This window comes from Pseudorca crassidens, chromosome 18, assembly GCF_039906515.1.
Source record: "Pseudorca crassidens isolate mPseCra1 chromosome 18, mPseCra1.hap1, whole genome shotgun sequence".
In the NCBI taxonomy this organism is placed as follows: domain Eukaryota; kingdom Metazoa; phylum Chordata; class Mammalia; order Artiodactyla; family Delphinidae; genus Pseudorca; species Pseudorca crassidens.
In genome coordinates this window covers 38714828-38786916 of record NC_090313.1, presented here as the reverse complement: position 1 = coordinate 38786916, position 72089 = coordinate 38714828, and positions in this window count along the sequence as shown.

Sequence of the window (72089 nt, the reverse complement as noted above, 5' to 3'; positions counted from 1 at the left end):
TTTTATAGCTTTTTAAGCCAGTGCCATGATAACTTTTCATTTATAGATTAATTTCTTTTACTCAGAGCAACAAACCATGCTCCAAACAGCATAGCTTATTAAGAATATTATTATGCATGCACAGTTGCATGTTACCTTAAACAGAGTCTGTGATTATTCACTAAGGAATCCTTTATATACTCATTATCCACAGGAGAGTCTTCCTCTTCTTTATTTGTATACCTATCAGGAGTGAGGCCTCCTGCAAGTTACAATTTACATGTAAAAGGAGTTTATTTTAGGAATATTCATCTTTCAGTGTGAAAGGGTACACCCTTGTTGAAGCACATGCAAAATTTCCAGGTTTAATGAGACTTCTATGTGTACAACAGGAAATGGGAAAACCTTTGCTCACAATGTCTCCAGCAGTGAGAGGGGCATATTAATTTTCTGATCTAGCAGTTATCAAAATCAGCATGAGCTCTCCTTTTTCAGGTAGGAACTGCTAGATAGGGAACCTGATTCTGACTCCTTAGGATACATAATATGGAAGAAAATAAATCATAAAATATTTATGAAGAGCTAATGTCTTCATTATTCTTTATACAGTTCACAGTTCATTATTCTTTATTACTGCCTGTGACACAAATACTGTAGAGAACACAGTTGTCCCATTTTACATGGATTTATACTCTGAAGAAAGAGTTTTTAAAAACTGGGAAAAAAAACTAAAAAAATATTTTTTCTCAATGATATTTAAGTATAAGTTACCACACAGACTAGGCCAGTCTCTGTAAGTCCACATATTATTGAATTTGGCCAATATTATACCTGTTCATTTAAGTTTTACTGCAAGTTACTCATTTAATATACTACACATATTTATTTTTCTACAATAATAGGCAGAAATAGGATACAAAGCAAATATATGATTCGTCTCCAGGAACTATTTGGAAAACAAATATAGGAAATATCAAAATGATAGAGAATTAAATCAAATAGTAAATACTGGAGTGTCAAAACATATTTCAGAGATGCCCAGTCCTATATAGGGTCAGAGAAGAAAGAAATTCACATGATCTTATTGGGACAAGGAGTTTTTTAGTTATGTGATAATTAAGTATTTAGATTTAAAGAAAAATGAGAGATGAAAATATTCTGGTTGGGGGAAATGTTTGAGTAAAGCTTTAACATGAGAAAAAAAGATGGACCATAGGGCTCTCCTTGAAAGAGGGTTAGGGATTTAGAAAGACAAAATTGTATAACAACTGGGATTTACTGTGTGTAGCTACTGTTGACTGAAACAACAACAACAACAACTTGAAAGATGTAAGTTCAGTTTTATTTGGTGCCTTACTGAGGACTATTGTCTGGGAGGCAACCTCTCAGATAGCACTGAAGAACTGCTCTAAAGGATAGGGAGGAGGTCAGTATATGTGTGATTTGGTGAAAGGGGGCTGTGTAATCAACACACATCTCAGTAGAAGGTTGCTGCTAGTCACAAGGAGCAGATGTCTTCCTTAATGATTTTTAGTGCTTTCTAAGTATGAGAAGTTGCAAGAAATTAGGTTCATAAAATTTTCTCCCGAAAATATCAAACGAATTGAAGGCCTGTTTTGACAGTTTTTCCCAGAGCACATCTCCAGTCTGAACTCCTTTTGGGGTGTGTTAAAGGTCAGTGACTGCTGTGGCTAGTGACTTAATTCTTGTAGATCCAGATGGTGAGCCATATTCTTTACTTGGCAACACAAATCTCAAACTGCGGCGTTTGAAATTGTTTCTGAGGAGAATTATTAAGACTTTGGAAGCTGTTCAAAAAAGCCAGGTTAATTCTATCGCTGATTTGACCAGCAGGATTTTCTAAACTCTAGTTATGCAAAATCTCTCTATGCAACATAAATCAGTGGGGGGACAACCTTCAGTAAATTTCAGTTTTTATTGAGCAGGTTCTAGGACTAAAATAAGTTTCTGTTAAGTCATTCACATCTGATGTTGATTTAAAAGTGAAGAACAATACCTGCTTCTGATGACAGCAGCAGAATTGGGAGATTCTATGTTGTCTGAGGTCTATTTGGAAGGTGAGTCACTGGAATATGAATTCTGCTTTTTCAAATAATATTATTTTATTCCTGCTTTCCCACAAACAAAATGCCAACTTTCAATAATACTCAAATCAGAAATATGGCTTAATATGCATCAAATTGAGTGCAGAATATTCCAGTCCAGAAATCAAAAGCCTAACATTGAGAGAAATGAGCAATTAATGTCACTATGTTTTTTCTGAATCCACTAAATGACAGTCCTTCCAATTTTTAATATTCTGGTATTTAGAGTGTTAATTAAATTTATCCAAGTATATAAGTAGTAGATAAGGCAACAATATAATTTATTGTATAACTATGAACATTATTGAGAAACAATGCTACTAATAATTATAGAAGTACACATGTAAGTTGTGACTGTCCCAGAAAATTAGGGCATATGGGCACCCTACTAATAGAAGATTGGACTGTTTTTTCTTCCATATCAATTTTCTCTGGATAATTCAAAGGTTTATCTAAATAAGTGAATTGTACTGTAATGTTTGGGAGTAGTAATATAAACATTTTTCTGGGAAAAGAATCAACAGATTTTGAAAACCAACCATATAACAGAGATGGGAGTTAAAGAGTTGGAAAACATAAAAGACAGGGTGCTTTCACTGCACACTGGGTGAAACCTATATACAATAGCTTAAGCAGATACAGGATTGCTTTGGTCTTTAGAGGCTCAATTATATTTGAGCCCATTTTTTTTCTTTTTTTTAAACATCTTTATTGGGGTATAATTGCTTTACAATGATGTGTTAGTTTCTGCTTTATAACAAAGTGAATCAGTTATACATATACATATGTTCCCATATGTCTTCCCTCTTGCGTTATTTTTATTCTTCATATGGCCTTTTCTACATGTTCACTGGATAGTTTCTGCCCTCAAGCTATCATACCTTCTCAGAGGAAGAAAAGAAGAAAAGACAAATAGAATTATTATCTAAAATTCTCACTACATGCAATATATGCCTCAATGAATAGATCTCTTTTACACAGATATGGATAATTGAAAAATGTCTTAGAAGAATCGGATTGAGAACTGACATTATATCAGTCAACCAATACTGTATACCATAAAGATTTCATATCAATACAATTTCAGGAGTGTCAATGCCATTAGTAGGAATAAGGAAAGGGAATCTTATTTGCTTTAAGAAAATTATAAGATTCTGCTTTGTTTTTTGTTCATTTGTTTTAGATTTTTAATTTGTATATAATCAGTTTGACATAAAGGATAGACACACACACAAAAACCCATGAACAGTTGAACATATGAAACTGGAGACCTCTGGGAGGTTAAGGAGCTAAGAATAAAAATTTGAGAAGTAATAAGAATTAAGCTATCATAAAATGTCAATGGAGACAAAAAATATAGAGTGATAATAAGAGAGTAAAATGTTTCAGGACTTAGGAAATATTTAAACTTAAGTGTTATACAAGCAAAATAATGCTTACCCAGTGAAAAGTTATGTTTTTTTATTTTTAAATTTTGTTTTGTTGGTTTGTTTAGTATGTAGTTGTAGAAAACTCTGTTATCAAGTTTGGTTTAGCTTTTCTGAAGATATATTAATTAAGAATGTATAATAAAGTGTCTGAACTATGCAGGTTCCAAATTTACTGGGTAAATTTTGAATATTATTGCGCAACTCTAAATGAAAAACCATTATTCCAACAAGTGTAGACACAATAACGAGCATCATAATTAAGTAGAAGAAGATGTTGGAAGATCAATTTTATTCACCCTTCCAATATGACAACTGGAAAACTCTACTGTCTACACATTTTTCTATGTCATCAGTATTAAGACTATTTACATAGATATTAATTAATACCAACCTTGACAATTAAAATATTGGTTAATTTTTCCTGTGCTAGTTTTTTTGTCTTTTTTTATTGAATGAAAGATTTTTAAAATTGTATAGTGCTTTACATGAACACATGTGAACACATAATTTCATACAATCCCATAATAACCCTTTTTATATCTCCCCCTATATTTCCCCTGCCCCCTTCCCTCTCCCCATTGGTAACCACTAGATTGTTCTCTATACTTGTGAGTGTGCATTTTTTGTTTTATTCACGAGTTTGTTGTATTTTTTAGATTCTATATATAAGTAATATCATACAGTATTTGTCTTTCTCTCTCTGACTTATTTCACTTAACATAATGCCCTCCAAGTCCATCCATATTGCTGCAAATGTCAATATTTTAATATTTTATGGCTAAGTAGTATTCCATTGTGTGTGTGTATATATATATATACATATTTATATTTATATATCTTGTTTATGCATTCATCTGTTGAGAGACACTTAGGTTGCTTCCATATCTTGGCAATTGTAAATAATGGTGCTATGAACATTGGGGTTCATGTATGTTTTCAAATTAGTGTTTTTGTTTTTCAGATATATACCCAGGAGTGGAATTGCTGGGTCATGTGGTATTTCTATTTTTAGTCTTCTGAGAAACCTCCATACTATTTTCCACAGTGGCTGCACCAATTTACATTCCCACCAACAGTGTACTAAGGTTCCCTTTACTTCACATCTTTCACCAACATGTGTTATTTGTGCTCTTTTTGATGAAAGTCATTCTGACTGGTGCGAGATGATATCTCATTGTGGTTTTGATTTGCATTTCCCTGGTTAAATTCCAATATGTCTTTATGTGTATATGAAAATGATGGCTTATCTTCAATTGTTTCTCGTGGTTTATGTCTAACACTAAATGTAATCATTTATACCAGGGATAAGCAAACAATGCTATGGAATAAATGTGGTTTGCAGCCTTCTTTTTTTTTTTTTGTAAATAAAGCTCAGTGCAACACAGTCATACTCATTCCTTTATTTATTGCCTATGGCTCCTTTTGTATAACAATGACAGAAATGATTAGCTATGGCTGAGATTACATGGCCCACAGAGCCAAAAATATTTACTATGTGGCTCTTTACTTTACAGAAAAAGTTCAATCAACCTTTGAGGCTACAACCTCAATCTAAAGGAATTAGGGTAAAATATAAATGCTTATTTCTTTTTAAATGTATATTCTCTCATTAAGGAGTAAAAGAAAAAAAATCTGATAGTGAATTTGGATCTAATGGAAGTAACTTTTATTGAGTATTTCTTTTAGTCTTCAGAATATCTTATGAGAGGGCTTCTCTGGTGGCGCAGTGGTTGAGAGTCCGCCTGCCAATTCAGGGGACACGGGTTCGTGCCCCAGTCCGGGAAGATCCCATAAGATCCCATATGCCGTGGAGTGGCTGGGCCTGTGAACCAAGGCCGCTGAGCCTGCACTTCTGGAGCCTGTGCTCCGCAACAGGAGAGGCCACAACAGTGAGAGGCCCGCGTACCGCAAGAAAAAAAAAAGAATATCTTATGAGATAGGCATTATTACCCTCATTTGCAGTTAAGAGGGTCAGAATTGTTAAAACAAATCTTATCAACAAACGTACATATAACTAGTAAGTTGTAGGTTGAAATTCAAGCCTGGGGTTATTTTATACTATTTATTTTATGTTTTTATCAGTGTGATTTCAGGTGATCTCTCTATTATTAGCTTTTCCAAGTAAAAATAGTCTGATTTAAGTAGGATTGTATTTTTCCTGTTACTTTTATTTATTTATTTATTTATTTATTTATTTATTTATTTATGGTACATGGGCCTCTCACTGTTGTGGCCTCTCCCGTTGCAGAGCACAGACTCCAGACGCACAGGTTCAGCGGCCATGGCTCATGGGCCTAGCCGCTCTGCGGCATGTGGGATCTTCCTGGACCAGGACATGATCCCGTGTCCCCTGCATCAGCAGGCGGACTCTCAACCACTGCGCCACCAGGGAAGCCCTTTCCTGTTACTTTTAATGTTACTGATTTAACTATAGAAGTCCTACTGAATGAGATAATTCCAACAGAAGCAAACATATTTACACATCTTTCTTGTAACTCTTAGTACTGCTACTGAGTTAAATCTTTTATTTAATTATATTATTCAGTTAAGCATGTCTGTAAATTTTTTTTCTGTAAATTTTTTTTCTGAACCTAGTTTTCTTCTATTTTCTTAAGTCATTGTGTGTGATTTCTGAACTTCTACAATTTATTAAACTATTGCCTAATGCTGATAAATAATTCCCATATCCCTGTTTTCAACTGTGAATTCTCTTCTGAATTAGAAGCTAATATATCCAATGGACTGTTCTGCAAGTAACTAAAATCTAGCATATTCAAAAAGTACTCTCATGACCCTACAAAACGTTTAGGTCCTTGGCCCAAACAAATCAAAGTAATGCAGATGGAACTAGAATGGAACTCTGGACAGGGGTATTAAATACTGTCTAAGCAGCTTCTGCCCTGGACAGTGACCAAATATAAAGAAGAGACCTTCCAATATGTGAGTTTGTAAGCATAGAATTTTTTCTTCCAGTTATATTGAGATATAATTGACACATAGCACTGTATATCACAGTTTAAGGTGTACAGCATACTGATTTGATTTATATACATCATGAAATGACTACCACAACAAGTTTAGTGAATATCCATCATCTCATATAGGTACAAAATTAAAGAAATTTTAAAAAATATTTATTTTTCCTTGTGATGAGAACTCTTAGTGTTTACTCTCTTAAAAACTTTTGTGTATAACATATCCCAGTTTTAATTCTATTTCTTATGCTGTACATTGTATCCCTAGTTCTTATTGATCTTATAACTGGAGACTTGTGCATTTTGAATGCTTTCACCCAATTCACCTTTCCCCGCCTCCTGCCTTTGGTAATCACAAATCTGATCTCTTTTAATATGAGTTTACTTTTGAAGTATAATTGGCTTACAACACTATGTTGATCCCTGGTACAAACCATAATGATTCTATATGTCTATGCATTTCAAAATGATCACAATGATAAGTCTGGTTATGGTCTGTCATCAGCAAAGATATTGGAAGCCTAGAATTTGAATTGTCCAACCATATTTGGTGTATTTTGAATGTGTATCACACAAACAAAAATTAGAATATGAATACAAATTAATAATAAATGATTAAAGGAAAATTTGCACTTCTAATTTTTTACAGGAATGTCAGTATTAAGTCCATGCTTGAAAAGTCATTAGATGCAATAGGGATAAGAAATAGATAACTTTACATTAGATTAAATTCCTATGCTATTCTCTAAAGAAAATTATATTTTTAAATAATCATTTTATTTTCCAAATTATATTTTATATGAAAATGAGACATATGGTATAAGATATATATATATATATATATATACACAAAACATGTCTTTCTGTATGGCTATAAAATAATTTTTATTCAACTCAAATCACTTTTAAGAAATATCAAAATAAAGCCCTAAAGTATAGTTTTATATACCCACATTTAATTATAAGTTTTGTTTGAATTACATTTTGAAAATGACAAATGTTTAAAATAAAATTTTATTATCACAATATAAAATCTTATATGTAATCTAAACTCTAATAAGGGAAAACTACTACTATATCAATATGGTAAACTACTACGGTAACCTAATAGCCTAATTTTCAGAAGGGGCAGGACTCAAATTATTACTGCCAAAACAATCCTACACCTTCCTTAAAAAAACCCACGGAGTTGGGCTTCCCTGGTGGCACAGAGAATCTGCCTGCTAATACAAGGGGACACGGGTTTGAGCCCTGGCCTGGGAGGATCCCACATGCCACGGAGCAGCTAGGCCCGTGAGCCACAACTACGGAGCCTGCGCGTCTGGAGCTTGTGCTCCGCAACAAGAGAGGTCGCGATAGTGAGAGGCCCGCACACCGCGATGAAGAGTGGCCCCCGCTTGCCACAACTAGAGAAAGCCTTTGCACAGAAACGAAGACCCAACACAGCAAAACTAAATAAATTAATTAATAAACTCCTACCCCCGACATCTTCTTAAAAAAAAAGAAAAGAAAAAATAAAAACCCACGGAGTCAAAACATCATGCTATGTTTTTCTAAATCATCTCTATTCTTAGCTTTTAGGATTCTCTATGGTGGGATTCATCACAATATCTTTCTCCTCATGCTATCTCTAAGAATTTCAGGCCTTTATAACATATCATATAATTCATTTAATTATATCACATAACTTGCTTTATTGGATTATCAAAAGTTTCAAAACTATAAATACATGAAGTGATTATGAAAGAATAAAGTATTTAAGAAATGCAGTCTTGGAAATTAACCTGGAACCTGGCACTTTGTTCTCTACTATTCTCTCTTTTTCCCAGTTTAGACAAACTATCTTGCCAATTGTAAGTCTCTGTAGGGAAAGAACAATGCCTTTTAGTATTAATGCTTCAACATAGAACTGGGCATACCACCAGTACTTAATTTAATGTAAAATGATAGTGAAACAATCTAGTATAGTATAGTCAAAATTGACTCTATTAACAGTTTTGAGATAACAGCATATTTGTAATTACATTTCTGTGTCCTGAAGGAAAGAGTGAATCTTAGCTAGCTTAGACTAATTTCACATTTTAAATTTGATTTAAATTTAACCTTATGTTGGTCAATAAAAGATGCAAACCTGTGAAAGTTTTCAGCTGGTTAAATTTGCCTTAATAACATTATATACAAACATTAATTATTAAACATTCATTGTCTTAATTATGCTGAAATGTGTCTATAAAATTGAGTAACATTTTTATTGTCTCCATATCTTTGTTTTCCTTCACCCATAGAATGGGTTTCATTGTAAATATGCCCCCTCATACTATCTCCAGTGGCTTCTTAGTAGGGATACTAAAATATAATTACTGTATTACTTTAAAGTTATTTTTGAACCCTTTCTTAATACCAGTGACTTTTTAAGTTAGATAACAATTAATCATTTTTCTCCTTAATTCTTAATCATTCTTAATTAATTTTAAATATTCTTAATCACGAAACACACAATCATTCTTAAAACCTTTAAACATTCTTAGTCGTCCTTAAATATTCTCAATCATTCTCTGGTTTCAGGGATGCTTAGACAATGATAAACATAGTATCTGTATCTGGTCTTGTTGTTTTAATGTCTAATAATTTCATACCTATAGTTCTTCTATGCAATATAGCAATCAATATGCTCTATATAGCAACAAATTTGTTCCATATATATGAAAATCAACATTCCGAAAGGAGATTTTCAAGCTACCCAGTTAAATTTCCATTATACACTACCAAAATCCTTTCAGCAACATGTTAGTTTTCTGCTTATCTTGGTGTTGTATTAATCTTCATTGGTAAAAACATTTTGTCATTCTTTACATAATTCATTTCTCAATGATAGAACAAGAAATAATGATTTTGAATAAGATGTGGGGATGATGTGTACTGAAGAGAGAGTATGGAAAGGAGCTAATGGTATTTCTCTTTCCGTCTCTGAAGCCAAATATGTTTGCAGATTTGAAGCTATGATTTTGGTTAACTAATTAAAAGTTTTGTACTAGAACCATGTTTCTGAAATTGTTTCTTGAATATTCTTTTAGATTTTATTTCACAGCTGGGTATAAATTTTAAGATTAGTGGTTTAATTTTAAACTATAACAGTAACTACTAAGATACAGATGAACTTATTAAGAAAACAGAAATAGACCCACAGACATAGAAAACAAAATTAAGGTTAATAAAGGAGAAAGGGGAGGGGAAGAGGGATAAATTAGGAGTTTGGGATAAACATATACACACTATGATACAAAAAACAGATTAAAAAAAAGGGTCAACTATATAGCACAAAGAAATGCAATCAGTATTTTATAATAACCTATAAGGAAAAAATTCTGATAAAGAATATATATATATATATATATATTAGAATTAGAATTTTATTAGTATTAGAATTTTATTGCACTTTATTTTCCTGAAATTGAATGAAATGGTAATTTGTGATTTTTTTTAATATATGTGTTCCAATCTATTTGTTAGAGGCCTATTAATTCATTGTTTATGATAATAATAATAATTATTCCTATTATTATTATGCTACTGCTATTTGTGGCAGAGTTAGGATGTCAGAGTACTTTACACTTAAGGAAAATGAAATATAAGAGTGAAGAGGGAATGATATACAATGCATATACTATTTGGGGGTATTTTTGGTAAAATATTAAAAGGAAAGAAAAACACGACCATAAATAAAACAATAAACTTCCAATTTTTTTGTTTTTTATCTCCTTTGTTTTATATTTTATAAATTATTGTTTTAAAATTTATAACTAACCTTATAAAACATTACTTATAAAAAACAGTAGCTACTAAAACTCAACCTGGAATATTGGACAAATTAGGCATAGTTGTGTACCCAATTCTTTAAAAAATTTAGACTGTGAGAAGAAAACTGCTATGTTATAAATAACAATTGATTGATTCGTAAAATTATCTTTGACACAGAACAGAAGTTTCATTTGTAATTTACTCTATACAGAGAGTATTTTTGAAATTCTAAATTTATTTTTAAGGTATACAGTGCGATTATTTAAAATACATATACATTGTGAAATGTTTACCACAATCAAGTTAATTAACATATCCATCACCTCACATAGTTAATATTTTATGTGTGTGTGTGATGAGAACACTTAAGATCTAGTCTTTTAGCAAATTTCAGGTATACAGTACAGTATTATTAACTATAGTCACCAGGCTCTGTATTAGATCCCCAGAAATTATTCATCTTATAAGTAAAAGTTTGTATCCCTTGACCATTTGAAACTAACAAAAAAATAGTCAATGAGGATATTGTTATTAAATTTAAGTTGACTTACCCCTGTAGCAAAATTAAAACAACCACATTTTTAAATGTACCATCAATCTTTTAGATGGCTAATAGAATTTTAGCAATACTCTAAGATTAATTACTATATTATTTAATGTAATTATATAACATAAAAACAAAATAGTAGTGATTATAATACTTAAATCTTATTCTGCTCATAAGAAATTTTATTTTACCTACTTTAAAAAAATATGATTCTAAATTAAAATTGCCATACTTATACAATAAATTATTTGAAAGTGATTCTACAAAGTAATTAAATGCTTTAATCAAAAATAATAATGTGTGGTAAAGTTTAAAACATCTGTATAAATGTATGACAAAGGTTGCATAAAGGCTAGCAGAGGGGAAATGGAAGTATATTTTTGTAGAATTCTTATACTATATATAAAATGAAATATTACTTGATGTTATTGTGTGATCAATTCAAGATGTATACTCTACATTTCACCTGCCTCACTTACACACATTAAGTAAATACTGAGGTGAAATGACATCTCAACAAAATGTACAAAGAAGAGAATACAAGATTGTGGAGGAGAAGACCTTGAGCTCACCTCCTCTCATAAGAACACTAGATTATAACTAACTACTGAACAACCATCAGTAAAAAAGATGGGAACCTACCAAAAATATATATTCTATGTTTAAAGACAAAGAAGAGATCACGATGAGATGGTAGGAGGGGTGCACTTGCAATATAATCAAATCCCAGAACCCATGGTTGAGTAACCAACAAACTGGAGAATTATATCCAGACATTCTCCTATGGGAGTGAGAGTTCTGAGCTAAATGACAGACTCCCCAGCCTAGGGGTCTGGCACCAGGAAGAGGAAGCCTGAAAGTATTTGGCTTTGAAGGCCAGTGAGTCTTGATCACAAGAGCTCCACAGGACTGGGAGAAATAGAGACTCCACTTTTGGAACCAGGACCCAGAGCAAAAGCAGTGACTTTATAGGAGCCTGGGCCAGACATACCTAATTGTCTTGGAGGGTATTCTGGGGAGGTGGGGGTGGCTGTGGCTCTCTCTTGGAACATAAAAGCTGGTGGTAAACTTATCCAGGAGTACTCATGTGAAGGCTGACATCTTGCTTGGGACATTACCACCAAGACCTGGTCACACGTAACAACCTGTAGGCTCCAGTGCTGAGACACCTCAGACCAAATAACCAACAGGGCAGGAACATGGTCCTACCCATCAACAGGCAGACTAGCTAAAGGCTTCCTGAGCCCACAGCCACCTCTAGACATGTCCCATGACACAGCCCTGACCACAAGAGGGTCAAGACATAACTCCAACCACCAGTGGGAAGGCATCAGCCTCCCCCAGAAGGAAGCCTGCACAAGCCTCTAGACCATCATCTAGACATCAGAAGCAAGAAATGTACAGTTCCACAGTCTATGGAACTAAATCAGCAACACAGCTCAGAACTTACCCTGAGACCAACTGGCCATTGGGTGAAAAGAGGGTAGTGTACTGCTGGGACACACAGAACATCCTCAACAGAGGACCACTTCTCCAAGGTCAAGAAACATAACTAATCTTCCATATATAAAAAAAATACAAATAGAAGTTTAGACAAAATGAGACAGCAGAGGAATATGTTCCAGGTGAAGGAATAAAATAAAACCCCAGAACAGCTAATTGAAGTGGAGATAGACAATCTACCCAAAAATGGATTCAGAGTAATGACAGTAAAAATGACCCAAATTCTCAAAAAAGAATGGAGGCACAGACCAAGAAGATACAAGAAATATTTAACAAAGAGCTAGTACTGATAAAGAACAAACAGAGTTCAACAATACAATAACTAAAATGAAAAATACACTAGAAGGAATAAATAGCAGAATAAATGAGGCAGAAAACCAAATAAGTATGCTGGAAGACAGAGTAGTGGAAATCACTGTCATGGAACAGAATAAGGAAAAAGAAAAGAAAAGAAAAGAAATGAACATGTTAAGAGACCTCTAGGGCAAAATCAAATGCACCAACATTTGCATTATAGGAGTCTCAGAAGGAGAAGAGAGAGAGAAATGACCTGAAAAGATATTTGAAGAGGTAATAGCTGAAAACTTCCCTAATATGAGAAAGAAAGCACTCACCCAAATCTGGGAAGCACAGAGAGTCCCACACAGGATAAACTCAAAGAGGAACATGCTGAGATGCATAGTAATTAAATTGACAAAAATTAAAGACAAAGAGAAAATTTTAAAAGGAATGAGGGCAAAGCAAAAAATTACATGCAAGGAACCCCTATAAGTCCATCAGCTGATTTTTTAGCAGAAACTCTGCAGCCCAGTCCTTTTTGATGAAAGGGAAAAACCTACAACTAAGAATACTGTACCCAGCAAGGCTCTCATCAGATTCAATGGAGAAATCAAAAGCTTTATAGACAAGCAAAATATAAGAAAATTCAGCACAACTATACCAGCTTTACAACAAAAGATAGAGGAACTTCTCTAGGAGGAAAAGAAAAGGCCACAGTAGAAACAAGAAAATTATGAAATGGAAAATCTCATTAGTAAAGGCAAACATACAGTAAAGGTAGAAAATCACCCAGACACAGATATGATATCTAAACTAATAATCATGAGAGAAGGAGAGTACAAATGCAGGACATTTGAAATGAATTTGAAATTAAGAGACCAGCAACTTAAAACAATCTTGTGTATATAGGGACAGCTATATCAAAACATCATGGTCACCACAAACCAAAAATCTGCAATAGATATACACACAAAAAAAAAGAAAAAATGATCCAAACACAACAATAAAGAAAGTCATCAAATCACAAGAGAAGAGAAGCAAAGAAGGTAAGAAAAAAGACCTACTAAAACAAACGCAAAACAATTAACAAAATGGCGTAAGAACATACATATTGATAATTAACTTATATGTAAAAGGTTTAAATGCTCCAACCAAAAGATATAGACTGGCTGAATGGATACAAAACAAGACCCATACATATGCTGCCTACAAGAGACTCACTTCAGATCTAAAGATACATATAGACAGAAAGTGAGGGGATGGAAAAAGGTATTCCATGCAAATGGAAGTCAAAAGAAAGCTGCAACTCACACCAGACAAAATAGATTTTGAAATAAAGGCCGTTACAAGAGCCAAAGATGGACACTACATAATGATCAAGGGATCAATCCAAGAAGAAGATATAAAAATTGTAAATATATATGCACCCAATATAGTACCACCTAAATACATAATGATAATATTAACAGACATAAAGGGAGAAATTAACAGTAACACAATAAGTGGGGAAATTTAACACCACTTTTACATCAATGGACAGATGATCCAGACAGAAAATCCATAAAATAAAATAAAAAATAGGCCTAAATGACACATTAGATCAGATAGATTTAATTGATATTTATAGGACATTCCACTTGAAAGCAACAGAATACACTTTCTTCTCAAGTGTACATGGAACATTCTCCAGGATAGATCACATGCTGGGCCACAAAACAAGCCTTGATAAATTTCAGAAAACTGAAATCTAATCAAGCACCTTTCCAATCACAGCAATGTGACATTAGAAATCAACTACAAGATAAAACTGCAAAAGACAAAAACAGGTGGAGACTAAACAATATGTTATGAAACAACCAATGGATCATTGAAGAAGGCAGAGTGAAAATCAAAAACTACCTAGAAACAATTGAAAATGAACCCACAACAATCCAAAACCTATGAGGTGCAGCAAAAGCAGTTCTGTGAGGGACATTTATACCAATACAAGCTTACCTCAAGAAACAAGAAAAATCTCAAATAAACAACCAAACCATACACCTAAAGCAATGAGAGAAAGAAGAACAAAGAAAACCTAAAATTAGTAGAAGGAAATAAAGATCAGAGCAGAAATAAATAAAACAGAGATAAGAAAACAATAGAAAAGAATAATAAAACTAAAATTGGGATTTTTGAAAAGATAATCAAAATTGATAAACACTTAGGCAGACACATAAAGACAAAAAGGAAGAGGACCCAAATCAACAAAATTAGAATTGAAAAAGGAGAAGTTACAACCTACACAACAGAAACACAAAGGACCATAAAAGACTACTACACGCAACTATGTGCCAATAAACTGGACAGAATAATTGGACAAATTCTGAGAAAGGTACAATTTCCCAAGACTGGACCAAGAAGAAATAGAAAATATGAAGAGACAAATTACAAGTACTGAAATTGAATCTGTGATTAAAATACTCTCAACAAACAAAAGTTCAGGACTAGATGGCTTCACAGGTGAATTCTATCAAACACTGAGAGAGGAATTAAGACATATCCTTATGAAACTATTTCAAAACATTGTCAAGAAAGGAATACTCCTAAACACATACTATGAGGCTGCTATCACCCTGATACCCAAACCAGACAAAGATACCACAAAAAAAGAAAATTGCAGGCCAATATCACTGATGAACATAGGTGCAAAATTCCTCAACAAAATACTAGCAAACTGAATCCAACAATATATTAAAAGGATCCAGTGGGGTTTATCTCAGGGATGCAAGGAGTTTTCAATATTCACAAGTCAATCAGAGTGATACACCATATTAATAAATTGAAGAATAAAAACCAAAACATCATCTCAATAGGTGCAGAAAAAGCTTTTGACAAAATTCTACACCAATTTATGATAATAAAAAAAACTCTCCAGAAAGTGGGCTTAGGGGCTTCCCTAGTGGTGCAGTGGTTGAGTCCACCTGCTGATGCAGGGGACACAGGTTCATGCTCCGGTACAGGAAGATCCCACATGCCGCGGAGCGGCTGGGCCCATGAGCCATGGCTGCTGGGCCTGCGCGTCCGGAGCCTGTGCTCCACAATGGGAGAGGCCACAACAGTGAGAGGCCTGCGTACCGCAAAAAAAACAAAACAAACAAAAAAAAGAAAGTGGGGTTAGAGGGAACCTACTTCAAAATATTTGCATACAATATGATACTCTATGTAGAAAATCCTAAAGATGCTACCAGAAAACTACTAGAACTCATGAATGAATTCAGTAAAGTTGTAGGATACAAAATTAATACACAGAAATCAGTTGCATTCCTATACATTAACAATCAAAGACCATTTACCATTGCAAAAATATAATAAAATACCTAGGAATAAACCTACCTAAGGAGGCAAAAGATCTTTACACAGAAAACTATAAGATACTGATGAAAGAAATCAAAGAGGACACAAAAAGATGGAAAGATATACCATGTTCTTGGATTGGAAGGATTAGTATTGTGAAAATGTCTATAGAACCCAAAGCAATCTACAGATTCAATGCAATCCCTATCAAATTACCAATGGCATTTTTCACACAATTAGAACAGAAAATTTTACAATTTGTATGGAAACACAAAAGACCCTGAATAGCAAAAGCAATCCTGAGACAGAAGAACAGAGATGAAGGAATCAGGTTCCCTGACTTCAAACTATACTACAAATCTACAGTAATGAAGACAGTATGGTACTGGCACAAACACAGAAATATTGACCAATGGAACGGGATAGAAAGCCCAGAGATAAACCCAGTCACTTAATTTATGACCAAGGAGGCAAGAATATACACTGGAGAAAAGATACTCTCTTCAATAAGTGGTGCTGGGAAAACTGGACACCTGCATGTAAAAGAATAAAATTAGGACACTCCCTAACACCATACACAAAAGTAAACTCAAAATGTATTAAAGATCTGAATGTAAGGCCAGAAACTATGAAAGTCTTAGAGGAGAACATAGGCAGAACACACTTTGACATAAATCACAACAAGATCTTTTTTGACCCACCTCTTAGATTAATGAAAATTTTTAAAAAAGAACAAATGAGAGGTAATTAGACTTAAAAGCTTTTGCACAGCAAAGGAAACCATAAACAAGATGAAACAGCAACCTTCAGAACGGGAGAAAATATTTGCAAATGAAGCAACTGATGACGGATTATTTACCAAAATATACAAAGAGCTCATGCAGCTCAGCATCAAAAAAACCAAAACCACCCAATCAAACAATGGGTGGAAGACCTAAATAGACACTTCTCCAAAGAAAATAGACAGATGGACAAAAAACACATGGAAAGATGCTCAATATCACTAGGCAAATGCAAATCAAAACTGCAATGATGTATCACCTCACCCCAGTTAGAATGGCTATCATTAAAAATTCTACGAACAATAAATTCTGGAAAGGGTGTGGAGAAAAGGGAACCATCTTGCACTGTCGGTGGGAATGTAAATCGATACAGTCACTACAGAGAACAATATGAAGGTTCCTTAAAAACTGAAAATAGAACTACCATGTGACCCAGCAATCCCACTACTGGGCATATACCCAGAGAAAACCATAATTCAAAAAGACACATGCACCCCAGTATTCACTGCAGCACTATTTACAATAGCCAGGACATGGAAGCAACCTAAATGTCCATCACCAGAGGAATGGATAAAGAAGGTATGGTACATATATACAATGGAATATTACTCAGACATGAAAAAAGAATGAAATACTGACATTTGCAGGAACATGGATGGACCTAGAGATTATCATACTAAGTGAAGTAAGCCACACAGTGGAAGAATGATAAATATCATGTGTTATTGCTTATATGTGGAGTCTAAAAATGTATGATATGAATGTACTTATTTACAAAACAGAATAGACCAACAGACATAAAGAAACAAACTTATGGTTACCAAAGGGGGGGTTATTGGAGGGATAAATTAGGAGTTTGGGATTGAAATATACACACCACTATATACAAAATAGATAACTAACAAGGACCTACTGTATAGCACTGGGAAGTATACTCAATATCTTGTAATAACCTATAATGAAATAGAATGTTAAAAAAGAATATATATATATATATGTATGTGTGTGTGTGTATATATATGTATGTATGTATGTATAGCTGAATCACTTTACTGTATACCAGGTACTAACACAACATTGTATATAAACTATATTTCAATAAATATTAAAAATATATACAAAAAAATACTCCATTAACTCAAACGAATGCCTCAAAAGAGGAAAATCTGGGGAAGAGTACAAAGAGAACAATTAAAAACAAATGATGAAATTGCAGTTTTTAACACAATCATTTCAAAATAAAACCAAGTAAAATTCCAGAAATGAAAAAGCAATTATATAAAATTTAAAAACTTAATGAATAATTTTAACAGCATATTACACATAGTTGAAGAGAGGATTTGAGAATTGGAACATTCTCAAGCTTACATATAAAAAGAAAGATACACTAAGACACAAAAAGTTTGAAAAAAAGAAAAGAGGATAAGAGACATAAGGGATAAATTGAAGGTTTAATATATGTAAAACTGAATCCTAAGGATGAAAAGAGAAACAAATGGGATGCTTGACATATTTGAAGAGACATATACTAAAATTCCTCCAAAATGATAAAAAGTCATTAAGACTGAGTTTCAAAAAGTTCTAGGAACCCCATACAAGGATAATTACATATTTCCACATTATAATTAAATAGCTAAAAACCAAAGAGAAGGAGATAAAATGAAGAAACTGAAAGGCATTATCTTGAAGTAAGCAACACAGAGGACTATTGCCAACTTCTCAAAAGAAAAATAAAATCTAAGCAAACAAATGAACAAAAAGGAAAACAGAATTCAGTGACATGATACCTTAGGATAGCAGAGTGAAAATGAATGGCAACCTAGAATTCTGTCCTCAGTGGTAGGGAAGGGGGATGTCCCCTCAAAAATGAAGCTGAAATAAAGATATTTTCAGAATATAAATAAAGAAATAAAAATTGGTAGAAATTGTGAATAATTTTGTGGACTGAATTATGTCCCCCCAAGTTCATATGTTGAAGCTCTAATGCCCAGTACCCTTGAATGTCACTGAATTTGGAGATAAGGTCTTTAATGAGATAATTAAGTTTAAAAGAAGTCATAGGGTTTAGTCTTATTTCAATATAACTCGTGTCTTTATAAGAAGAGGGAGAATATCAGAATTTGTTTGCACAAAGGAAAGACCAAGTGAGGACATAGAGAGAAAATAAACATTTGAAAGCCAAGGAGAGAGACCTCAGGATAAATCAAACCAGCTGAAACCTTGATCTTGGATTTTATCTCCAGAATAGTGAGAAATAAATTTCTATTGTTTAAGCCACCTAGTCTGTGGTGTTTTGTCATGACAACCTAGCAGACTAACATACTTGCAAGCTATTTTTCAACTATAAATATAAAATAAAGTTCTGTAATATAACAAGAAAAAAAATAACAAATATAAATGCATTAACAAATCTAAATGACTATCATATGAATCAAATAATAGTTTGATTCATTTGATAAAGAGTTAAAGAATGTATATTATTAAAGCACATGACAAAGATGGCATATATGGTAGAAGGGAATTAAACAAGATTATTATATTCAAAGGATCTTGCTTTATATAGGAAAAGAGAGAGATATAGCACCACGCATTTATTTCTTTTTTATTCTGTGGTATCATTGACATTATATTAGTTTCATGTGTACAAATTAATGATTCAGTATTTGTATATATTGTGAAATGATCCCTACAATGTCTAGTTAACATCCAACACTGTACACAGTAACAAAAAAATATTTTTCCTTGTAATGAGAACTTGTAAGAGCTATTTTCTTAGTAACTTTCAAATGTGCAATACAGTATTATTAATTATAGCCACTATGCTGTACATTTCATTCCCATGACTTATTTATATTAATACTGGATATTTGTACCTTTTGACCCCCCTCACCCATTCATCCACCCCCACTCCCCACCTCTGGCAACCATGCATCATGTTCTACTAAATAAATTTTTACTTTATCCAAAGGATAAAATAAAGATGGGTTCTAAGCAGGAGAGTGATGTGTCAGATTCACTAAAACACTGACTGCAATGTAAATAATCAATGTTTTGACTAAAATGGTTCTATCTGGAAGAAAAGACTGGAAACAGGATGATTGTGGCTGTATTTTTGGTGTGAAATAATGGTAAATTCAATTGTGGGTGGTGGCAATATAATTAAAAATAAAAGACTTAGGAGACATTTATGATTTACATTTATAAAGACATAGGTTATTAGGATGTAATTTGTGAGAGGAAGATGAGGATTGTCATTCTGTTTATAGTTTTCCAGTTTGGACAACCGGAAGTATTTTGACAACATTCAGTAAGAAATGGCATAAATAAGACCCTGTGTTTGTAATCATTTATCAGAGTTTTGTTTAGGACATTTAGTGTCTATTTATGATTTTGTCTATTTATATAGCCACCGAAACCATGAAACCAATGAAACTGACCCTAAATAAGGAAGATTAACTTTATTATTATGTTTTAATAATGTTGTTGTTTTATAACTTTTTAAACTACTTTCAGCTGTTAACAAACCTGCTGTATGAGCTTCTGTAAGTTTTAGTTAACAGAAAATATATTGGCAGAATATATCAAACCAATGTTATCTCTGACTTCATCCTTTGTTACCAGAAGTCTTCTGGTGTTTTGGGACCAAGCTAAGGTGTTTCTTACAGTGAGTTCCTAAAGTATCCATGGCTAGATCTCAGAAGCTTAAGGTGGTTGCCTTAGTCTAACAAAGTTTTATTAAAATATACATACAAAAGTGCAGAAATCTTAAGTGTACTCAATAAATTGTATCATTGAAAGGTAAGAGAGAATGAGGCAATAGCAACTTAGGAAAGTAAGACTGAAATGCACCACATACTTAAGCAGGAGGTAATTATACCTTTTTGTAGACAGTCTCTCTGTGCAAAGTGAGGATCCAATGAAATATAGAGTTCAGAGAAACAAGTTCAGAGATTGGTGGTCTTTCAGAGTGGAGTGTCAGTTAATGTCACCTATGGTTATTCAGGTGAGACTGTTGAACTGTTGACAATGAGGTTTTAACTAATTGGCTCATGTTCAAAAGTATGTGGCTATGGCTGAGAGGTTGACTTTTAGAAGTGCTTCTGGTTCAAAGCACCGATTGATTAAAATCAATTAAACAAAGTTCAATTAAAACAAAAACTATATATGTATATCCACTCTTTTTTGGATTCACTTCACTGTACAGCAGAAACTAACACAACATTGTAAAGCAACTGTACCTCAATTTTTTAAAACATCTGGTTATTATGACTACAGAATAATCAGTCTTTTCCTGAGAGCAAGGGAATTTAAAAAATAATAATAATGTGATATGTGAAACACTGCACCTATTTAATGTGTACAACTTGATGAGTTTGAGAAAAAGTATACAACTGGGAAACCACCACTACCACTAAAGCCAAGAGTTGTACAGATAAAGAAGTACAAATTATTACATGTCAAAAAATAAAGTTTAGTACAAATTTTTTTTTTAAATAGGGGATTAGGGAAAGATGGTGGAAGAGTAAGAAGTGGAGATCACATTCCTCCAACAAATACATCAGAAATACATCTGCATGTGGAACAAATCCTACAGAACACCTACTGAATGCTGGCAGAAGAACTCAGACCTCCCAAAAGGAAGAAACTGCCCACATACTTGGGTAGGGCAAAAGAAAAAACACACAAAAGAATCGGGATAGGACCTACACCAGTGGGAGGGAGCTGTGAAGGAGGAAAGGTTTCCACACACTAGGAAGCCAATTTGCAGGCAGAATCTGCAGGTGGCAGAGGGGGGAAGATTTGGAGGCATGGAGGAGAGCGCAGGAACAGGGGTGCGGAGGACAAAGCAGAGATTCCTGCGTGGAGGATTGGTGCCAAGCAGCACTCACCAGCCCGAGAGGATTGTCTGCTCACCCACTGGGGTGGGTGGGGGCTGCGAGCTGAGGCTCCAGTTTCAAAGGTCAGATCCCAGGGAGAGGACTGGGATTGGCTGTGTGAACACAGCCTGAAGGGGGCTAGTGAGCCACAGCTAGCTGTGGATGGGGGGTGGGGGGGTGGAGGTGGGAGTCCAGGTAAATGTCTGGAACTGCCTAAGGGGCAAGAGGCAATTGTTTTGGGGTACACAAGGAGAGGGGATTCAGAGCACTGCCTAAATGAGCTCCAGAGATGGGCACAAGACACAGCTATCAGCCGGGACCTCAGAGATGGGCATGAAACTCTAAGGCTGCTGCTGCAGCCACCAAGAAACCTGTGTGCTAGCACAGGTCACTATCCACACCTCCCCTCCATGGAGCCTCTGCAGCCCTCCACTGCCAGGGTCTTGTGATCCAGGGACAAATTCCCCGGGAGAACACATGGTGTGCCTCAGGCTGTTGCAGTGTCACTCTGGCCTCTGCCGCTGCAGGCTCACCCTACGTTCTGTACCACTCCCTTCCCCTGGCCTGAGTAAGCCAGAGCCCCCTAATCAGCTGCTCCTTTAACCCCATCCTGTCTGAGCTGTAACACACGGCCTCAGGCAACCTACATACAGAGGCAGGGCCAAATCCAAAGCTGCACCCTAGGACCTGTGCGAACAAAGAAGAGAAAGGGAAATTTCTCCCAGCAGCCTCAGGAGCAGCGGATTAAATCTCCACAATTAACTTGATGTACCCTGCATCTGTGGAATACCTGAATAGACAACAAATCATCCTAAATTGAGGTGGTGGACTTTGGGAGCAATGATATATATATATTTTTTTTTCCTTTTTCTCCTTTTGTGAGTGTGTATGTGTATGCTTCTTTGCGTGATTTTGTCTGCATAGCTTTGCTTTTACCATTTGTCCTAGGGTTCTCTCTGTCCGTTTCTTTGTTTTTGTTTTTTAGTATAAGTTTTCACTTGTTACTATCAGTGGATTTGTTTTTAAGTTTGTTGCTCTCTTCTTTCTTTTTTCATTACTTATTTTTTTTTAATTTTTAATAATTATTTTTCATTTTATTTTATTTTGTTTTATTTTTTCTTTCTTTCTCTCTTTCTTTTATTCTGAGCCGTATGGATGACAGGGTCTTGGTGCTTTGGCCGCGCAGCAAGCCTGTACCTCTGAGCTGGGAAAACCGAGTTCAGGACATTGGTACACTAGAGAACTCCCAGCTTCACATAATATCAAATGGTGAAAATTTCCCAGAGATCTCCATCTCAACACCAAGATGCAGCTCCACTCAATGACCAGAAAGCTACAGTGCTGGAAACCCTATGCCAAACACCAAACAAGACAGGAACACAATACCACTCATTAACAGAGAGTCTGCCTAAAATCATAATAAGGTCATAGACACCCAAAAACACACCACCAGATGCTGATGTGCCCACCAGAAAGACAAGATCCAGCCTCATCCACCAGAACACAGACACTAGTCTCCTCCACCAGGAAGCCTACACAACCCACTGAACCAACTTTAGCCAATGGGGGCAGACACCAAAAACAATGGAAAATACAGAACTGCAGCCTGCAAAAAGGAGACACCAAACACAGTAAGTTAAGCAAAATGAGAAGACAGAGAAATGCACAGAAGGTGAAGGAGCAGGGTAAAAACCCACCAGACCAAACAAATGAAGAGGAAATAGGCAGTTTACCTGAAAAAGAATTCAGAATAATGAGAGTAAAAATGATCCAAAATCTTGGAAATAGAATGAAGAAAATACAAGAAACGTTTAACAAGGGCCTAGAAGAACTAAGGAGCAAACAAACAATGATGAAGAACACAGTAACTGAAATAAAAATTCTCTAGAAGGAATTAATAGCAGAATAAATGAGACAGAAGAACAGATACATGACGTGGAAGATAAAATAGTGGAAAGAACTACTGCAGAGTAGAATAAAGAAAAAAAAGAATGAAAACTATTATGGACAGTCTCAGACACCTCTGGAACAAAATGAAAAACACCAACATTCTAATTATAGGGGGTCCCAGAAGAGGAATAGAAAAAGAAAGGGACTGAGAAAGTATTTGAAGAAATGATAGTTGAAAACTTCCCTAATATGGGAAAGGAAATAGTCCTTCAACTCCAGGAAGTGCAGACAGTCCCATACAGGATAAATCCAAGGAGAAACACGTCAAGACACTTATTAATCAACCTATGAAAAATTAAATACAAAGAAAAAATATTAAAAGCAGCAAAGGAAAAGCAACAAATAACATACAAGGGAATCCCCATAAGGTTAACAACTGACCTTTCAGAAGAAACTCTGCAAGCCAGAAGGGAGTGGCAGGACACATTTAAAGTTGATGAAAGGGAAAAACCTTCAACCAAGATTACTCTACCCAGCAAGGATCTCATTCAGATTTGACAGAGAAATTAAAAGCTTTACAGACAAGAAAAAGCTAAGAGAATTCAGCAATACCAAACCAGCTTTTCAACAAATGCTAAAGGAACTTCTGTAGGCAGAAAACACAAGAAAAGGAGAAGACCTACAAAAACAAACCCAAAACAATTAAGAAGATGGTAATAGGAACATACATATTGATAATTACCTTACATGTGAATGGATTAAATGCTCCAACCAAAAGATATAGACTGGCTGAATGGATACATAAAAAAGACCTGTATATATGTTGTCTGCAAGAGACCCACTTCAGACCTAGGGACACATACAGACTGAAAGTGAAGGGATGGAAAAAGATATTCCATGCAAATGGAAATCAAAAGAAAGCTGGAATAGCAATTCTCATATCAGACAAAATAGACTTTAAAACAAAGACTATTACAAGAGACAAAGAAGGACACTACATAATGATCAAGGGATCCATCCAAGAAGATATAACAATTATAAATATTTATGCACCCAACAAAGGAGCACCTCAGTACATAAGGCAAATGCTAACAGCCATAAAAGGGGAAATTGACAGTAACACAATCATAGTAGGGGACTTTAGCACCCCACTTTCACCAATGGAAAAATCATCCAAAATGAAAATAAATAAGGAAACACAAGGTTTAAATGATACATTAAACAAGATGTACTTAATTGATATTTATAGGACATTCCATCCAAAAAAAAACCAATATGCTGTATCATAATAATAAAATAAAAGATGAGAAAACTGTGCTCTACTATATGTTTCATTTAACTTGATTATATTTTTAAGTTTGTCATACTACTCTGAATTTTATTTGTCATATCTCTTTTTATATTCATATCTGAATGAAGCTGAGTAATTTATAAGACTGTTCATTCTGCTTTTTAATTTTGTTGTGTTTTGTTTTTATCTATCGCTATTTGGTTATATTTTTCTTCCTCATGTATCTAAATATATGTGATGAGGTGTCAACTTTGTACATTTAAATTCCAAAGACTACTTTTGCTTCTCTCAATCACATAGCCTTCACAGATGACAGGTATCATACAGGTAGTGAGATGATTCAAAGTTGGGTTTTTGTTCTTATGAGAGCTATTTCTAATTCTTGTTTACTCCATGTTACAGATCTTCTGGTTTCCAACCAAAAGTCTCTGAATGTTATATTGTCCTCTTCATCTTAGCCCTTGCTGATAACTTCTTTCCCCCCCTTTAGATTCATTATCCATGCAAACGTCTGATAAGCTTCTCAGTCTCCTTGCACTGCTTAATCTTATTAATCCTTCATGCTATAAAATATCTAACAGCTAATATAGACTAATAAGGAAGTCTTCCATCTTCTACTACAAACAGTACACATCAGGGTAAACAATTTACTTATTATGATTATAACAAAATTAGAAGTTTTAAGTTTATATGTGAAACAAAATATCAATATGTGTAAAATATATAGCAAATATAGCTAATAATAATAATAATAAAATTAGCAGCAGGGATACAATAACATTTTTAGTTAAAAAAAGAACAGATAGAAAATTATAACTTTAGTGAAATTTGTAAAAAGTTAATGTTGGTTCATTTTTATCTTTCTGTGAAACAAGAGTCCCTTGTTGTTCTTTGAAGTAGACTCTGATGTCTCTTTGTCTCTCATTTTCAATGCATTTTATTACTTGTGGTTAATTCAAATTAGGTTTAACAACAAATATTTTTCCAATTTTAAATTACAATTATTTTTATTCATTGATATAATGAGTCAGTACCTGAAAATAATCTTGTAATGCTTTTGCTTTTCTTTCTTTAACACTGCATCCTTCTTAGAGGATATTTAAATATGATTATGTTTTATAGGTGTATATGAGTCTTGGATATATATTTTCTTCTATTGTAATTGTAATTGTAATCATTATTTATTAATGTGCATTGAAGCTTCCAGACTAAAAATAATGTACTCTTTTTTAAAATTCCATTTTTATGAGATATAATTGACATATATAACTGCATAATTTAAGGTTTCTAGAAAAAGATTTGACTTACATATATCATGGAATGATTATTACAATTAGTTGAGTGGACCTCTATCAACTCATATAGATACAAAATTAAAGAAACAGAAAGAATGTTTTCCTTGTGATGAGAACTCTGGATTTTCTCTCTTAACAACTTTCATATGTAACATACAGCAGTGTTAATTATATTTATCACATTGTACCTTACATCTCTAGTACTTATTTATAACTGAATGTTTGTACATTTTGACTACCTTCATCCAATTCCCCTCTCCCAACCCCCACCTCTAGTAATCACAAATCTGATCTCTTTTTCAATGAATTTCTTTGTGACTTTTAAACATGTCATTAGCCTAAAACACTCTTAGTTCCTGTTACAAAATACAGTGATTCAATATTTTTGTACATTTCAAAAAGATCACCATGTGAAGTTCAGTCATGATCTGTCACAATACTAAGATATTACATAGCTACTGACTATATTCCCCACACTGTACATTTCATACCTAAAGCTTTCTAATTTGATGTAGTCCCATTTGTTTATTTTTGTTTTTGTGTTTCTTGCCTTAGGAGACATATCAAAGAAAACATCACTAAGACTGATATCAAAGAGTGTACTACCTAGATTTTCTCCCACATGTCTTATGGTATCTGTTCATACATTTAAGTCTTCAATACATTTTGAATTTATTTTTGTTCATGGTGTGAGAAAGTAGTTCAGTTTGATTCTTTAGCATGTAGTTACCCAGTTTTCCCAATATCATTTATTGAAGAGTCTCTCTTTTCTCCATTGTTTAGTCTTTGCCTCTTTGTCATATATTAATTGCCCATATAAATGTAGGTTCATTTTTTGTCTCTCTGTTCTGCTCCACTGGTCTATGTATCTGTTTTTCTGTATTATATTGTTTTATTACTGTAGTTTTGTAGTATGGTTTGCAATCAGGGAATGTGATACCTGGGTCTTTGTTCTTTCTGAACATTGTTTAGACTATTTAGTGTCTTTAGATTTTCCATACAAATTTTAGAATTATTTGTTATAGTTCTGAAAAATGCCACTGTTATTTTGATAGGGATTTCATTGAAGCAATATATTGCCTTGAATATTTATGGTCATTTTAAAAATATTAATTATTCAAAGTCATGAACCCTTTTTCCATCTGTTCATGTCATCTTCATTTTTTTTTTTTTTTTTATCAGTGTTCCATAGATTTCAAAGAGCAGGTCTTTTACCTCTTAGATTTCTCCTTAGGTATTTTATTCTTTTTGATGCAATTGTAAATGGGATTTTTTCTTCATTTCTTTCTGATAATTTATTGTTAGTCTATAGAAATACAATAGATATCTGTATATTAATTTTGTATTCTGCAAATTTACCAAATTCATTGATGAGTTCAAGTAGGATTTTGGTGACATCTTTAGGATTTTCTATGTATAGCATAATGTCATCTGTAAACATGTCAGTTTTACTTCTTCTTTTCTGAATTGGATTTGTTTTATTTATTTTTCTTGTCTGATTTCCATGGTGAGGACATACAATACTATGTTGAATAAAAGTGGTGACAATGGGCATTCTTGTCTTCTTCCTGACCTTAAAGGAAATGCTTTCAGCTTTTTACTATTGAGTATGATGTTAGCCTTGGGCTTGTCATATATGGCCTTTATTATGTTGAGGTATGATTCCTCTATATCCACTTTGTTGAAAGTTTTTGTCTTAAATGATGTTGAATTTTGTCAAAATCTTTTTCCACGTCTGCTGAGATGACCATATGATTTTTATTCTTCAGTTTGTTAATATGGTGTATCAAATGGATTGATTTGTGGCTATTGAGCAATCCTCACATCACTGGGATAAATCCCACTTGATCATGGTGAATGATCATTTTAATGTATGGTTGAATTCGGTTTGGTAATATTTCATTAAGGAATTTTGCATCTATGTTTATCAGTGATATTGGCCTGTAATTTTCTTTTTTGTGATATATTTGTCAGGTTTTGTCATCAGGGTGATACTGACCTCATAGACTGAATTCTGAAGTGTTTCTTTTTCTGCAATTCTTGGAATGATTTGAGAAGGATTTGTGTTAACTGTTTTCTAAATGTGTGGTAAAATTCTCCTGTGAAGCTACCTGGTTCTGAACTTTTTTAGTTTGTTTATTTATTAGGAGTTTTCTTAAATTATCGATTCAATTTTATTACTGGTAATTACTTTATATTCTCTATTTCTTCCTGTTCAATCTTGGGAGATTGTAAATTTCTAAGAATTTATCCATTCTTTCTATGTTGTTCATTATATCACTGTATAACTTTTCGTGGTAATCTCTTATGACCCTTTTAAGTTTTATTGTCTAGGCAGTCAATTCTCCTTTTTTATTTCTGATTTTATTGATTTGGGCCCTCTTTTTTTTTTTGTCTTGATGAGTCAGCCTAAAAGTTTATCTTTTCAAAGAACTAGCTCTTGTTTCATTTATATTTTCTATTACTTTTTAGTCTCTATTTTTTTTCTGCTCTGATCTTTATGCTTTCTTTCCTTCTATTACCTTTGGGTTTTGTTTGTTTTTCTTTTTTTTACCTCCTTTAGGCATAAGGTTATGTTTATTTGAGTTGTTCTTGTTTTCTGAGGTAGGTTTTTTATCACTATAAACTTCCCTCTTCAAACTGAAGGTGACAACATACTGCCACAGAGAATAAAGTTTCACAGCACTTTTGTTTACTGCTTCCTGCCCACCTTGCTGACAAATTCATTATGTCAGCAATCAAGTTCCACAGATTTTGGATTATTTTGTTTTTATTTTTATTTCTCTCCAGGTAGTTTTTTTCTATTTCTTTGATTTCTTCAGTGATCCTTAGATTGTTATTCACATGTTGCTTAGCCTCCACATATTTTTCTTATGCAGTCTTTTTTTCAGTTGATTTCTAGTCTCCTAGTATTGTGCTTGTAAAAAAATGCTTTATATGATTTCACATTTCTTAAATTTACTGACACTTGTTTAGCTTGTGATCTATCCCGGAGAATGTTCCATGTGCACTTGAAAAGAATGTTATTATATTCATATAACATTCCAACCAAAAGCAACAGAATAGAATATATATATATATATATATATTCCATTTTGTGAATTGTTTTGGTGTTGTTTTTGTTATATTTGGATTCCTTTATCTTTTTTGTGTGTATATTTATTACACACTTTAGGTTTGTGTTTACCATGAGCTTTATATATAGGAATACATATACATACATAATTAAGTTGCTGATTTCTTAAGTTCAAACACACTTTAACAACACTGTGTTTTTACTACCTGACATGTTTACTGTTTTTGACATCATATTTTAAATGATTTTGTTTTGTGTATCCCTTAACTACTTATTGTGGATATAGATGATTTTACTACTTTTTTCTGTTAACATTCCCACTAGCTTTATACATGGTTGATTTAGTAACTTTACTATATATTTGCCTTTACCAATGAGAATTTCCTTTTCAGAATTTTTATATTTCTGTTTGTCGCTTTTTTCTCAAATGCAGAAGTCTCTTTAACATTTCTTGTGAAGCTGTTTTGGTAGTGCTGAACTCTTTAAGCTTTTTCTTCTCTACAAACTTTCTTTCAAATCTTAATAAATGCTTTGATGGATATAGTGTTCTTGGTTGTAGTATTTTGTTGTTGTTTGTTTGTTTGTTGTTTTTTAATTTCATCACTTTAAATATATTGTGCCCTTCCCTTTTGGCCTGCAGAGTTTCTGATGAAAAGTCTGCTGATAATTTTGAGTTCTACTGTGCATAACTAGTTGATTTCCCATTGATGCTTTTATATATTCTCTTCTCAACTTTAATTTTTGCCATTTTAATTACAGCATGTCTTGGTGTGGTCCTCTTTAGGTTGATCCTGCTTGGGACTCTCTGTGCTTCCTCAACCTGGATGTCTGTTTCCTTTCCCAGGTTAGGTAAGTTTTCAGCTATTATGATTTCAAGTATGTTCTCTGCACTTTTCTCTCTCTCTTCTTCTCTTATAAGTCAATATTAGTAAGCTTGATGTTGTCTTAGAAGTCTCTTAAACTTATCCTCATTTCTTTTTATTCTTTGTTTCTTTTTTATGTTCTGTTTCATTTATTTCCACTACTTTTTCTTCCAGTTAGATGATCTGTTCTTCTGTATTATCTAATCTGTTGATTCCTTCTAATGTATACTTTTTATTTCAGTTATTGTATTCCTCATCTCTTTTTTGTTCTTTTAATTTTAATAAATTTATTTATTTATTATTTATTTTTGGCTGAGATGTGTCTTTGTTGCTGCTCATGGGCTTTCTCTAGTTGCAGTGAACAGGGGCTATTCTTCGTTTTGGTGTGTGGGCTTCTCATTGTGGTGGCTTCTCTTGTTGTGGGGCATAGCCCCTAGGCATATATGGGCTTCAGTAGTTGTGGCACGTGGGCTCAGTTTTTGTGGCTCATGGGCTCTAGAGCGCAGGCTCAGTAGTTGTAGTGCATGGGCTTAGTTGCTCCATGGCATGTGGGATCTTCCTGGACCAGGGATTGAACCCATGTCCCCTGCATTGGCAGGCAGATTCTTAACCACTGCACCACCAGAGAAGACCTTATTCTTTATATTTCCTAACTCTTTGTTAAAATCTTCTAACATCTCATTCTGTTCAGCTATTCTCCTGAGTTCTCTGAGCATCTTTATGATCATTACCTTGAACTCTTTATATGGTAGATTGCTTATCTCCACTTCATTTAATTCTTTTCTGAGGTTTTAACTTATCCCTTCATTTGAAACATATTCTTCTTTTGCCACATTTTGCTTAATGTGTTGTTTTTATTTCCATGTATTTGGTAGATTGGTTGTATTTCCTGACCTTGGAAATGTGGCCTTTTGTAGATAATCTATGAATACCAGCAGCACACTTTCCTCTTGTCACAAGAGCTACATGTTCTCAGGGTGCCACCAATGTAGGCTGCATCAGCTCTTCTGTTTTGGTGGGCTAACTACTGTGGGTGGCCTGGTAGGCATGGCTGGCTCATGGTCCAGGTGTTTATCAGGTCCTAAAATGTGTGGTTTTTCTGCATCATGAGGTGTCTGGCTATGGAGACTCAGGGGATTCCCTGGCTAGTGCTGGCCCTCTGGTGGACAGAGCCAGATTTCTGGGTGGGTGGTTGCTGGGATAAGGTTCTCAGATTTAGTGTCAGCCTGTCAGCACACTGGTTGGTTTGGCCAGTTCTGACATGGTTGGCTGTGGTTTCAGGGTATCCCAAAGCTGGTGTTGGCCCACTGGTAAGTGGTCCTAGATCTGGAGTGTCTGACTGAGTTGTCCAAGGTGTCTTAAAACTGGTGTTGGCCTGCTGATAAGCAGTGCTGGGGCCCCAGGTGTCCCAGTACTGATGTTAACCTGCTGGTTCTTGACATAGTTGGTTGCAAGGTTTTGAAGCTGGTGTCAGTCAGTTAGTGGATGTGGTTGGACCTAGGTTCTTCCTGGCTGGTGCTGGCCTATAGGTGCATGGGCTGGATACTGACACAGTAGACTGAGTGTCTGTGTTGGTCATGGGGCTGCTGTCTGACCTCTTGTGGTCAGGGCTGGGGCTCAGGAGATACTTGAGCTAGTGCTTGTCCACTGGTGGGGGAGGCCAGGTCCTGAGGTTAGTGTCCACACCCTGGTGGGCAAAGTCAGGTCTTGGGATTTCTGGCTGCAGGGCCCTGGATGGTGTGTTAGCCTATTTGTGTGGGGGGCTGAGGCCCAGTACCTTCTGAGGCTGGTGCCTTCCCACTGGTAGAGGAAGTTTAACCCAGTTCTTGGTGTGTAAGGCCATGTCCTGGGCCCTCTGGTGGAGGCCAGGTCCTGGGGCAGCTGATGGCTCAGGGGGTATTGATGCAACCAGACTGCTGATAGGTGAGGCTGTGTTCACAGCCAGCTAGTTGCTTGGCCTAAGACATCCCAGTACCGGTGCTGACAGACTGGTGGGTCAGGCTGAGTCCTGGTACTAATAAGCCAGAAGGAGGATTCCAGCACCAGTGTCCTCATGGTAGAACAACCTCCCCAAAGTGGCTGCAGCCAGTGTTTATCTCTCCAGTGTGAGATGCAGTTGCCTCCAGCCTCTCAAAGAGGCTCTCCAAGATAAGCAGGTGGATCTACCCAGGCTCCTTTCAAAGGGCTGCTTCTGCCCTTTGTCCCAGAGTATATGCAATTTTGTGTGCACACTTTACTTGTGGGGTCTCTACTTCCAACCACCCTCTGGCCTTCAAAGCCAAACATTCTTTGGGCTTGTCTTCCTGGGATAGGAGCCTTGGGCTGGGGAGTCTGATGTGTCTGATAAGGGGATGTCAATCCCCTTGCTCCTTGGGCAGAAACTCTGTAATTTTAATTATCTTCTCATTTTTGAGTCACTCACCCATGGCTATGGGTCTTGATTATACCATGTCTCTGCCTCTCCTACCTGTCTCATTGTGGTTCCTTCTTCATATCTTTACTTGTAGAATATCTTTTCTGTTAGTCTTCTAGTCTTCCTCACCAGTTGTTTCTCTGTAAGTAGTTGTAATTTTGGTGTGCCCATGGATGGAGGTTAGCTCAATGTCCACCTACTCCACTATCTAGGTCACTCCCTTTCCATGCACCCTCATAAATATTCATTTATCTGAGCCAAATACTAAATAAATCTTATAGAAAGCTAAATAATGATCAAACAAGTAAACCCTTCTATATTTTTCTTGATTGTTGATTTATTTATTAATATTAAGTTACAGCATATTATGAAGTATCTCCCTGTGCTTTAAATTATTTAATTTTAGGGGGAAATCCTTCTAATCTTATATATTTGAAAAGTTGCATGTCTCTTACTTATTTTAAAATTGTGTTTACTCATACTTTGTCAGATATATGCATTGCAAATATCTTCTCTCTGTTGTGGCTTGTCTTTTAATTCTTTTAATAGTTTCTTTTGATGAGCAAATTTTTTTAATTTTAATTATATCAAAATATTCCAATATTTTCTTTTAGGCTTAATAATTTTGGTGTATGGTTTAATAAGTCTTTGTCTACCCCAATGATTTAAATATATTTTATTATGTTTTATTCTAGGAGTTTTCTACGTTAGCTTCCATATTTAAGTTTATGATATATCTTAATTATTTTTATAGTATTAAGTACTGTTCAAAGTTTATTTTTTGTCTAATCTGAATATTAACTGTCACCAATACCACTTGTTAAAGAATAAGTGCTGCTTTCTTTCTCTCTCTCTCTCTCTCTTTCTTTTTTTTTTTTTTTTTCAAATATGGTGTAAATATATAAGAATGAGTCTTTGTCTGGACTCTTTTTTTCTTTATTGTATATTCTATTTTAGTCTAATACTACACTCTCTTAATTATTGTAGCTTTTTATAGGGGAGTGTATGGTCTCAAACTTTTTTCTTCAAAAGTCACTTGTGTATCTTAGTTCCTTAGAATCTGCTTGAAACTTCCAAAATAAAATACAACCAAACAAACAAATTGAAGACAAAGAAAATTTTCTGTAACATTAAATATAAGAGGTTGTATGCAAAAATGTCCACATTTATAAAGTCAATATCTACATTATTTCATTTTGGAAAAAAATAAATAAATTACTAAATATTCAAATTGACTTAAGTGAAAAAAAAATGATAGTATTATAAGATGAACAGAAAACTACACAGAAATGAATTAGAAAAAAGCAGTAACCCACAGAGATTAATGCAAAAACTTTAAAAAAACAGTAAGCAGGTTAATATCTAGAAAATCTGATCATAAAAATTATAAAAAATAAACTTCAGATAAGATAAAGGCATTAATATATACAGAGGTTACTCAGAATATACAGTGGACTTCATAGTATTTTAATGTTATATGTGTTTAAAAATACTATTTTCATTTGTGTGACTAAGATTGCAGTACCAAAGAATTTACATAGTAAGAGAACTAGTAATAGTAAAACAGTAAACAAAGAAGGAAGGTAGAAAAGGTTAATTTTTATTACAAAACTCTGAGGATTGTTATGTATATTATCAATATATGAAAACAATTATTTCACTTTATTCTATAAGAATGGAATTTAAATTCAAATACTTCTATCTTAATTATTTTATTTCTTCTTTAGTTTCTTTTTAAATTAATACTGATAGTGTTTTCCTATCTAAAGAAGATCTGTGAATTAGCATTCTAGAGAAGAAAAATTCTCAACCCAACATAATAGAACAGCTGGGAACTAAAGTAAAAAGTTTAAAATGGAATGAATAACTTGAATAAAGGTACATTTTAAATTGAAGTTATGTTTTAAAATTAAATCTCTGAAAATTTATTTAAAGTACTAGCTAACCAAATACACACAGAAATATGTATTTGTGCAAGCAGTAAAAGAACATAATAAATTCATTAACAGAAAGTGTTGAGTCATCATTCTGTACTTTGACTATGCTTATTTAATCTCACCTTGCTTGTAATTATTCCTCATTTAACAATTTATGTCTCAGAGGTTTTCTGATATAAAGGCAACAAGAAAAATCCCAATGCTTGAATGCCTTCAAATTCATACACTGGGATATACTTTCACAATTCACAAGGCCCTCTTGTAAATTACCACTGCATCAGTGAAATGAGGTGAAAAACATTGCTTTTTACCTTAGGCATCCTCTTCAAGGAAACGTTAGGATTTCACAAATGAGATTCTTTAATTTTTCATTTAGCATATTTGTCAATTTCTTAAAGTAGTTGTTTGCCATTTCTTGTATAAACAATATATCCAATCACCCTGGATATTCTAAGAATAGAACAACAATCTGTATCTGTAAAAGCATCATTATATTAAATTGTAGATCACAATAATTAATAGCCTTGTTTTGTTTGCTTACATAAAAACCTAATAATACATACTTTATCCAAATAATATTGTCACATATAAAAGAGATCATTTCACAAATCACTTCTTCTCCAATGAATTATTTTTGAATAAAATCATGCTTTAAGACTCTATGAGAAAAATAGGGATATATTAAACATATAAGCTTACAGGTTCTTAACAACTTATAAGTGAAAACAGAGATAAAAATATATCTACCCTGACCCATCTCTGTCCTGCTTTTCACTTCTTCAAGGTTTTTCCTTAATCTTTCTAATTTCTTTTTCATCCCCCTTCCCATGCTACCCCAATTCTATAGATTTTTATTTAATTAAATATTGAGTTGTTAGGGAAACATTTTTTTCTGTTGATGTCTATGGTATTATGGGGTTGTTTGTTTTGACATGCTAGCTAAGTTTCTCGATTTTCTAGAAGACCAGTGTTCCCAATATTTAGGATCATCACTCCTACATGGGAATGTAGTAAATTGAATATTTTTGATCAGTGACTATATCATTGTAGTGGAGGAGGATATAAAAAGTGCTGTTGAACCCATAGCAAATATTACTTTAATCATTCAATTCTAGTTTTATATAGGTGACATAAAAAGAAATTTCAGTATATAGAAATATAGTGTTACTTTTAATGAAGATTTCAAGCAAAATTTCAGAACAGCACCATTTTCCCACAACATAAGACCAGCACTGGCTCTGCCACTAACACTTTCAACAGCTCTTTGTATAAAAATATCTGATATTTTACGTTTCATTCATTTCTGATTTCATTCAACAAGCACTTAATGTGATGTGCCAGACACAGAACTGGAAATAATGTGAATATAACAGAGCTATCAAACATTCAGATAACATTCATGGGCATTGGACTGAATAAGATAACTTAGGAAGTGAATGTAGAAATAACTCAGGTTTGAACTCTGAGAGCCATAAAATGAGACGGAATAAGCAAAAGAGACAGAGAAGCAGCTGTCAATGTTATAGAAGCAAAAACAACTAAGAATATTGCGGTAGTCCATAAAATTAAATATTCCAGAAGGATGAGAGTGGTAACAACATGTGAAATGATTCTGCCATGACACCTTAGATATGAACTGATAATCGACCACAGAATTTGGATGAGTTGAGGTGAGTATGACATATACTATTTCTTTGGAGTGAGGGAAGCAAAGCTTGATTGGAGTTGGTTGGAGAGAGAATGAGGGAAGGTGTTGAGACAGTAAGTACAGTTACATTTTCCATGGATTTTCCAGAAAAGCAGGACAGGTAAGTCATGCAATAGAGGGAGATACAGGATAAAAGGAATTTTATTTTGGTTTTTATTTTATTTTTAGGCTAGGAGAAGTTACAATATGTTTCTATGAGAATGGCCAAGCAGCAAAGAGAATATTGATGATGGAGGAGCAAAACCAGGAAATCTCAGGAGAGATATACTTTAAAGACAAGAGGGAAGGAGATCCAGTGCACAAGCAGAGATCAGTCATATAGTTATATAGGAGCATGTAGATCACGTGGTGTAAGAAGAGGGCAGGCATGTGAAAGTTGACAGATTTGATGGTGGCTCCATGCAGTACTTTCTTCATAGTTCTACTTTGACAATGAAGTAACAAATATCCATGGATATGCAAGAAGATTCTGTAGTTTCATAAAGAGGAGAATAATCCTAACAGTTACCAGAGTAGTGGTAGAGTCAGTGGAGTAGGAAAATGTGGTGGGATCATCAGACAGTGCTAAGGATGCCCTTTAGTTCAGTGGTGAAGAAATTAAAAATGTAAAATTTCCAGAAACTAAAAAGGAACCCTGATGCTTAAAAATAGATAAATAATTGCTAACCTCATTACCTTATAGCTATATTTACTAATTCTGTCGCTTTATATATTTTAATCTTATAGTATATAATTATCCACTACAAACACTAAATGCTTACCATATAAAATAAGGTGTTTATGAAATTACAATCATTAAAGGTACTAGTCCACTTTCTTAGTGGAAGATATTTGAGGAGATAGAATGCTTTGCTAGTTGGATTCTAAAAGAAAAAAATATCCTTTAAATGTTAAGCTTCCTTCTTACTTTTACTCCCCAAACCTGCTCTAAGAATTCAACAAGTGACCTAAATTAAAAGTAAGATTATTTAACATGGTTGTAAGTTTTTTCTCCTTCAAGTCTACCTATTTGATAATGGCTTAGAGCAGGTGACTGGTTTATAACTATAGACTTTTTCCAAGAAAATAAGACAGAAAAGGGAGTGGGTAACTTTTTTGAAACTTTATGCACAAAGGAGAGATATTGTAATAGTGGCTGTTCATTTTAAATCATATATGTAAGGAAGACAGATATGAGGGCATGAAGCACAGTGAAAATACTGTGATATTAATGGATTAAATGGAAGATGGAATGCACATAGTAATAAGTGAGGATAAATATGCTACATTTCTCTCATTATAGCATATCAATACCTACCCTCCTTTCCCCAAACCTTCAGTTATTTTTGAGGCTAACGACAACAGTCTATGCCACATATTGTCACTTTGTGCCCCAGTTATTTATAATCCTCAGTCCTTTCCTTCTCATTTTCTGAAGATTTGGTCCCCCAGCTCATTGTCTTTCTCTTTCACATTATCCCTGTCACAATTTTCAGTTATTTTCATGTCCACATACATGATATTGTCAACATCCACTTAGACACACAGTTCTTTGAAGAATTTTCCTTCTAGGCACATTAGATAACTCTTTTATACTTTAAAGATTACCAGTAACAGCTTACTCTTCTTCCTCACTGATTACTCTGGTATGGATGCAAGAGAGACAATAGTTACCATTTTAGAAGACTATGTGGGAAACACAGGGTATATTTATAATTAGTATTATATACATAATACTGTAATAGGCATTGTGAGGTCACATTAAGAACATAAAATATCTGTCTTCAATGATTACAATTTACCTGACAAGAAACTATTTAATGTTAAATAAAAAGATGAACAAGAACGAATTTTAAAATAATGTATAATACCACAGATTATTATGGAATGAGTATTAAAATTTTGGATGGATATTAAAAGGCCGGTAGAACAAGATTATATGAGCATAAAATGTATTTCTTGATACCAAATCATGTGGGCTTGGTGAGTTAGTGAACTGTGTTGCACTAGATGGTTCCCAAGATTCTTTTCCTCAAACTTGGTATGTTACCTCTCAAGGGTTTATCTGTTGGAATCACATCACTCACTTCCTAGTCAAAGGGAGTTGGGTATTTAAGAAATTACTATGTTGCTACCATGGTAGATCAGCACCTTATCCTAAGCTCTCAGTACGGTTTCCACACTTCCTCACATTAGCACATCCAATTTAATGCTATAAAACAAGGAGTGCAAACAAATATCTACAGGTAATTTAAATAACTTTTTAGAGGTAAGAAAATCAACTACCAGAAATATAATAAAACTATTTTTTTACAAAATTATGTGGTAGGGACACAACAATATAAATATAATTAATTCCTGAGATTATATTTTAAACTAAGAAAATGAAAAAATGCAAGTTAAAAAATCAGTGGAACTATGTAATGATCCTTTTTATTCAATTTCAACTTATTTGATACTATAAAACTGACAGCTAGGGCTTTCCTGGTGGTGCAGTGGTTGGGAGTCCGCCTGCCGATGCAGGGGACGTGGCTTCATGCCCTGGTTCGAGAGGATCCCGCATGCCGCGGGGCGGCTGGGCCCATGAGCCATGGCCGCTGGGCCTATGCATCTGGAGACTGTGCTCCGCGGCAGGAGAGGCCGCAGCGGTGAGAGGCCCACGGACCGCAAAAAAAAAAAAAACTGACAGTTTTTAAAAAATTCAAAATGGCAATGTTCCTGATTTTTTGAAGGTTGTGATATGCATCATAGCAGATTGGGAACTATATGAAACTTAGTAAGTTTATTATAAATAAGGAACCATATTAAGATTATTTTTTTAATCAGTTCTGTTATGGTTGTAAACTGTAAAATAAAATTGTTATATTTTAATTTTTTAAAAGTAATTCTATTTTAATTGTAACTTTAGAGAAAAATATGTTAAAGTGTTTTTTTAAATTTTTAAGACAGTATCAATAGCTATGTGAAATATCAATTAGTTATGTGAAAATTTTCACTGAAATTTAGGCGTTAAATTATAATTATACCATTAAGAATAATTTCATTCTCAGAAGTTTTTGAAACTAAATGTACTCAGAAGTCACAAGAATATAAGAATCGTGAGGACAAGAAATGTGTCTATATTGTTCATTGCTGTATTCTTAGAATCTAGAAAATGACTGGAACATAATAGCCATTCAGTAAATATTTCTGAGTTTATTAATAAAACATATCTCATATCTGTGAAAGAAAATATCTATTAATACTATGCAAATTGACATTTCTAGGAAACTGTGAGTACCTGCTTTAAAGCTGGATGAATGAACAAGTAATTTTTAAAAAAAAACATGAAAGAAACCTAATTTAATATAATTAACAATTAATATAATTGATTTGATTGAGTAAAATTTTGTGAAATCCATGTTCCCTCGATTTTGTTTGTTTCCAGACATGTAAAATGCTGTTCATTCACCCTTTAAAGAAAGATGTGTTTTAAAAGATTACATCAAAACCTACTGTCTAAGGGTATAAATGCATCCTTCTAAAGAATTTACATTTGGAAATATAGACTGGTGAAAGTGACTGTACTCATTTTGAAGTATACACAGAATCATAGGCTATATAGTGATAACAGAATATGATCACATATGATCACAGAATCATAGGCTATATAGTATTCACCTTCACAATGCTACAATAAACCAGCCCAAGTGGATGACTATTTTAAAAATTCCCTAAAGAAACACACCCTTGTTGTCCACACATCAAATAAAAACCTAGGAAAAAGTTTGAATATGGGAAGAAATTCTCTACTTTTTCTTATTCCTGTCCCCATCTACTCTGGTTGAGGGTGCAGGTGAGAAGCATTACCCTACCCACTTTGATGAATGACTGAGTTTATTTTTAACTATCTCTTACAAACAATAGTGCTTCTTTAACCTTTCTTTGTATCCAATATTTCTATTTGTGAATGATTTTCTTGTTTGTGATGTTTATTTTGTTGTCATTTTGTGGGAATTTTTGTTTGTTTTGGTGCTCTCCCTGGTACAACTGTTTCTCTTATTGGGGTGTGTGTGCACATGTGTGTGTTTAGGTAGTATTTTGTGGAGAAATTTCAGAGCTCTGAATCCCATGAGGTTTCTGTTGCAATATTGAGAATATCTAGAGTTGATCTTAGTCTAAATCAATGTGGGAAATTTACAAGACATAAATTAAAACTTGTTAAGTAAATAGGAAGAGAAGCAAGTTAACAGTTTCTAGGTCTTTCAAAGTTTTACAGTTCATCTGACAAGATTATAAAGCCTATTTTATTGATATGAGTCGGTATGCTCTGTTTTAACATCCTTCAAAGTAAGACTGTTTACATTTGTTCCTAGGAAGCAGTCACATTACCATCAGTGATAATTGCCATCATTAAAACAATACCTTAGTAAAATGCTAATTTGGAGGTCCTTGCAGTTTTTCATAGTAAGTGGTACATGCATGAGTGGCTGTTACACTTACTTTAACTGAAACACCTAATAATAATGAACCACTGGAGAGCCTCCCATTGGGAAATGCCTCACCAAACATCACAGAATTACACAAAAAGTAGTTTTAGTACACATATAAATATAGACATAGCGACTTTGACTTGTTTAGTTATTGGTATTTTAATAAAGAGCAAACAAGTATTCCATAACTATATTTTGAGTTGGGGAAAGGGATATCATCATCAACTGTTTTGTTTTAAATTCTAGTTATAATCCTTACCAGGGAGAAGGTGAGTTAAATATGTGTATCTCACCTAGTAGACTTAAAGATTATTGGCTAGTTAGTTTTAAAGTATTGATGCAGCTCTGTGGGAACAATGGTGATAAAAATATAGTAAGTTTGAAGGTTTAAAATACCTTGAACCTGCTTAGTATTTGCACAAAATAGTCCCTTAATTAGTAGTTCTCTCCCTTAGCTGCCCTTTAATATCACTTGGCAGCTTTTTAAAACCCTGACACCCTGGACAAAACCCAGTCCAATTAAATCAGTATCTCTGGAGGTAGAACTCAGGCATTTGAATTTTATACAGTTTCCTAGGTGATTGTACTGTGTAGACAAGGATAAAAAACACTAAGGAAAATCTGAATACACAAGGAAGCTTCAACCTAAAGTGAAAATTTTCCCAGCAAAAACGATGAAGATGTGAGTTAAACCAAAGCATGAATTTTGTTGAGATATTAATAAAAATGTTTTTTATTCAAGAAAATGTGCTGTAATTTGATCGTCACAACTAGCCACCAATTTTGAGTCAGTATTTTCTCACTTTTTTGTGTGATTTTCCATTAAAGTTTAATGCCATGTAAGTTTGTTTTATTTATCCTTTAATTCAGAAAAGCAGTCAGTTTTTCAGAATAAAATTATATTTGCCTTATTTTTCCTCAACATGTAAGGTACATTGGGGATTTGTATATATGTATATATCACTATATATCATATTATAGATTATATATATTTTTATATATATTTCACTATTTTCAAATGAGGGAAAACTATAGTTTTATTATATTGTAAGACATATCAGATTAGAGGTTTGTCCAAAGAGCTACGGTGGTATATTTTTTTTGAGGAAATATACATATATTTTGAGAGAAAATAATATTTGTGCCATATGTATATTGTCTCAGTATAAAATTTTATCTAATATCTTTTAAGACAACCATTCTTTTTTTGCGGTACGCGGGCCTCTCACTGTTGTGGCCTCTCCCGTTATGCAGCACAGGCTCCGGACGTGCAAGCTCAGCGGCCATGGCTCACGGGTCCAGCTGCTCTGCAGCATGTGGGATCTTCCCGGACCGGGGCACGAACCCGAGTCCCCTGCATCGGCAGGCAGACTCTCAACCACTGCGCCACCAGGGAAGCCCTGACAACCATTCTTATTCTTATCATCCTATAAGGTAACTGATGCTAAATATTATCTTGTCCAATATTTCTCACTTATTAAATGTCCAAATCAGTATTTGAGCAAAGATTTTTCTACTTTCAAAGCCTGGGCTCATTTCTTGGTTAGATTATGTTGATTGAAAGTCTTTAAGATAACTTCAGTTATCTTTTCTGTTTCTTTTCTGCAAAAAGTTCGTGCATAAAATTTGATAAAAAAAATATGTTTACTTAAGTATACCCCCATCTGAATATAAATCTTACAAAAATTCCCATTAGTATTTGTATTTTATTTAAGCATTTAAAACATACCTGTACCTATTTCTAACTCAGAAAACATTCTGCTTTTTGTTAAAATTCAACAATCTCCCTTGGACATTAAGTGGATTATATATGCTTTATGCAAATGATAAATTTAATTTTCCATATATAAATATTTTTAGCATTAAAATAAGTACTTTCACAAGGATATGGGTGTTTTCTGAACACTTAGACGTGACCTTATGGTAATCTCTCCTGCGATAATCCTTTAAACCAAAGCATTACTCTTACCTAGAGAATAGCTTCTATACATATTGTCTTTTCAAAAGATCAAAACCAATGTTATTGTAATTTTAATTTGTAAATCACATGGTAGTAACCATTTTATTATTATTCTATATCTTAAATTTAACATGTAATTTATCACACAATTTGCATACAAAATTAGATAATATGCTGTGCATAATGATAGAAGTGAATATAATTATCCTTTATATTCTCAGTGTCTTTGCAGCTGTCTAACCAAATGTTTTAGAATTATATGATTAAATCAAATTATGAAAGAATTAAATAGCTGCATATCTCATCTATTGATTACAGCAGAAGCCTGTTGGTTTTTATCAACAATAAAATGTATCTCATTCTAAGTATGCATTTTGATATGTATTATTCTTTGAAATAACTATTATAGTTATAAGCTATAACAAAATATTAAAATGTGGCTAATGTTGAATTATGCCATTTTTTTAAACCAAAGCCCTTTCAATGTTTATTTATGTCTGTTTTGGGCATTACATTTTTAAAAAGCTATTAAAATATAAAACAAAGCAGCAGCTTTTAAAACACTAGTGAAAAAATACTTGATTATGTTGGTAATTGTCCTAGTCACTGATTTATTTGGACACAATGAAAATACCACTTAAATACACCTGTAATTTGTTATCTAGAGTATAATGATAATGTAATCACTCTTATATCACACATATTATTAGGAACCGTTAAGAATACTAAGTGTAGTAGAACAAACAAAAAGTCATTTTTTCTTACAACCAGGTTTTAAAGGATATATGTTTGCTAGCTGCTGCAGCAGGAGATAAATTATGGCTATGACTCTCCTGGAACAGATTCCTACATGCTACATGGAGAGCTCTCCACAAGTAAAGATGTGATAGATGATAGTAGGTAGTATAAAAGAAAAATTAAGTTAAGTCAAGTAGTTGAGAAAGGCAGTTGTGTATAGTTTCTTGCCCACTGCATGACAGCCTGAGTGGCCTTTACTAATTTTCAGGGTAATGGAAATCAAGACCACAATGAGATATCACCTCACACCTATGGTAATGAATAAGTTATGAGGATGTAAAGTACAACATGTTGACTTTAGTTAACAACACTGTATTACATACTTGAAAGTTGCTGAGAGTAGATCTTAACTGTTCTCTCTACAAACATACAAAAGTGGTAATTATATGAAGTGATTAATGTGTTAACTCACTTTATTGTGGTAATCAGATATTTCACAATATATATGTATATCAAATCATCACGTGTACAAACACAAATTATTTACTGAGGAACCTAACTTTGTCTCAAACCTTAAAGAATTTCTATGAATAAGCACCCAAATTAAATGGTAATTCACATTCAAAACAAATCAACACACAATAAATCATAATAATTTATTATGAGAACAAGCAAAACAAAGAAACAGATAATATAAACATTTTTAGACATGCAATAATTTCTAATAATTTATGTATCTCAAAAATGCTTAGAGGGCTTCCCTGGTGACGCAGTGGTTGAGAGTCCACCTGCCGATACAAGGGACATGGGTTCGTGCCCTGGTCCGGGAAGATCCCACATGCCGTGGAGTGGCTGGGCCCATGAACCATGGTCGCTGAGCCTGTGCATCCGGAGCCTGTGCTCTACAACGGGAGAGGCCACAACAGTGATAGGCCCGCATACTGCAAAAAAAAAAAAAAAAAAAAATGCTTAGAAAGAGGGATGAACAGTATATATAGAGAACAATATGATTTGAAAAACATACAAACATACATAACTACTAGGGATTAAAAATGATTTGGATGTTGAGACTGATGATACCACAATTCATCAAGATTGAAAAGATTTATTGCTTGCATAATGGGACTTTCTGGTTTAGTGGTCAGTTTGGAAGATCAGGATGAGGGAACCCAAGTTTGAGTGGTTCAGTCTTCCCTGCCTGCAGCATGACACCTGCCTCCCCTATGGCAAGTGGCTTGCAAGTTTTATCTGCTTCCCCAGACAGAAAAACAGGAAGGGGTAGGTGGGGCCTGAAAGCTATTAGTGGTCAAACATCAGAAACAGAGTTATTTAAAAATGATTTTATTTTACAAAGAGCATTCCATGACCACAGGGCAATTTAGCAAAAATAATTAGATGGGACCCAGGAAATTAATGTGTTGGGAAATTAGAAACATATTTCTGAATAAACCAATGTAAAATAAAGAAAATATAACAAAAGGAGGAAATTGTACTATCAGATACCATTTTTTAAAAAGCTATAAAAATAAAGCTATAAAAATTAAGACTGATATTGGTTCAGAGATAAATTAATTGACAAATGGAATGTTACCAAAAAAATGTGACGACACAACAAGAAGGTGGCCATCTGCAAGCAAAGGATGAGAGACCTCACCAGAAACCGACACTGATGGCACCTCGATTTTGGACTTCCAGCCTCCAGAACTGTAAGAACATAAATTTCTGTTGTTTAAACAACCCAACCTTTGGTATTTTGTTATGGCAGCCCAAGCAGACTAAAGCATTGCATAACAAAATAGGATAAAGAGGTGGCATTAATGAAAAAAATAAAATTTATTCTTTCTCTTGATTCCTTGAGTTAGGAACCTGGTGCTTATTCTGTGTGTTATCTGGAGTCAATTATGTTTCCACAGGCATCTGCCATCTAGACTGGAGGTAACATATCAGAGTCTCAGACTAGTAGTGCTTCACCATACACCCCCAATATTCCATCACACCAGTAGTAGAGAATTGTCTACAAAGCCTTGTGCCACCCCAACTTCACTTCAAATGACCAGAGCACACCTTCTCTGATCTCAAAATTTATCTTGGGTGGAAGAGTGTTCCTATGTACACCCTGAGACACCCATTAGCATCTAAGCATTATCTTCACTTCTTCCAGCCCTTCCCTGTGCTAGCCTGGCTCTTCATTTACTTTTTCATTTGCTGTTTACAGTATAAAATTTATAGCAGAATTTTGTTTTGTTTTGTTTTTGAAATTCTAATGACCTTTTCACTGCTTAAAAAATGCATGATTTGAAAATTTAAACTCTTGACTTTCAAGACTTCTTTTATTTACTTCTTTACATTGAAGTATAATTGATTTACCACATTATATAATATTAGTTTCAGATGTAGAATGTAATGATTCAATATTTTTATAGCTTATACTCCTTTTAAGTTATTACAAAATATTGCCTACCTTCCCTGGCTCTATAACATATCTTTGTAGCTTATTTATTTATACATAGTAGTTTGTACCTCTTAATTCCCTACCCATATCTCACCCCTCCCTCTTCCCTTTCCCTACTGGTAACCAATAGTTTGTTCTTCATATCTATGATTCTGTTTCTTTTTTGTTATAATCATTCCTTTATTTTATTTTTTAGATTCCACATATAAATGCTAATATACAATATTTGGCTTCCTATGTCTGACTTACCTCATTAAGCATAACTTTAAAGTTCATCCATATTGTTGCAAATGGCAAAATTTCATTGTTTTTTTATGACTGAGTAATATTACATTACATATACATACCACATATTATATATATGTATACATTTAAATATATACACATATATAGTGCACCTTCATTATTCATTCATCTGTTAATAGACACTTAGGTTGTTTCCATATTTGGCTATTGTAAATAATGTTGCTATGAACATATAAACATTGAGGTGTGTATACCTTTTCAAATTAGAGTCTTTTGTTTTTTTCAAATTTATACCCAGGAGTGGAACTGGTGGATCATATGGTAGTTCTATTTTTAGTTTTTTGAAGAACCCCCATATTGTTTTCCAGAGTGGCTGCACCAACTTACATTCCTACCAACAGTGTACTAGGGTTCCCTCTTCTCCACATCCTCTCCAACATTTGTTATTTGTAGGCTTTTTCATGATAGCCATTGTGACAGGTGTGCGATGATATCTCATTATGGTTTTGATTTACATTTCTCTGATGATTAACAATGTTGAACATCTTTTCAAGTGCCTATTGGCCATCTCTGTACCTTCTTTGGAAAAATGTCTATTCAGGTCTTCTGTCCATTTTTTAATCAGGATTTTTTTTTACGTTGATTTGTATGAGCTTTTTATTACTCTGGAAATTAACCCATTATCAGTCATATCACTTACAAATATTTTCTCTATTTCAGTAGATTGTCTTTTACTTTCCTTTGCTGTGCAAAGGCCTTTAAGTTTAATTAGGTCTCATTTGTTTATTTTTGCTTTTGTTTCCTTTGCCTTAGGAGACAGATCCAAAATGCTATGCTTTATGTCAAATAGTACTCTGCCTATGTTTTCTTTCTGAAGTTTTGTAATATATTCTGAAGTCAGGGAATGTAGTACCTTCACCTTTTTTTCAAGAATTCTTTGGCTATTTGGGGCCTTTTGTGGTTCCATATGAATTTTAGGATTATTTGTTCTAGTTCTGTGAAAAATGTCATGGGTATTTTGATAGAGATTGCATTAAATCTGTAAATTGCTTTGGGTAGTATGGAAATTATAAAAATATTTATTCTCCTAGTCCATTAACACAGGATATCTTTCAATTTCTTTATATCATCTTCAATTTCTTTTTTTTTTTTTTTTTAAACATCTTTATTGGGGTATAATTGCTTTACAATGGTGTGTTAGTTTCTGCTTTATAACAAAGTGAATCAGTTATACATATACATATGTTCCCATATCTCTTCCCTCTTGCGTCTCCCTCCCTCCCACCCTCCCTATCCCACCCCTCCAGGCTGTCACAAAGCACCGAGCCAATATCCCTGTGCCATGCGGCTGCTTCCCACTAGCTATCTATCTTACTACGTTTGTTAGTGTGTATATGTCCATGACTCTCTCTCGCCCCGTCACTGTTCACCCTTCCCCCTCCCCATAACCTCAAGTCCGTTCTCTAGGAGGTCTGCGTCTTTATTCCTGCCTTACCCCTAGGTTCTACATGACATTTTTTTTTCTTAAATTCCATATATATGTGTCAGCATACGGTATTTGTCTTTTTCTTTCTGACTTACTTCACTGTGTATGACAGACTCTAGGTCTATCCACCTCATTACAAATAGCTCAATTTCGTTTCTTTTTATGGCTGAGTAATATTCCATTGTATATATGTGCCACATCTTCTTTATCCATTCATCTGATGTTGGGCACTTAGGTTGTTTCCATCTCCGGGCTATTGTAAATAGAGCTGCAATGAACATTTTGGTACATGACTCTTCTTGAATTTCGGTTTTCTCAGGGTATATGCCCAGTAGTGGGATTGCTGGGTCATATGGTAGTTCTATTTGTAGTTTTTTAAGGAACCTCCATACTGTTCTCCATAGTGGCTGAACCAATTCACATTCCCACCAGCAGTGCAAGAGGGTTCCCTTTTCTCCACACCCTCTCCAGCATTTATTGTTTCTAGATTTTTTGATGATGGCCATTCTGACCAGTGTGAGATGATATCTCATTGTAGTTTTGATTTGCATTTCTCTAATGATTAATGATGTTGAGCATTCTTTCATGTGTTTGTTGGCAGTCTGTATATCTTCTTTGGAGAAATGTCTATTTAGGTCTTCTGCCCATTTTTGGATTGGGTTGTTTGTTTTTTTGTTATTGAGCTGCATGAGCTGCTTGTAAATTTTGGAGATTAATCCTTTGTCAGTTGCTTCATTTGCAAACATTTTCTCCCATTCTGAGGGTTGTCTTTTGGTCTTGTTTGTGGTTTCCTTTGCTGTGCAAAAGCTTTGAAGTTTCATTAGGTCCCATTTGTTTATTTTTGTTTTTATTTCCATTACTCTAGGAGGTGGGTCAGAAAGAATCTTGCTGTGATTTATGTCATAGAGTGTTCTGCCTATGTTTCCCTCTAAGAGTTTGATAGTTTCTGGCCTTATATTTAGGTCTTTAATCCATTTTGAGATTATTTTTGTATATGGTGTTAGGGAGTGATCTAATCTCATACTTTTACATGTACCTGTCCAGTTTTCCCAGCACCACTTATTGAAGAGGCTGTCCTTTCTCCACTGTACATTCCTGCCACCTTTATCAAAGATAAGGTGTCCATATGTGCATGGGTTTATCTCTGGGCTTTCTATCCTGTTCCATTGATCTATCTTTCTGTTTTTGTGCCAGTACCATACCGTCTTGATAACTGTAGCTTTGTAGTATAGTCTGAAGTCAGGGAGCCTGATTCCTCCAGTTCCTTTTTTTGTTCTCAAGATTGCTTTGGCTATTCGGGGTCTTTTGTGTTTCCATACAAATTGTGAAATTTTTTGTTCTAGTTCTGTGAAAAATGCCAGTGGTAGTTTGATAGGGATTGCATTGAATCTATAGATTGCTTTGGGTAGTAGAGTCATTTTCACAATGTTGATTCTTCCAATCCAAGAACATGGTATATGTCTCCATCTATTTGTATCATCTTTAATTTCTTTCATCAGTGTCTTATAATTTTCTGCATACAGGTCTTTTGTCTCCTTAGGTAGGTTTATTCCTAGATATTTTATTCTTTTTGTTGCAATGGTAAATGGGAGTGTTTTCTTGATTTCACTTTCAGATTTTTCATCATTAGTATATAGGAATGCCAGAGATTTCTGTGCATTAATTTTGTATCCTGCCACTTTACCAAATTCATTGATTAGCTCTAGTAGTTTTCTGGTAGCATCTTTAGGATTCTCTACATATAGTATCATGTCATCTGCAAACAGTGACAGCTTTACTTCTTCTTTTCCAATTTGGATTCCTTTTATTTCCTTCTCTTCTCTGATTGCTGTGGCTAAAACTTCCAAAACTATGTTGAATAAGAGTGGTGAGAGTGGGCACCCTTGTCTTGTTCCTGATCTTAGTGGGAATGCTTTCAGTTTTTCACCATTGAGGATGATGTTTGCTGTGGGCTTGTCATATATGGCCTTTATTATGTTGAGGAAAGTTCCCTCTATGCCTACTTTCTGCAGGGTTTTTATCATAAATGGGTGTTGAATTTTATCAAAAGCTTTCTCTGCATCTATTGAGATGATCATATGGTTTTTCTCCTTCAATTTGTTAATATGGTTTATCACATTGATAGATTTGCGTATATTGAAGAATCCTTGCATTCCTAGAATAAACCCCACTTGATCATGGTGTATGATCCTTTTAATGTGCTGTTGGATTCTGTTTGCTAGTATTTTGTTGAGGATTTTTGCATCTCTGTTCATCAGTGATATTGGCCTGTAGTTTTCTTTCTTTGTGACATCCTTGCCTGGTTTTGGTATCAAGGTGATGGTGGCCTCGTAGAAGGAGTTTGGGAGTGTTCCTCCCTCTGCTATATTTTGGAAGAGTTTGAGAAGGATAGGTGTTAGCTCTTCTCTAAATGTTTGATAGAATTCGCCTGTGAAGCCATCTGGTCCTGGGCTTTTCTTTGTTGGAAGATTTTTAATCACAGTTTCAATTTCAGTGCTTGTGATTGGTCTGTTCATATTTTCTATTTCTTCCTGATTCAGTCTTGGCAGGTTGTGCATTTCTAAGAATTTGTCCATTTCTTCCAGATTGTCCATTTTATTGGCATAGAGTTGCTTGTAGTAATCTCTCATGATCTCTTTTATTTCTGCAGTGTCAGTTGTTATCTCTCCTTTTTCATTTCTAATTCTATTGATTTGAGTCTTCTCCCTCTTTTTCTTGATGGGTCTGGCTAGTGGTTTATCTATTTTGTTTATCTTCTCAAAGAACCAGCTTTTAGTTTTATTGATCTTTGCTATTGTTTCCTTCATTTCTTTTTCATTTATTTCTGATCTGATTTTTATGATTTCTTTCCTTCTGCTAGCTTTGGGGTTTTTTTGTTCTTCTTTCTCTAATTGCTTGAGGTGCAAGGTTAGGTTGTTTATTCTAGATGTTTCCTGCTTCTTAAGGTGGGCTTGTATTGCTATAAACTTCCCCCTTAGAACTGCTTTTGCTGCATCCCACAGGTTTTGGGTCGTTGTGTCTCCATTGTCATTTGTTTCTAGGTATTTTTTGATTTCCTCTTTGATTTCTTCAGTGATCACTTCATTATTAAGTAGTGTATTGTTTAGCCTCCATGTGTTTGTATTTTTTACAGATCTTTTCCTGTAATTGATATCTAGTCTCATGGCGTTGTGGTCAGAAAAGATACTTGATACAATTTCAATTTTCTTAAATTTACCAAGGCTTGATTTGTGACCCAAGATATGATCTATCCTGGAGAATGTTCCATGAGCACTTGAGAAAAATGTGTATTCTGTTGTTTTTGGATGGAGTGTCCTATAAATATCAATTAAGTCCATCTTGTTTAATGTATCATTTAAAGCTTGTGTTTCCTTATTTATTTTCATTTTGGATGATCTGTCCATGGGTGAAAGTGGGGTGTTTAAGTCCCCTACTATGAATGTGTTACTGTCGATTTCCCCTTTTATGGCTGTTAGTATTTGCCTTATGTATTGAGGTGCTCCTATGTTGGGTGCATAAATATTTACAATTGTTATATCTTCTTCTTGGATCGATCCCTTGATCATTATGTAGTGTCCTTCTTTGTCTCTTTTAATAGTCCTTATTTTAAAGTCTATTTTGTCTGATATGATAATTGCTACTCCAGCTTTCTTTTGGTTTCCATTTGCATGGAATATCTTTTTCCATCCCCTTACTTTCAGTCTGTATGTGTCTCTAGGTCTGAAGTGGGTCTCTTGTAGACAGCATATATAAGGGTCTTGTTTTTGTATCCATTCAGCTAATCTGTGTCTTTTGTTGGGAGCATTTAGTCCATTTACATTTAAGGTAATTATCGATATGTATGTTCCTATTCCCATTTTCTAAATTGTTTTGGGTTCGTTATTATAGGTCTTTTCCTTCTCTTGTGTTTCTTGCCTAGAGAAGATCCTTTAGCATTTGTTGTAAAGCTGGTTTGGTGGTGCTGAACTCTCTCAGCTTTTGCTTGTCTGTAAAGGTTTTAGTTTCTCCATCAAATCTGAATGAGATCCTTGCTGGGTAGAGTAGTCTTGGCTGCAGGTTTTTCTCCTTCATCACTTTCAGTATGTCCTGCCACTCCCTTCTGGCTTGTAGGGTTTCTGCTGAGAGATCAGCTGTTAACCTTATGGGGATTCCCTTATGTGTTATTTGTTGTTTTTCCCTTGCTGCTTTTAATATGCTTTCTTTGTATTTAATTTTCGACAGTTTGATTAATATATGTCTTGGCATATTTCTCCTTGTATTTATCCTGTATGGGACTCTCTGTGCTTCCTGGACTTGATTAACTATTTCCTTTCCCATATTAGGGAAGTTTTCAACTATAATCTCTTCAAATATTTTCTCAGTCCCTTTCTTTTTCTCTTCTTCTTCTGGAACCCCTATAATTCGAATGTTGGTGCGTTTAATGTTGTCCCAGAGGTCTCTGAGACTGTCCTCAGTTCTTTTCATTCTTTTTTCTTTATTCTGCTCTGCAGTAGTTATTTCCACTATTTTATCTTCCAGGTCACTTATCTGTTCTTCTGCCTCAGTTATTCTGCTATTGATCCCATCTAGAGTATTTTTAATTTCATTTATTGTGTTGTTCATCGTTGCTTGTTTCATCTTTAGTTCTTCTAGGTCCTTGTTAACTGATTCTTGCATTTTGTCCATTCTATTGTCCATTCTATCTCCAAGATTTTGGATCAACCTTACTATCATTATTCTGAATTCTTTTTCAGGTAGACTGCCTATTTCCTCTTCATTTGTTAGGTCTGCTGCATTTTTATCTTGTTCCTTTATCTGCTGTGTGTTTTTCTGTTTTCTCATTTTGCTTATCTTACTGTGTTTGGGGTCTCCTTTTTGCAGGCTGCAGGTTCGTAGTTCCTCCTGTTTTTGATGTCTGTCTCCAATGGCTAAGGTTGGTTCAGTGGGTTGTGTAGGCTTCCTGGTGGAGGGGACTAGTGCCTGTGTTGTGGTGGATGAGGCTGGATCTTGTCTCTCTAGTGGGCAGGTTCACGTCTGGTGGTGTGTTTTGGGGTGTCTGTGGCCTTATTATGATTTTAGGCAGCCTCTCTGCTAATGGGTGGGGTTGTGTTCCTGTTTTGCTAGTTGTTTGGCACAGGTTGTCCAGCACTGTGGCTTGCTGGTCGTTGAGTGAAGCTGGGTGCTGGTGTTAAGATGGAGGTCTCTGGGAGATTTTCGCCGTTTGATATTATGTGGAGCTGGGAGGTCTCTTGTGGACCAGTGTCCTGAAGTTGGCTCTCCCACCTCAGAGGCAGAGCCCTGACTCCTGGCTGGAGCACCAAGAGCCTTTCATCCACACGGTTCAGAATAAAAGGGAGAAAAAGTAGAGGGAATTAGTAGAAGTATGAGGAAAGAAAGAAGGAAAGGAGGGAAGGAAGGAGGGAAGGAAGGAAGGAAGGAAGAAAGAAAGAAAGAAGCAAAGAAGGAAAGAAGGCAAGAAGGAACGAAAGGAGGGAGGAAGGGAGGGAGGAAGGAAGGAAGGAGGGAAAGAAGGAAAAACAGAAAGAAAGAAGATACAGTAAAAATAAAATAAAGTATAATAAAGTTATTGAATTAAAAAATTCTTATTTAGGAAAAAAAAAAAAAAGGGACGGATAGAACCTTAGGACAAATGTTGGAAGCAAAGCTATACAGACAAAATCTTACACAGAAGCGTACACATACACCCTCACTAAAAGAGGTAAAGGGGGAAAAATCATAAATCTTGCTGTCAGAGACCACCTCCTCAATTTGGGATGATTCGTTGTCTAAAGGAGGGAAGGAAAGAAAGAAAGAAAGAAAGAAAGAAAGAAAGAAAGAAAGAAAGAAAGAAAGAAAGAAAGAAAGAAAGAAAGAAAGAAGGTAAAGTATAATAACGTTCTTAAAATTAAAATTAATTATTAAGAAAAAAATTTTAAGAAAAAACCATGGACGGATAGAACCCTAAGACAAATAGTGGAAGCAAGACTATACAGACAAGATCTCACACAGAAGCATACACATACACCTTCACACAAAGAGGAATAGGGAAAAAAATCATATAGCTTGCTCCCAAAGTCCACCTCCTTAATTTGGGATGATTGGCTGTCTATTCACGTATTCCACAGATGCAGGGTACATCAAGTTGATTGTGGAGCTTTAATCCGCTGCTTCTGAGGCTGCTGGAGAGATTTCCCTTTCTCTTCTTTGTTCTCACAGCTCACAGGGGCTCAGCTTTGGATTTGGCCCTGCCTCTGCGTGTAGGTCGCTGGAGGGCGTCTGTTTTTTGCTCAGAGAGGACGGGGTTAAAGGAGCCGCTGATTCGGGGGTTCTGGCGTACTGAGGCCGGCGGGGAGGGAGGGGCATGGAATGCGGGGCGGGCCTGCGGCGGCAAAGTCCGGCGTGACCCTGCACCAGCCCGAGGCCCGCCGTGCGCTCTCCCGGGGAAGTCGTCCCCGGATCCCGGGAACCCGGCAGTGGCAGGCTGCACAGGCTCCGCGGAAGAGGGGCGTGGAGAGCGACCTGCGCTCGCACACAGGCCCCTTGGTGGCGGCAGCAGCAGCCCCAACGTCTCCCGCCCGCCTCTGGGGTCCGCGCCTCCAGCCGCGGCTTGCGCCCGTCTCTGGAGTCCGCGCTTTCAGCCGCGGCTCGCGCCCGTCTCTGGATTCCGCGCTTTCAGCCGCGGCTCGCGCCCGTCTCTGGGGTTTGCGCTTTTAGCAGCGGCTCGCGCCCGTCTCTGGAGTTCCTTTAAGCAGCGTTCTTAAACCCCTCTCCTCACGCACCAGGAAACAAAGAGGGAAGAAAAAGTCTCTTGCCTCTTCGGCAGGTGCAGACTTTTCCCCGGACTCCCTCCCGGCTAGCTGTGGTGCACTAACCCCTTCAGGCTATGTTCAAGCCGCCAACCCCAGTCCTCTCCCTGCGCTCCGTCCGAAACCGAAACCCGAGCCTCAGAGCCTCAGCTCGCAGCCCCGCCCGCCCCGGCGGGGGAGCAGACAAGCCTCTCGGGCTGGTGAGTGCCGGTCGGCACCGATCCTCTGTGCGGGAATCTCCCCGCTTTGCCCTCCGCACCCGTTGCTGTGCACTCCTCCGCGGCTTCGAAGCTCCCCTCTCCGCCTCCCGCAGTCTCCACCCGCGAAGGGGCTTCCTAGTGTGTGGAAACTTTTCCTCCTTCACAGCTCCCTCCCACTGGTGCAGGTGCCGTCCCTATCCTTTTGTCTCTGTTTATTCTTTTTTTTTTTTCTTTTGCCCTACCCAGGTACGTGGGGAGTTTCTTGCCTTTTGGGAGGTCTGAGGTCTTCTGCCAGCGTTCAGTAGGTGTTCTGTAGGAGTTGTTCCACGTGTAGATGTATTTCTGGTGTATCTGTGGGGAGGAAGGTGATCTCCGCGTCTTACTCTTCCGCCATCTTCCTGCTCTCCTCATCTTCAATTTCTTCACCAATTTTTTATAGTTTTCAGAGTATAGGTCTTTCATCTCCTTGATCAAGTTTATTCCTAGGTATTTTATTCTTTTTGGTGTTATTTTTTAAAGGGATCTTGTTCATGCTTTCTCTTTCTGATAGTTCATTATTAGTGTATAGAAAAGCAACAGATTTTTGTGTATTAATCTTGTATCTGCAACTTCTCTAAATACATTTATTTGTTCTAATTTTTTTTCATGAAGACTGTAGGGTTTTCTATATAAAGTGTCATGTCATCTGCAAATACTGACAATTTTTACTTCTCTTCCAATTTAGATGCATTTTATTTCTTTTTCTTGTCTGATTGTTGTGGCTAGGACTTACAATATTATGTTAAATAGATGTGGTGAGAATGAGCATTCTTGTCTTGTTGATTTTACAGCAAAAGCTTTCATGTTTTCACCATTGTGTATGTTGTTAGTTATGGGTTTATCATAAATGACCTTTATTATGTTGATATATGTTACATCTAAACCAAATTTGATGAGAGATTTTTTCATGAATGGATGTTGAATTTTGTCATATCTTTTCCTTCATCTATTGATGTGATTATGTAATTTTTATTCTTTCTTTTGTTAATGTGGTATATACCATTGATTGATTTATGGATATTGAACAATTCTTGTGACCATGGAATGAATACAACTTGATTGTGGTGTATGATCCTTTTTATATACTGTTGGATTCAGTTTGATAATATTTTTTGAGGATTTTTTCATCTATATTCAACAGTGATATTTGTCTCTAACTTTCTTTTTTTACAGTGTCTCTATCTGGTTTTGGTATCAGAGTAATTGTGGCCTTTATAATAAGTTTGAGAGTGTTCCCTCCTCTTCAATAATTTGGAGTAATTTGTGAAAGATAGGTGTTAGCTCTTTGCTATATGTTTTGTAGAATTTCCCTGTAAAGCCATTTTGTCCTGGATTTTTGTTAGCTGGTAGTTTTTTTTGATTGTTTTAATTTTATTTCACTACTAATGGTTGGTCTATTCAGATTTCCTTGTTTTAGTCTTGGAAGATTGTATGTTTTTAGAGATTTATCAGTTCCTTGTAGGTTATCCAATTTGTTGTCATATAACTGGGTTTTTTTTGTTTTGTTTTTTGGGGTTTTTTTTGCGGTACGCAGGCCTCTCACTGTTGTGGCCTCTCCCGTTGCAGAGCACAGGCTCCGGACGCGCAGGCTCAGCGGCCATGGCTCATGGGCCCAGCCGCTCTGCGGCATGTGGGATCTTCCCAGACCGGGGCAGGAACCCATGTCCCCTGCATCGGCAAGTGGACTCTCAACAACTGCGCCACCAGGGAAGCCCCATATAACTGTTTATAGTATTTTTTTGATTTTTTTTTTCTGTTTCTGTGATACAAGGTATTATTTCTCTTCTTTCATTTCTTGTTTTGATATTTGGGTCTTCTCTCTTTTCTTCTTGGTGAGCCTGGCTAAAGGTTTATCAATTTGGTTTGTCTCTTTTGGAAAAACAAAACAAAACAAAAAAAACAAAACAAAACAGAAAAAACAGCTCTAGGTTTCATTGATTTTTTTTCTATTTTTATTTTTTGGTGCATATTAATTTATTTTCTCTCTGATTTTATTATTTCCTTCCTTCTGCCCTTCTTTCTCTTTTATTACAGACTTTATTTTAAAGTCAATTTTGTCTAATATAGGTATTGCTGCTCCAGGTTTTTTGTCATTTCCTTAACTAGAATATCTTTTTCCTCACTTTCAGTCTGTGTATGTATTTGGCTCTGAAGTGAGTCTCTTGTAAGCAGCATATAGATGGGTTCTGTTTTTATTTTTTGTTTTTTTAACCTAATCAGCTACCCTATAGGTTTTAATTGGTACTTTTAGTCCATTAGCATTTAAAATCATTGATAAGTATGTGTTATTGCCAATTTTGTTGATTGTTTTCTGGTTGTTTTGTACTTCTCTGTTCTTCGCTTCTTACTTTCTTCCCTTGTGATGTTATGATTTTCTTTAGTGTATGTTTCTGTTCCTTTGTCTTTAGTTTTGTATCTTTTGTAAATTTTTCATTGTGATTACCATGGGGTTCATATATGTTGACCTATTGACTTTTTTAAACTGGTAGTCATTTAAGTTCAACACATTCTAAAATATCTATATTTTTATTCCCCTCCAACATGTTGTTTTTTTCTGTTTTTGATGTCACATTTTACATATTCATGTTTATCCTTTAATTGTGTATTGTGGTTACATTTAATTTTACACACCAGAGCTCCAGAGGGCTCCCAATCTGCTACCCCTGTGAATGGCTGCTCTCACCTGTTTGAACGCCCAGCATGGCATGCTGCATCTGTGCTGACTCTATCTTTCACAACTGCATATTCCCTTTGGCTATGGCAGGCTTCATTTTAGTGTGGAGCTATGCTGTGGAGCAAGAGGGGCCAAAGTGGGTACTCAGTTCCGGTTGGGGTATGTGCTGAGGCTGTTTTGAGAAATAGCCCAGAGTCTTGGGTAGTTTCTATCTGCTTCTTCCATCTCTTTCTCTTTTCAAGTATGTGTGTACTCTTCACAAGTAAAGTGTAGGTTTCTTATAGCCTCACTGTTAGTCGCACTGGTTTTTAAATCAGCTAAGGGGACTCATCCTCACAGCGTTTGACCCCAGGGCTGTGGCACCCAATAAGTGGTTCAAATCACTCACTCCCCAGGGAGGATCTCAAAGCTTACATAAGTACCCTCGTCCCCTGTGTCCCCTCTTAGGGGCATGGATCCCAATCTGGTAGCTTCTCTTCCCTTACTACCCACTCCATGTGGAACTTTCTTATAGCCTTGGTTGTATAAGAGTTTTTCTGTTACTCTCATTTGCTTTCAGTAAGAATTTCTCAATGTGTAGATGTATGTTTGATGTGTTCTTGGGAGTGGTGAGATCTGCATCCTCTTATTCTGATATCTTGATCTCCTCTTCAAGAATGTTCTTCTCATATACGTTTCTAGATTATATTTTGAGACCCTATAGCAATCATTATTTTTTTCATTATGTAATCATACCACCAGAATTTGAACGCCTATAATTAAATAAGGAGAGTGTTTCGAAGTCTGCCAGGTTAGGTTGTATTATGCTGCTCTATAAAATATTCTGAAAATCTTACAAGCTTATAAAAACATAAGTTTATTTCCTTTTCCTACTTCATTTCCATTATGGTACTCTAATGTCATCTAATTTATAGGATAAATTGACAGAAGTTTCTATCTTGAATATTTCTATACATTACAGTAGAATAGAAGGAACATCTGCATCTGATTATTTAAGCTTCTCCCTCCAAGTAACTCACATCATGTCCTTCTACATTTAATTGCCAATAATGGCCACATGTCACTCCTGAGTAGAACAGGGAGAAATTCTAAATTTGCCCCATATAGAAGAGGGTGAAACAAGGAGAGAAAATGTAATATTTTCAAATCTTACAAGGGTCACCTATATGGAAGAGTAGGTAAAACATATGCTGCCACATCTTTTCTACTAATATATGTAACTAAGTATATGAAAGATTTATCAAGAATCATACAGCACTTTTAAAATATTATCTCAATTAATTTTCAACATAATTTCATGATTAAATTTTCCTAAACCAGACAACTTTTAGTGACAGTTCTTGTATGAACCCAAACCTGTGATTCCTGATTCTATCCTTTTTGCCAAATGACCACTCATATTTCTGAAATATGAATGACTATCTATTGCTTCATAATTATAGCACATTTTGTGTGTATAGTATGTATAGTATACTAGTAGTTCTTTCAGTTTTTCACTCATAAAATCAACTTATTTATACATCCATTCATAAAATATGTCCAGATAATCTAACATGTGCAAAAAATTCCTCCTGGCCACAGTGTTGAACATAACAAATATGTGTCCTGCCATCATGAGGCATACTCTCTAGTGGGTAATACAGACACATCACTAAGTTGATGAATAATCTACAAATAGAGTATACATAGTCACAGAAGTATAAGTGGTAGAACCTATGTCTATAATGTCTGAATTTAGGGAAGGCCACACTGAGAACTCACTTTTACATTGAGATCTGAAAGGTAAGTGGGCAATTTGTTCCCAAAAATCACCTCACAGCTAAAATGTATTATATTCTCCATGTAATCAGGCATTTGTTCCATCCATTATCCAGTACACTATTGTGCATTAAAAAAATGATCAGGGGCTTCCCTGGTGGCACAGTGGTTGAGAGTCCGCCTGCCGTTGCAGGGAACACGGGTTCATGCCCCGGTCTGGGAAGATCTCGCATGCCGCAGAGCGGCTGGGCCCGTGAGCCATGGCCGCTGGGCCTGTGCGTCCGGAGCCTGTGCTCCGCGATGGGAGAGGCCACAACAGTGAGAGGCCCGCGTACCACAAAAAAAAAAAAAAAAATCAAACTTTTCTATTTACTGACAACTAAAGTACAATTGTAGTTGTTTAGCACATTCTCAAGTATCTTTTTGACTAAGCAGTTTATCAAGAAGCATTGAGGTAAGCAAGTCTAAAAGATGGTGAGTTCTTCAGAAAGAGTGTTAATATACTTTAGAGCTCTAAATGTAATGACTTCCCTCTCATCTCCCACAACTGCTGTCCCTCCTATGTAATTTTGGATGAACATAGGCAGTTCTAAAGAACTTGCAGTCAAAGAAGTAGTGCACGTTGTGGCCTGAGGTAAAATTGCTCTTCATCAAGTAAATTCCTTTTAAGCTTGGCTTGCACAGTTGTCCTTGATTTTTAACAGCTGTTATTCTCAATATGGTATAAACACAGTCCATCATCATAGTCAATATAGGTGTGTACACTTTGTTTTTCTCTATATAGCAAAAAAAAAAAAAAGATGTAAAAAGTGATATAAAATTACCCCTATGTGATCTAAACATTTGAGTGCAGAACAAATTTTAAAATAGCATATATGTGTTATTTCTCTATGTAAGTAATTATGCTTATAACTTTTTCACCTCTGAATTAAAATTTGTTTTTTTCTTTGGAATTCTACAATGAGTATTTTATTAAAAATTTTATGCATTTATAATATAGTATAATAAATAAATATACATATATATAATATATTATAATATCAAGTAAGTAGGGACTATTTTTGCCTCGCAAAATTTTAGGATTACAGTAAAGATTGTAAACAAATCTTAATCTTAATAAAGTTCTCACAAATAATGGTTAACAGTATATACCAGAAAAAATCCTTGGGAAACTAATTTAAAAATACAAAGGGAGAAAAAAACGAAAGGGAACAAGTCATCTACAAATATTTATGTACTTGTCTTAGGAAAATACTCTATTTCCTTATTTCATAATAACAAATAGTAAACAAAAGTTTCAAGAATTCATAAAAATTATTACAAAAGAAACTTCTAATTGTCCAAGTAGTGCCTCAACGATTAACCTGGTAATACAATACATGAGTTAAAGAATATGATGTGTGTATGTGAAACTAAATAAAATTGTCACTGACAAAGTTACCATCTTTCAGCAAAATGATTGCTGGCTACAAAGAGTGTTTCATTAACAAAATCAGTTATGACAAATGAAAAAAAATGTATCTGCAAATGGATTTAGGAGAAAATGTTCTCATGTCAATTCATGATAACTCTCTCAGGAGAAGAAAAGAGAGTATTATTTCTATAACTCACAAGAAGAAAATTGTTTTATCTAACCCAGATTTTTTGTAACTTCATATATGTTATCATTGGTCTCTTTGTATTTTGACGATTTTCTAAAATAAATTGTGGCTAATATTACATTATTTTAAGTGAAGTTCTCCTAGTGGAATAAACCATCAGTAAAAATCTGCATTTATGTTACAATGCTATGATACTCTTCTATTTCTGAAATACTTTATCCACATATTCACATTCCACATCCCAGTAAGCATTTTTTGGTACGCTGTCAGACACTGGTTCAGTAATATTTATTTAATATCAGCAAAAATATATTTTTTGGTTATCAGAGGTGGTATATAATCAATTTGCTATTCAAGAAGGTAGGGTTTTATTTTAACCAGCAATATATCAGTAAATATAATTTAAGAAATATATTATTCTAAGACCTGTGAAATAAATTGCATCAGGGAATGATTTTATTCTGATTACAGATTGTCTCTCTTCCCCATTCAAAGTTTCATTACTTTTTTTAAAAAATCAAGTTAGGTAAAGCCAAAATATCCAAGAATATAGCTATAAATTGAAATAGGGCTCTAGAACTAACCACATACTTATTATTAAACTGCAAAAGTTACTCTGTCTTCCTGGTAATCATATTTCACTTTTCTTTCAATATACCTTTTCTGATGGTATGTTAAACTTTTTAGTGTAGAAGCCCCATTAATTGCAAGTGAACTTAAGCTTTTATATTCAGACAAATTACTTAAATATCTTATGAGCAGGTGATAGAACCCAATCAATGACAGTTTTTATAAAATATTTTCCAATAACAAAGTTAACGTATGAACATTTATGTACTGTACTTTTATTACATTTTCCTTATTTAAATAATGAAAGACAGCTGAGTGGACACCGTATTTTTTAAAATCCCAAATGGATTTTATTAATATCTTGTTTATTTGCTGATTCTAGAATTATAAAGCTATTCTAAAAATGTATAAGTCCCCAGTATCTGGTTTATTAAGCAGAGTAAAAAGCTAAAATAAAAACCAAAATAAAACACAATCTGTAGCAAAATAAATATGTAAAGTGTGATGAAGGTCAATATTTAATGTTATGATATACTATAGCTTCCATTTAAATTTTAATTTATAATTAATATGATCATTCTTTTTCAAAATTCCTATTACTCCATTTATAACACTTCCATTTAGTAATAATTCACATATTGATTAATGACTCAATTTAATATTTTGTGGAAGTTTAATTGATGTACAATTACTGTGAATATTTGAAGTGTAAAATTCAATGAATTTTCATACATACATGAACCCCCAAAATAAACTAATGAATATATCAACCAACTTCAAAAGTATCCTCTTTTATAATCAGTACAGACCACTTTTACCTCTCTTCCCGACAACTACTATTCTTTCTGTCACTATAGATTCATTTGCATTTTTTTAAAAAAATTATATAAGTGGAATCTTACATCCTGTACTCATTTTGTGTGGTTTCCTTTATTGAGGTTGTTTTTGTTTTCAGATTTATTCACATTTTTGTGTTTATCACTAGTTCATTTCTTTTTTCTGCTGAGTAGTAGGCCCTTTTATGGATATACCACAATTTGTTTATCCATTCACCTGTTGATGGATATTTGGGTTGTTTCCAAATTTGAGGCTATTACAAATAAAGCTATGGAAATTTGTGTACACATTTTTGTGTAAACATAAATATCTAGGAATGGAATGACTGGAATACATTAAAGCTTACAATAGGAAAAATTAGTAAAGACTATATTACAAAAAGTAGAAGACCAAACTTCTTACAATTTTAAGAAAATTATTTTTAGTTAATGGAAACTTGTTTCAGATTAAAAGTATATGCCAAGTAATTTCTTACAATCTCATAGTCTTTTGTAAATAGAATAGTAAAATGTTATATTCACTTGTGCTTAAAGAACTTTATTGTGTCATTAGGCTTCAGTCTCTCAAATTCAAAGGGCATTAATTTAACATTTTAAGATATTACTCTCCACACTGACATACTAAATATGACCACTACATAAAAATCAGCCTGCTAATCTTGTAGTTTACTCTCAGATGACCATTATCATCTGTTGCCTGGACCTTCATAATGATCTCCATGCTATTATTTTTGTTTCCACTTCTGTTATAGAGGACCCAGAAGAATGCTTTAGGAACATAAATCATTTCATATTACTCCTTGACTTTCCAATACAGTTTAAAAAGAAATCCAGTATTCCATACAGTGTTCAACACAACCGGACTGAACAATTTGTTTATTGCTTCTAGAATTCTCCAAAGTGAATGAGAGTGATGATTGTTTTGTTGTATCTCAAGAATCTAAAGCTTTCTGGCATGTATTAAGCATCTAGTATATATTTGTCTGGAAGATAAGTAAAAGCTTGCCTTTTTCTTTCTTCAAAATAATTGTATTCATGTATTCTTGTTTATTTAAGCTGCTAATGGTTTATTCAAAGTAAAATATAGCTGTTACCTACAGTTAAGGAAGAAAATATATATCCATTTTGAGATTAAGAAAGTGTAGCCAGCAGCATCTTTTGAGAAAGAAAATTAGCTGATAGTGTCTATGCCCAGGGACTAGAGTATAAGTAGGGTATATTGAATGTTTGCAAATATTCTTTCTCTGTAAATGTACTGGAAGCAGTGTTTTTTTTTTCCATAGTAAACACTGTACATTAAATTAGTTGAAGCTGAAATTTATCCAAAAATCTAAACGAAAGTCTGAAATAAAGACATAGAAGAATGAAGATGGTGAGGAGCAAAACTTTCAGAGAATTTATTCTCATTTTAATAGGGATATTGCTAAAATTGGATCTATTAAGCATGAATGTATCAGCAGGAGGTCTCTTAACATTTTTTTTTTTTACTAGTGTAGAATATTTGTCTGCCACTCTTGGATGCAGACCCATGAGAAGATCTCCTTTTCAGTGTGGCTTCTCTGTTCCCTGAGACAATAAAAAGGGATGACTCTGCCATGTTTTATTTATATCAAGTGGAGAGAAATTATGCTGAAATCTGTGAGAAAATTTTTTGGACTTCTACTTTCTCATATACAATCTTTATTAATTCTTTCTGACTTAAAACCCTTGTCAAGAGAGATGCACGAAACTTGTCATGATTTTCCAAATTTTGAAATAGTGACTGTTAAACTAAAGACATGTGGAGTCCTAGAGACAAAATTATATGAAATAATATCCCTTCTTTCAATTAAGTAATAAAGCTTGAGAAGATTAATGCATCACCATCTGAAAGCAGCAGTATTCTCCATTAAATATTAAAATTATTGCCATAGTAATGTGATAAATAAAAATGGAGAAAGCTTGTCCTTCATCTAATTTTTCACATTTTTATGTTTCATTTTAAAGTGTTCTATTGAGCATAATTTTACATAGCATGTGTTTTATGTAGAGATATAAATTGATTTACTTTGAGTGTGCCTAACTTATTTACATGCTCTCTTGTTTATCTTAGTGGTTATATCTTTAGACTTTTCCAAAATATATTAATGTCTTGTGATTGTTTATTAGGTATGAATGAGATGGATTTGACAATGATACATACTTTTGGTTATATGGTATATACATAAATATTTTGAAGTATTTACTGCATTTACTATATACAGAATAGTATGTGAAAATTACTAAAGTAATATCATTTGTCCTATGTTTATCACAAAAATGTTTATGGTTAATATTTCCTAAATTAAGCCAGAAATTGATGAACCACTTTTGGAGAGCCATTACTGAAGTTCTTTCAGAGATAAAAATGACTTTGAAAGATTTTTTTCCAAATTATCTGTGTAAGTATGGATTCATTTTCCAAACTGCATGGCCTGTACAAATGCAGTTGTCATTAATTTTTATATTTACTCAAACATTTTTTTCAATATTTGTAAAGGTCTTTATATGTTATCAAGATTTTATGTATTCATATATTTATAAACTCTTAAGTGTAGACTTTTATATTTAAATAGTAATAATAATTATTAACAGTTATTGAGTGGCTTTCCTGTGCTAACCACTGTGATAATTGGTTCATAAGGAATATTTGTTTGGGTCAACAAAATTATACTCTAAGGAAGTCATTTTTACTAACACTGTTTTATAGGGGAGGAAAGTGAGATGGGTTATGTGACTTGCTCAGAGATGTATACCCAGTGAGAGGAGAAACTGGAATGTAAATTAAATCATTCTAATTCTGCATAGCATCATCCTAACAAAATACATCATGTTTATACATCTCATATCTATTTTTCATGGATAAAGATGATGCTAATTATGATCATGATCATAATGTTTTGTCATATAGACTATGTTTCTACATACACTTTTATGTTAAGTGACAAACAGCAACAACAAAAATATGAAAGCACTAAATGTAAATTTCTTACCTTTAGTAAATTTATAAGGTAATTCAAAGGTAAACTCACAATAGGCGCAATTAAATAAACCAATTGTGGCAATGCATCTGGAAGAGTTAGGAATATACAAAGTGAGGAAATATAGTGGAAGACATTTAACCTTCTGAGTCAAATACAAGTTGTGTTCCAATCCATGTTCCCATATTTATAATATTTTCTTTAATAAATAACATATACAATTGAAAGATCAGTTTCTTCATTTTAAATCAATTATTAAAATACTTAGTCTTTATATTTTATTTTTTATTATTATTATTTTGCGGTACGTGGGCCTCTCACCGTTGTGGCCTCTCGCATTGTGGAGCACAGTCTCCGGATGTGCAGGCTCAGCAGCCATGGCTCATGGGCCCAGCCATCCACGGCATGTGGGATCTTCCACGGCCGGGGCACGAACCCGCGTCCCCTGCATTGGCAGGCAGATTCTTAACCACTGTGCCACCAGGGAAGCCCCTATATTTGATTTTTAACAGTTTCATAATTATGCATCTCTGATTTTTTTTCTTGGAGGGGACTATTTATTCTGATAAGATCTTAAAACTTGTAGCTTGATGTTTCTAATGAATTTCATAAAACTTCTGAGCAATACCTCTTCAAATATTGCTTCTGACTTATTTTCTTCCTCCTCTCCTCTGGTTCTCCACTCATCTGTTTTTTTTAACCTTTTGACTCCTTTTCTTATGACTCCTAACATTCCTTTCTTGATTTAGATATTTCTTTCTTCCTATTTTCCAGTTCACTATGCCTTCAATTTTGTAAAATATGTTTTTAAATGCATCTAATATATTCTTAGTTTCATTTGTTGTGTTTTTCAATTTTATACATTTCTTTTCTTAATGCCTTCTGCTTTTCTGCCAAAATTTCCCTGTTTTAAAATCCATTTTCCATATAAAGCAGAAACAAACACACCATTGTAAAGCAATTATACTCCGATAAAAATGTTTAAAAAAAATACATTCTCCATTCCAATTTGACTGAATTAGGGCTTGCATGTTTTTTTGTTTTTTACTATCAGAGGGCCTCAGAGTAACACTTAAATAAACCTTTTCCAAAAAAATGTTTTACACATTATTCTCAATGCAATATTTCTACAAAAAATATTTCCTAGTCATATCAATTAACTATTAGTCTGTAATAACCTACCATAAATCTCACTAACATAAAACAAGAATATTTATTATTACTCACTAGTCTACAGATAGCTAAGCTATTCAACATTCTCGGGCTAGGCTGTTGATCTCATTTGATCTCACTCTTGAAGCTCTTATGAGCTAATGTTTTGGTTCTCTGACTGCTCTAGGATGCTCTTAGTTGGACAATTTATCTCTGATCCAACTGTACATTTATCTTCTAACTAGCTAGCTCAGGCTTATTCTCATGGTAGTTTCAAAAGAGAGAAGATGTTTGTGAAGACACTTGAAGCCTAAGTTTGGACCTAACATAACTAACATAAGCTTGGAACTCAGAATTCTATTGGTCAAAGAAATGTACAAAGCCAGCTTAAAATCAAAGAGTGAGGAAATAGATTTCATCTCTCTCTTTTTATTTGTTTTTATTTTGTGCAACATCTCTGTAACTATGTGTTCTTAGAGTTGCCTCCATTTTACAGATGATAAGATGGCTGAGCACAGAAATAGTTTTTTTTTCCACAACTCACACACACACACTGTATTTTATTTTTACAAGAGATAAATAAACTGACACCAAGCACTATAAATGGATGAACACAAAAGCAAAAATGATTGCAATTCCCAAACACGAAACACACTCATACTATGTCATAATATTGACATTCAGTCCAGTAATCCTCCACTGAAACAGCTCCTTTACTTTGCAGTTAAAATTGATTTGTATATGTTTTGCCTCTGAGTCCCTGTGGGATTTTTTTTTTTTATTCAAACAGAAAGTCACAAAAATTATAATCATCTTCATCAGTTCACTCAGTCCCATGTAATTAATTCTTTTAATCTTTATCTTTTGTTAGCACTTTTATGAATTTGTCAGTTTTCCATTAGAGTTCTGAAAATGTTTATTCATTCCGTTCAGCAGTATAGTCATTTACCAGAAACCTGTCAGAGTCTTTTCCATGAATTCCTTGAAGGTGAAACCCTGTTATAAGAACATTTTTTGTGAAAGCATCAGTCTACACCCAGAACTGTCTGTAAATGACAAAAGACTTAAAAATGACCACAGTTAAAGATCTGATGAAAGTTCATAATAACACAATTGACAAGGAAATTTAGTTATTTCTGAGATATACACCTTGAAGTAATAACTAGTATAATGACTTATAACATTATACCAGAACATATAAGATTATTAGAAATTTCATGTAATGTCTGAAACATTTATATTAACATATTTCCATACAAATAAGCCAAAGAAAGTTTAGTATTAGTTGTTTTTTCTGTTTGTTTTTTTTTATACTGCAGGTTTTTATTGGTTGTCAGTTTTATACACATCAGTGTATACACGTCAATCCCAATCACCCAATTCAGCACACCAGCAACCCCACCCCACCAAGGTTTTCCCCCCTTGGTGCCCATACGTTTGTTCTCTACATCTGTATCTCAACTACCGCCCTGCAAACCCGTTCATCTGTACCATTTTTCTAGGTTCCACATACATGCGTTAATATACGATATTTGTTTTTCTCTTTCTGACTTACTTCACTCTGTATGACACTCTAGATGCATCCACATCTCAACAAATGACTCAGTTTCGCTCCTTTTTATGGCTGAGTAATATTCCATTGTATATATGTACCACATCTTCTTTATCCATTCATCTGTCGATGGGCATTTAGGTTGCTTCCATGTCCTGGCTATTGTAAATAGTGCTGCAATGAACATTGGGGTGCCTGTGTCTTTTTGAATTATGGTTTTCTCTGGGTATATGCCCAGTAGTGGGATTGCTGGATCATATGGTAATTCTATTTTTAGTTTTTTAAGGAACCTCCATACTGTCCTCCATAGTGGCTGTCTCAATTTACCTTCCTACCAACAGTGCAAGAGGGTTCCCTTTTCTCCACACCCTCTCCAGCATTTGTTGTTTGTAGATTTTCTGATGATGCCCATTATAACTGGTGTGAGGTGATACCTCATTGTAGTTTTGATTTGCATTTCTCTAATAATTAGTGATGCTGAGCAGCTTTTCATGTGCTTCTTGGCCATCTGTATGTCGTCTTTGGAGAAATGTCTATTTAGGTCATCTGCCCATTTTTGGATTGAGTTGTTAATTTATTTTAATATTGAGCTGCATGAGCTGTTTATATATTTGGAGATTAATCCTTTGTCTCTTGATTTGTTTGCAAATATTTTCTCCCATTCTGAGGGCTGTATTTTTGTCTCATTTATGGTTTCCTATGCTGTGAAAAAGCTTTGAAGTTTCATTAGGTCCCATTTGTTTATTTTTGTTTTTATTTCCATTATTCTAGGAGGCAGATCAAAAAAGGTTTTGCTGTGATTTATGTCAAATACTCTTCTTCCCATGTTTTCCTCTAAGAGTTTTATAGTGTCTGATCTTACATATAGGTCTCGAATCCATTTTGAGTTTATTTTTGTGTATGGTGTTAGGGAGTGTTCTAATTTCATTCTTTTACATATACTGTGCAGTTTTCCCAGTACCACTTATTGAAGAGGCTGTATTTTCTCCATTGTATATTGTTGCCTCCTTTGTCATAGATTAGTTGACAACAGGTGTATGGGTTTATCTCTGGGTTTTCTATCTTGTTCCATTGATCTATGTTTCTGTTCCAGTACCATACTGTCTTGATTACTGTAGCTTTGTAGTATAGTCTGAAGCCAGGGAATCTGATTCCTCCAGATCCGTTTTTTTCCCTCAAGACTGCTTTGGCTATTCAGAGTCTTTTGTGTCTCCATACAAGTTTTTAGATGATCTGTTCTAGTTCCATAAAAAATGTCATTGGTAATTGGATAGGGATTGCAATGAATCTGTAGATTGCCTTGGGTAGTATAATCATTTCCACACTATTGATTCTTCCAATCCAAAAACATGGTATATCTCTCCATCGGTTGGTATCATCTTTAATTTCTTTCATCACTGTCTTATAGTTTTCTGGATACAGTTCTTTTGTTTCCCTAGGTAGGTTTATTCCTAGGTATTTTATTCTTTTTGTCACAGTGGTAAATGTGAGTGTTTCCATAATTTCTCTTACAGATTTTTCATCATTAGTGTATAGGAATGCAAGAGATTTCTGTGCATTAGTTTTGTATCCTGCAACTTTACCAAATTCATTGATTAGCTCTAGTAGTTTTCTGGTGGCATTTTTAGGATTCTCTATGTATAGTATCATGTCATCTGCAAACAGTGACAGTTTTACTTCTTCCTTTCCAATTTGGATTATTTTTATTTCTTTTTCTGCTCTGATTGTCATGGTTAGGACTTCCAAAACTATGTTGAATAATAGTGGTGAGAGTGGACATCCTTTTCTCATTCCTGATCTCAGAGGAAATGCTTTCAGTTTTCACCAATGAGAATGATGTTTCCTTTGGGTTTGTCATATATGGCTTTTATTATGTTGAGGTAGGTTCCCTCTATGCCCACTTTCTGGAGAGTTTTTTGTCATAATTGGGTGTTGAATTTTGTAAAAAGCTTTTTCTGCATCTATTGAGATGATCATCTGGTTTTTATTCTTCAATTTGTTAATATGGTGTATGACATTGATTGATTTGTGTATATTGAAGAATCCTTACATCCCTGGGATAAATCCCACTTGATCATGGTGTATTATGCTTTTAATGTGTTGTTGGATTCTGTTTGCTAGTACTTTGTTGAGGATTTTTGCGTCTATATTATTCAGTGATAGTGGTCTGTAATTTTCTTTTTTTTGAAGTATCTTTGTCTGGTTTTGGTATCAGGGTGATAGTTGCTTCATGGAATGAGTTTGAGAATGTTTCTTCCTCTGCAAATGTTGGAAGAGTTTGAGAAGAATGGGTGTTAGCTCTTCTCTAATTGTTTGATAGAATTCACCTGTGAAGCCATCTGGTCCTGGACTTTTGTTTCTTGGAAGAATTTTAATCACAGTTTCAATTTCATTACTTCTGATTGGTCTGTTCATATTTTCTGTTTCTTCCTGGTTCAGTCTTGGAAAGTTATACCTTTCTAAGAATTTGTCCATTTCTTACAGGTGGTCCATTTTTTTTTGGCATAGAGTTGCTTGTAGTAGTCTCTTAGGATGCTTTGTATTTCTGCGGTGTCTGTTGTAACTTCTCCTTTTTCATTTCTAATTTTATTGATTTGAGTCCTCTACCTCTTTTCCTTGACAAGTCTGGCTAATGGTTTATCAATTTTGTTTATCTTCTCAAAGAACCAACCTTCAGTTTTATTGATCTTTGCTATTGTTTTCTTTGTTTCTATTTCATTTGTTTCTGCTCTGATCTTTATGATTTCTTTCCTTCTGCTAACTTTGGGTTTTGTTTGTTCTTCTTTCTCTAGTTTCTTTAGGTGTAAATTTATGTTGTTTACTTGAGATTTTTCTTGTTTCTTGAGGTAGGATTGTATAGCTCTAAACTTCCCTCTTAGAACTGCTTTTGCTGCATTCCATGGGGTTTGGATCCTCGTGTGTTCATTGTCATTTGTCTCTAGGTATTTTTTTTTCCTCTTTGATTTCTTCAGGGATCTCTTGTTTATTTAGTAACGTATTGTTTAACCTCCATGTGTTTGTGTTTTTTACGTTTGTTTCCTTGTAATTCATTTCTAATCTCATAGCATTGTGGTCAGAAAAGATGCTTGATATGATTTCAATTTTCTTGAATTTAGTGAGGCTTGATTTGTGACCCAAGAACTGATCTATCGTGGAGAATGTTCCATGCACACTTGAGAAGAAAGAGTAATCTGCTGTTTTTGGATGGAATGTCCTATAAATATCAATTAAATCTATCTGGTCTATTCTGTCATTTAAAGCTTGTGTTTCTTTATTTATTTTAATTTTGGATGATATGTCCATTGGTGTAAGTGAGGTGTTAAATTCCCCCACTATTATTGTGTTACTGTCGATTTCCTCTTTTATAGCTGTTACCAGTTGCCTATGTATTGAGGTGCTCCTATGTTGGGCGCTTATATATTTATAATTGTTATATCTTCTTCTTGGATTGATCCCTTGATCATTATGTAGTGTCCTTCCTTGTCTCTTGTAACATTCTTTATTTTAAAGTCTATTTTATCTGATATGAGTATAGCTACTCCAGCTTTCTTTTGATTTCCATTTGCATGGAATATCTTTTTCCATCCCCTCACTTTCAGTCTGTATGGGTCACTAGGTCTGAAGTGGGTCTCTTGTAAACAGCATATATATGGATCTTGTTTTTGTATCCATTCAGTAAGCCTGTTTCTTTTGGTTGGGGCATTTAATCCATTCACGTTTAAGGTAATTATCAATATCTATGTTCCTATGACCATTTTCTTAATTATTTTGTGTTTGTTTTTGTAGATCTTTTTCTTCTCTTGTGTTTCCCACTTAGAGAAGTTCCTTTAGCATTTATTGTAGAGCTGGTTTGGTGGAGCTGGATTCTCTTAGCTTTTGCTTGTCTGTAAAGCTTTTGATTTCTCCATCGAATCTGAATGAGATTCTTGCTGGGTAGAGTAATCTTGGCTGTTGGTTCCTCCCTTTCATCACTTTAAGTATATCATGCCACTCCCTTCTGGCTTGTAGAGTTTCTGCTGAGAAATCAGCTATTAACCTTATGGGAGTTCTCTTGTATGTTATTTGTCATTTTTCCCTTGCTGCTTTCAATTTTTTTCTTTGTCTTTAATCTTTGCCAATTTGATTACTATGTATCTCGGCGTGTTTCTCCTTTGGTTTAGCCTGTATCGGACTCACTGTGCTTCCTGGACTTGGGTAGCTATTTCCTTTCCCATGTTAGGGAAGTTTTTGACTATAATCCCTTCAAATATTTTCTCTGGTCCTTTCTCTCTCTCTTCTCCTTCTGGGACCCCTATAATGCGAATGTTGTTGCATTCAATGTTGTCCCGGAGGTCTCTTAGGCTGTCCTCATTTCTTTTCATTCTTTTTTCTTTATTATGTTCCACAGCAGTGAATTCCACCATTCTGTCTTCCAGGTCACTTATCTGTTCTTCTGCCTCAGTTATTCTGCTATTGAATCCTTCTAGTGTGGCTTTCATTTCAGTTATTGTGTTGTTCATCTCTGTTTGT